The 72,089-nt window shown below is 38.4% G+C and overlaps 1 pseudogene; it reads left to right on the top strand.

Moving 5' to 3' along the window:
• The first annotated feature begins 19,183 nt into the window (after nucleotides 1-19,183).
• LOC122738645 lies at nucleotides 19,184-55,759 on the top strand (annotated as a pseudogene).
• Nucleotides 55,760-72,089: the final 16,330 nt, after the last annotated feature.

The raw sequence follows: 72,089 nt of genomic DNA, 5'->3' as shown, positions 1-72,089 counted from the left end.
CCAGCCTCAGACATTTAACACTTATTGGCTGTGTGACCCTGGGCAAGTCACTTAACCCAAATTGCCTCACCCCCCCCCAAAAAAAAGTAAGGCATAAAAAGACTGCAAAGGTTGGAGGGGGCTAGATTATGAAGAGCTTTGAACACTAGAGGTTTTTGTATTTAATCCCAAAGGGTATAAAGAGCCACTAGAGTTTGTTGATTAGGGGAGTGACATTGTCAGGACCCTGAGCCCAAAAACCAAAAGCCTCAGGAATATCAGCAGCCCTCAGGCATCTAGGCCTGTTTCCAACCTAACCACAACCTACACCAGCTGTCAACCAATTGCCAAAGTCCAGGGAATCAACCTTTGTGGAGATACATACTTGTCTTTTCATGTGTGTCAGTCTTGACCTCCTCAACAGCCATTGGCTAGTAAAGACCCAAAAGAAATTTTTCACCACTGAAGCCCATTGTCAAATGATTTCATATCAGAAATCAGTATGGCTTTATCAAGAAAAATGAACGAAAATTATATTTAAGAAGGCCATCTGCCTTCCTATTGTACCCTAAGGACTAGTAGGCTTTTGAAAAATCTTATTTATAGTTGACTTATGAATTGACTACCATATTAAGACTTGAGTTCTTTGAGAGCAGGGACTAACTTGCTTTTACATTTGTATTTCCAGGGCTCAGCACAGTGCTTGGACATAGGAAGAGCTTAATAAATACTTTCTCATTCATTTATACATTAATTTACATTATGGTTTATTTAGAGAACCCCAGAGATTCACCGAAAAATTAATTGAAACAACTTATAACTTCCATAAAGTAGCAAGATATGAAGAAAATAATTAGCTTTTCTGTATTCATATATTAAAGAATCCAAGAAGAGGAGATAGAAAAGGAAATTTCATTAAAATAACTATAAAGTGTAAAATTATCTGAGATTTCACCTAAAGACAAATGCAAGAATTATATGAATATAGCTGCAAAACAAATCATTTTAATTCAAGACATATTAATTGCTCATGGTTTGGCCATGCCGAAATCATTTTTAAAAAATTAAAATACTATCTGAATTAATTTACCAATTTAGCATTGTATCAAGGAGTTAATTAAAAAGTATTTGTTAAATACCTACCACAGGCGGATACAAGTAGAAAGAATGAAATAATTTTTACTTTCACTGAGCTTATATTCCAATAATATATTATATTGTAACAACATGTTCTAATAATAATAATATGTAGAAAATATTTTACAGTATAACTATAAAGTTAATAGATACAAATGTATACAAAAGTTAAATACAAGGTAATTTGAGAGGAAAGGTATTAGCAGTTGAGGGATCAGTAAAAGAAAACAATGCATCAATTTCATCTTTTTTTTTTTTTTGTGGGGCAATGGGGGTTAAGTGACTTGCCCAGGGTCACACAGCTAGTATGTGTCAAGTGTCTGAGGCTGGATTTGAACTCAAGTACTCCTGAATCCAGGGCCGGTGCTTTATCCACTGTACCACCTAGTTGCCCTCTCGATTTCATCTTAAAGGAATAAAGGGACTCTAACACAGAGGAAAGGAGGGGGAGTATTCCAGGCATGTAGGGTATACAGATGAGATGCAGTATCATGTGTGAGGAACAAAGAAAAGGACAGTTTGGTTGGATCTCAGGGTGTGGTAGGGGGGGACAAAATGTCCAGTAAGACTAGAAGCACAGGTTGGGGTCTGGTTGTGTAGTAATTTGAAAGCTAAACAGAAGGGTCCATATTTTATCTTAGAGGCAATAGGAAGTCCCTGGAGTTGGTTGAATAAGTTTGTTGAATCACATGGTCAGATTTGCACTTAATAAAAAATATTTTGGCAGCAATGTGTAAGACTAGGGTAGGAAGAGACTTGAAGCAGGAAAATTAGTTGGAAGGCTATTGCAATAATCTAGGTAAAAAGTGATGAGGGGCACAGTGGATAGAGCACTGGCCCTGGAGTCAAGAGGACCTGAGTTCAAATCTGACCTCAGACACTTAACACTTACTAGCTATGTGACCCTGGGCAAGTCACTTAACCCCAGTTGCCTCATAAAAAAAAGTGATGAGGGCCTGAACTAGATTTATAGTTATATGAGTACAGATAAAGGTTTAAATGAAAGAGATGTTGGGAAGATAGAAATATTAAGATCTGGCAACTGATTGGACACAAAGGGTGAAGGAAAGTGAGATGATATTGCTTAGATCACAAACCTAGGAAACTGGAAAAATGGTGAGGCCTTCAAGAAAAATAGGGAAATTTGGAAGAAAGAAAGGGTTGGTGAAGGGAAGATAATCCGTTCAGTTTTTGACATATTAAATAGACATCTCCAGGAAGTCAATGTGAACTACCCGATATAACACTAGTGATAAAGACTGAAGCTCAGGTGGGAGACTGAGTTATCTGCACAGAGCTGATAGTTAAAACCATGGAAGTCAATGAGATTACCAAGAAAAAGAGAGTAGAGGGGAAGAGGACTAGAACAAAGTCTTGGGGAATACCCACAGTTAGAGGGCATGATATAGATGATGAGTCCATGAAGAAGCTTAAGAAGAAGCAGGCAGATAGTCAGGAGGGGAAGTAGGAGGGAATAATATCACAAAAACCCACCAAAGAGAGGATATTCAAGAGAAGAAAGTGTCACCTATATCAAATACAGGAGATATGCTTATTAGGATAAGGATTATGATATTTGATAATAAGAGATCACTGGGAATTGGAGAGAGCAATTTTAATTGAGTGATAATGTCCAAAACCTGATTGCAAAGAGTTGAGAAGTGAGGGGAGAAGTGAAAGCAAAGGATGTAGACAATTTTTTCAAAGAGTTTGGCTGAGAAAATGATGAGAGGTTGGAGATTTGAGGTGAGGGATACGTTATTGACAGGACAATCTGCTGGAGAAGACAGGAGGGTGTGAGACCCAGTGCAAATGGAGAGGGGATAGACTTGATAAGAAGAAGAGCCACCTCCTTGTCAGATATGGGACTGGGAGCAAAGGAGATCAGGAGATGATGACAAGGGATTTTGATATGAAAACAATTAGAAGAGAAGAAACTCAATTCAGTTTTTTCATCAGCATTGTTAGATGAGGAAGAGATGAGGAGGTATAGGAAACCTGAGACAGAAGATAAGGTTGGGATAACTTGTGTGGGGAGTGAGATAGGAATCCAATTAGGGAGAAATAAATGAACTGCCTTGCTGCAATGAGGGCACAATTGAGGTTGGATATGAATTTTACTGTTCCCAGTCAACATACTTAGGAGACTTTCTGATTCAGTTGCTTTTGAAGAGGATTGGAGGAAGCTTATGGAGAGAGTAATAATATGGTACTAATGTTTAGCAAAAGCAGAACAATAGAGTAAGACGGTAAGAGTTTCAGAGAAAGTATAATATAGAATTAAAATGACAAACTAAACTTAAAGATGAAAGAAAGAAAACTCAGCAGAGTGATGGCCTGAAGGGGCGAAGTACAAAGGGTTGGAGGGACTTGAGATCTCAATGAGAATGAAGAAGAGGTATATATGGTGGTGAACCATAGGGGAAAGGTGGAACAATAGGAGGTTATGGCCAGATGAGGAATGTTAGAAGTTTTTAATTAAGGAGACGGAACATATGGGTAACAGGGAGATCTAGAGTGTGATTCTCTGAGTAGCCAAGGTAGAATGAATGAGTAAGACAAGGGATTTAAGAAAGTTGGAGGAATAGGAGGATACAGAGCTTGAAAGATCATATACATGACTATTAAAATCCCCTACTAGAAAGGAAAGATTTGAGGAGGAGAGAAAGATGGGGATCCAGGTGCTGAACTCCTGGAGAAAGGAGGAAAAATAACCTGGGGTCAACTGCATACTACAGCTACCATAATTTTGATTGGGTGGGCTTCAAAGGAGGAAAGGTTATGGAGGGAAGGAGGTAACTCCTCCTTTAGGACCAGAGAAGATAAAGCCAATGATAGAGAAGAGAGCTAACAATAGAATCTTGTTATAATGAAACCAGGTTATAAGTTCAAATCTGGCCTCAGATACTAGGTATATGACCTTTGGTAAGCCACCTAACTTCCATCTGCCTCCGTTTCCTCAGTGCTTAGCACAATGCATTGACTGTAATAAATTCTACATAAACACAAGCTATCATTTATCTATCTTTTTATGAGGAATATAAAAGAAAGAGGTATAGAATGAAGGGGAATTTGTTCACTTTGTAATAAAATTTCAGAGAGCACAATGAAAAGGATAAGCAGGGTTAGATTGGGACATTGATTGAGATAAAACTGAGGGAAATGGGAATGAGAGAATAAATCAAAACACTATTATGCTGAACTAGAAAAATATTAAAATTCATCAGAAGGAACAAATAATCAAGAATCTCAAGGAATTTTTTGAAGTGGGAAGGAACAAGGCCTAGCCGTGACAGATCTCAAGCTTTACTAAAGGCAGTAATGATCAAAATTATTTTGTGCTGGTTAAAATAGTAAAAATTAAATTTAAAATTAATAAAAATAAATAATTCATCAGCAGAACAAATTCAGAACAAATCAGCTACATAAGACCTAGAAACAATCAAACATAGTACCACAGTGTTCAATCCAAGGACTCCAATGAACAAAAAAATTTTAATTGCTGGAACAATTAAGTACTAGTCTGGCAGGAAATTTTGCTTTAAATCAACATCTCATACCATAAATCCCAAATCTCAAATCAGTATTTAACCTTGATATAAGAAGTCATATGATAAATGCATTAAAAGAGAAGGGGAGACTATAACTTTTTTTTTTACATGGCAATGAGGGTTAAGTAACTTGCCCAAAGTCACACAGCTAGTAAGTGTCAAGTGTCTGAGGCTGGATTTGAACTCAGGTCCTCCTGAATCCAGGGCCTGTGCTTTATCCACTGTGTCACCTAGCTGCCCTACAGATTATATTCTTTGTGTTTTGTTGTCGTTGTTATTGTTGCTCTTTTGTGGGGCAATGAGGGTTAAGTGACTTCCCTCAGGGTCACACAGTTAGTAAGTGTCAAGTGTTTGAGGCCAGATTTGAACTCAGGTCCTCTTGAATCCAGGGCTGGTGTTTTATGCACTGCACCACCTAGCTGCCCCCTCTGAAGATAAGTCTTAAAACTAGGAATAGGGAAAAAAGTCTTGACCAAACAGAGCATAGAGATGATCACAGGAGGTGACATACATAGACAATTTTGAGTATATACAATTAAAAAGTTTTTGAAAAAAACTAAATCAGTGCATTTAGAATTAGAAGGAAAACAGTTAATAGAAATTTTGTTGCAGTATATTCCTCCAATAAAGGTCTGATATCTAAAATAAATAGGAAATGGTACATATGTATGTATATATATATATATACATATACATATATATACATATACATATATATGTGAATGAGATATTTCCCAAAAGATAAATTACCCAAATAAATGAACAGTGTTCCAAATAACAAATTCAAGCATATGTAAATAAGCATATGTACAATCCGCCAAATCCCAAATAATAAGAGAAATAAAAATTAAAACAACCCTAAGGTTATATCTGACACCTGTCAGATCAGCAAAAATGACAAAAGAGGAAAAATGATAATGGTTTAAAAGACTATGGGAAAACAAGTAAGCTGGAGCTGTGAATTGACCCAACCATTCTAGAAAACAATTCAGAGTTGTACCCAAAACATTACTAAACCACTCATACCATTTGATCTAACAGTACTACTACTAGACTTATACTCCAAAGAAATCAAAGAGGAAAAGAATCCATTTGTACAAAAATATTTCTAGCAGCTCTCTTTGAGGTAACAAAAAACCAAGACGGTACACATCAATCGGGGGGGGATGACTATATAAGTTATGGTATATGAATGTAATTGTATATTATTGCACTATGAGAAATGACAGGCAGCCTTGCATAGTGAAGAGACAGCTGACCTCAGAGGCAGGGAGGCCTGGGTTAAAGTCCTGCCTCTATCGCTTACTGGATGTGTGCCCCTGGGAAATTCACTTAACAGATTGTGTTCTAGGCAATGAAGACTATAAATTGCAGAGAAGATTCTAACTTGCATTGATAGAGGGTACTTCCTCAACCAGGAGTTTTCTATGCCAATAAAATCACAGATCCATTCCCTATTCTTATCTCTAAGAAATGATGAAAAGGATGGATACAGAGGAAGCTAGGGAGATGTGTGAAGTGGGCAGAACTAGAACAATTTATCCATCACTACAATATTATAAAGGGAAAAAACTTTGAAAACCTTAAGAATTCTAATTTTGTAAGCGCTAACTATGACTCCAGGAGACTAATGATGAAGCATGTTTCCTACCATGTTAAATTTAATATATACTTTAAAAAATAAGCTGTGAATTGATGTTTGTCAAGTTCATAATTTTTAAAATGTAATTTTTTTTAAATTCCCAAAAGATGTAATAACTTTTTTCTATGTGTGTGAGGCACAAACAATGTCAGGTAAATAGTGGGCACAGAGAAAAACAAAAGGACAACATAAAAAGGATTGTCATTCCCACTTGGGTCTTTTCAGCCATACCCACACACAATGGGAAAGAGAGCCTTGCGCTGAGGGAGGTCAGTAATACCCTCTCTGAAAATCAAAGACAATGACATATTTTCTCTGGAGGGATGAGCACATGGGAACCCGGGGGCTTAGATTTTTTATAGTTATCTTCTGGCCTTAGCATTGAGTTGCTGTGTGACTTGCAGAACAATCAACTTCACTTTTTTTCCCCTGAAGAATGAGTCAAATGACACTTATAAAATCTGTGACTGGTTTGCCCATTGGTTTGAGTATAATATTAATGGGGCCAGTGTCAGCGGTTTGATTATCAGTTTGGCCAATTAATTTTGCTCTATTTTATAACTCTGGACTACCACCCTAACCCTGGCTTCACCTTATGCTATTCAGCTGCACGCTGTTTGTCACAAGGGGGGCCCTGTGAGAAAATGAGAGCTCAGTTTCATTTATCTCCACTTCTAGAAAAGCAACTCAAAGCACATGGAGGATTAATCATATCATTTTTTTATTTGGGGGACAGCATCTCATCCTTATCATCACCATCATATGGAATGGGCTGGAGGCAAAATAGTAAAGTGAGCTGTGACACACACACACACACACACACACACACGATCTTCCCCTTCTTTAGCTTATCCCCTCTCCACTTCAGGGCTCTTATCCACTCTTTTGTCTTGGAAAAGGATATGAGATCAGTCATATATACCTTTGTCTGGATAGGATGAATGTTGCCTCTCTGAGGATATTAGCATTTAAAGACTTAACCCTTGGATTGTGGAAGGAAAGGTTTTGTTCCTCACTAAGCAGATTAGGGTTCAGGAGGGCCTTCCCAAAGCCACAGCAATCATATCACAGTTGCAGCTTCTCAACCCGCAAGTAGGGCCTATCCTGTCATCATTACTTGTGAAGTTATGTGTTCTGTGGTTATTACACCATAATAATGCAAATAATAACGACAATAATAATAATTAGCATTACATTTGCAAAGCACTTTACAAATATTCTAGATATAATATTTATGAATACTAGATCACAAATATCTCATTTGATCCTCAGAACAACCTGGGGTGGGGGGACGGGGATAGGTGCTATTATCATTCCTATTTTAAAGACAAGGAAACTGAAGCAAATGGCACTTAAGTGACTTGCCCAGAGTCACTCAGCTAATAAATGTCTGGGGCAGATTTGAACTTAGGTCCTCCTAACTACAAATTCAACTCTCTACTATACCACTTAGCTACCTCACAACATCTCTACCCTCATTCTGACTTAAATGATTTTATGCAAAGCTGGGAACAAACAGGGATCCTGATTTCGTGTCTCATTTTCTATTCTCTTAACTACTTTCTTGCTCTAGTACAAGGGAATAACCACAATAAATATAAGCTACCTATGATGTACTTCACAAATATCACATCGTTTTGTTCTTACAACAACCCTGGGAGATAGAATCTATTATCATATCCTTTCCATAGATGAGGAAATTAAGGCAGACCGAGGTTAAGTCATTTACCCAGATTCGTGTAGCTATAAATTATCTGAAGGCTAGATTTGAACTTAGGTCTTCATGACTCCAGGCCCAGCACTCTATCCACTATGTCCTCTAGGTACCTGAAATATTAGGGGTGCTGGGAAAGTAGTCATCATGGATGGGAACAGTTATTCCTCTCTTCTTCCTCCTCTGTACTGAAAGTTGAATGCACTGATTGTAGAAAAGATTATGTTTTCCAAAACACCGAGGACTGAAAATATGTGAGAGGATGCTTGGAGCACCAGAGCTAATTGTAAAAGTGCAGAGGCTACAAAAAAGAAGGGAAGAAGATATACATGATAACAAGGAATGGGAACCAGTAGCAATGGCAACAGAGAAGGGAGGCATTGGCTGTCAGGTTAAGCTGGGCTCTCTGGGAGTTGTGACTACCTGACCAGACTGGATCTATAGAGGGAGGATGTGAATGGCATAGAACTCTAAGGGGAAACCAGCAGGAAGAGCTGGTTTGGGAAGGAATGCCTACAGTGTCTTCCCCCAGAGAATTCCCAACTGCAATCATGATTCAAGGGCTCCCCTATTAATGGTGATATGAATTTGTTCCTCACTGTTGGACTAGAACACGATTCCCTTTTATGACCTTATATATTTTGTAATAAGTATATTTATATTTAAAATACTTAGTAATGCAGAGAAGTTAAGAATTATGGGAACTGTCATAAACCATTGGCTGTTCAGAGATCGCTGGTAACTTTGGAAAGAGAAGTTTCTGTTGACTGAGGCCAGAAGCCAGACTGCAAAACTTTGAGAGGAAGTGAATGCAAGTGAGTGTAAAGAGTTTTTTTCTGTGATCTGGACTGTGAAAGAGAGGTGAGGTATAGTATGGTAGCCTAAGAGAAGAGTATAGTCTAATGAGGTTTGGGGTTTTTTTTGGAGGCAGAAAGGAAGGAACTAGTAGATATGGAGAGACTGATGATTAGAGGGAGAAAGATAAAGAAGGGGTGATGTTTGAGAACACAACCTGCTGAAGAAGGTAGAGAATGGGATCTAGGGACCATGCAGAGGGATTGGCATTGGTGAGGAAAAGAGCCAACTCTTCATCAGAGACTGGGGGAGTAAAAGAGAAATGAATGAGGAATTTTGAGATGTAGAGAAATAGAGTTTTTCTTAAGTAAAAGAAAAGCTTTCTGAAAAGTAAAATTGTTCCAAAGTATAATGGGCTGCCTCAAGATGTGATTATGTTCCATCACTAGCGACCTTCCAATGGAGACTGGATGAGTCTTTATTGGTATATTGGCTATATGGGTAAAAGGGATTCTTGGTCGGATTTGAGTTTGTTGATTTGGTTGATGTCTCTTCCAGTTAAGTTCCTGTTTGAGGGGGCAGCTAGGTGGCGCAGTGGTTAAAGCACCAGCTCTGGACTCAGGAAGACCTGAGTTCAAATCCGGCTTCAGACACTTGACACTTACTAGCTGTGTGACTCTGAGCAAGTCCCTTAACCCTCATTGCCCCGCCCCCCCAAAGTTCCTGTTTGAAAGATACAATGCCTCCTATACTGAAGTACTCCTCTTATGTTTCATCATTGCCTAGAGGTGACCCTGGGCTCCAAAGGCTGTACTATTATGAATCTTAATAAGCTGAAAAGGCCCTCAGTACATTCTATTGATGGACTTTCTATGTATTATCTGAAGACAAGCCTACCTAAGTCCAGAGAGGCCTAGTGCCTACCAGATGGAGAATTTTTTCTTTTGGAATCACAATTAATGAAGGATGTATGGCATGGAGGGATTATAATCTATATCAGTAGAAGTAAAAGCCTGCACTGATGAAATTGTGGATATTTTGAAATATTGAAGAAATTCAAGGACTAAGAAATTATTCTTTCTTTCTTTCTTTCTTTCTTTCTTTCTTTCTTTCTTTCTTTCTTTCTTTCTTTCTTTCTTTCCTTCCTTCCTTCCTTCCTTCCTTCCTTCCTTCCTTCCTTCCTTCCTTCCTTTCTTTCTTTCTTTCTTCCTTCCTTCCTTCCTTCCTTCCTTCCTTCCTTCCTTCCTTCCTTCCTTCCTTCCTTCCTTCCTTCCTTTCTTCCTTTCTTTCTTTCTTTCTTTTTCTTTCTTTCTTTCTTTCTTTCTTTCTTTCTTTCTTTCTTTCTTTCTTTCTTTCTTTCTTTCTTTCTTTCTTTCTTTCTTTTGTGGGGCAATGAGGATTAAATGACTTGCCCAGGGTCACACAGCTGGTAAGTGTCAAGTGTTTGAGTCCGGATTTGAACTCAGGTCCTCCTGAATCCAGGGCCAGTGCTTTATCCACTGTGCCACCTGACTGCCTAATAAAGGCATATTTTCTTAATTAAATTTAGGACCCAGTTGTCCTTATTCAAATGCCATGGATTTGAGATCAATGAGGACCTTACTTCAACCTTAATTGATCTCTGTGTGCAAACAACTTATTCTTCTGACAGAAGGGCTTTCAAGCTTTTTGAAGCCATGGAAACTTTTATTTAAAAGCAAATTAATTTACTTGTAAAATTCATTTTAAAATACTTAGTGGTTGCCTTGGTTGCTAGCAGGTGAAGTGACTCAAAAATGTCAAAAGAGAGCCAAATTCAGAAGTTCCCAAAGAGACAGAGAGAAGTATTTTGGGTGGGGATAAAAACATGGGCTATATAAGAGTATTAATTATTGATAAGCCTCTAAGATTGAGCCTACATCTGTGTAAATCCCTAGAGTTGCTTCCTGTGGTTCTGTGTCATGAGTCACATGAAAAAAAAAACAGAGAAGTTTCACCTTACACAGATCTTTTTTGTTGTCACTTTTGATGCTTTCTATATTGCAAGGGTACCAGGAATGTCATATTCTCTTGTACTTGTGATTTTGGTGACCATATCACAGCTAAGATTAAGCTTCATATGTGTCCATTTCTTTAGGTGGTTCAACTTTTCTCAATATAGTCATCCTACCCCAACTCTAACATGCTACTCTTTTGAGAAATGCCTGGTGCTGACAGAGAGAATTTAAAATTAGAAATTTAAAATGAGGGGGCAAGTGAGAGACAATTTGAATTTTTGGCAAAACAAAAGCTATTTATCCTGTTGAGAACAAGGATGTCTAAGGTTGAAAAATTCATGTAAATGTGTAACCTTTGCTAGAGGGTAAAACTGAGTAAATTTTGTTCTGGATAAATTCATAGCTGTCAAGTAAAAAAAGAGAGGGAGGTGTCAACCAGGCGGAACCACCCTTTACAGGTTAGAGGACAGAGAGATAAATATGGACAGACAGACACTACCTCTTATACAACTTTACCACTTCAAATCAGGTGGGCTAAAATTGTTGAATTCATTTTAACATCTGGTTTAAATTTCGGGATTTGAATCCCATTCCCCAGAGGTGTAAATGCAGGGCATTAACTCTCAACCCTTGCCAGTTCCCTCCTCAATAATTGGAATATTAACAAGGAATTCAGCTTTAATGATCAGAGTTTCTCATCAAACTTTCTAGGAGAAGCTAGAGGCCTCAAATCCTTCTCAAAGGCAACAAGAGAGAACACAATGCTAGAAAAACAAAAAACAAAAGCCAGCAATTGGATTAGAATCTGAAAGTTTAACAAATATACCAGATTGGAATAAATCCCCATCAATAAAGAAAGACATTCTCTATCTCACCAAAGTTGAGAAACAATCTGGGACAAGAAAGGGAAGCATCAGGCAATGAGGGGAGTAGCTGAAGATAATGATCAGCTCCAGCCCCCAGTAATTATTTGTGGGCCAAAGAGCACCATATGCACTGTACATTGATTTTGATAGTAAAGGGATTACAAATAATCTCGTGCATTTTGTATATTATTCAAATCCAACAGATGGAAAATTGGCAGGCCCTGTCAAATACAAAATTCAACATTAACTCAAGTGGGTTGATAAAATTATCATAAGCCATTTTTGAATATCCTTCAACCACGAAGCTTAATGATGAAATCACAGGCCACTCAATCCATCCTCCTTTTAAATGGTCACTACAATATGGATTAAGCCAGAGGCTTCTTATGTGTAAAAAGTTTCGAGAAGATGAATTCAATTTACTCAGAACAAGAACGTGTAACTTTGGAGATTCAAAGGCAGTAGTTGAAGTCAGGTGCAGGAGAAAATTTAGCCAGGGACTATGTCATTATCAATTCATCATTCAATAAGCATTTATTACATGTTAAGCACTCTTCTAGGTTCTGAGAGACACAAAGATACAAATGAAATAAACCCTGCCTTCAAAGAGTTTACATTTTACTGGGGAAAACAACATATAGAAAATTATATACATTAAATCCAAGGTAATTTGAGGTGTGGGACACACTAAGGCTTCATGTAGATGGTGGTGAGCTTTGAAAGAAACTAAGGATTCTTAGAGTCAGAGGTATACATTTTAGGTATAGGGGATAGCCTATGCAAAAACATGTGGACTGGAAAGAGAAGGTCATAGGTAAGCAATAGCAAATAAGTGAGTGTGATGAGATCATAAAATGGCAAAGGGGAGTAATGTATAATAAATGTAGCAAGGTAGGCTGAAACCAGTTATGAAGATCTTTAAGAGAAAAATAGAAGACTTTTTTTGGATGTAATACACAATAATGGTTCTCAACTATGGCCCAGGAAAGGCTTTCTAATCATTCACAGGCTAAGACCAATATCTACCAGGGTTCTTCCCTCACTTTCCACACCTGGGTTAGGAAAAAGTGACAGAGTCAGGTAGTTGACCCAGAAGTGTGGGAAAGGTTCAGGCTTTTTGGGGTTTTTGAATAGCGTCTCTTCTCTTGAGCCCCCACCAGTTGTCTTTCCCCAATTTCTTAAGGGCCTATGACTAGCACCCCAATTCTATTTAACCACAGTGTCAGCTTTTATAAAGGGATATTTACCTCAAAGATATAGCAAGAACAAATATACAAACATTCCCTCTACCCACAAGACCCTAATAACGTATTCTCTCCTTCATGAGGACAGTTAGGTGGTACTAGACCTAGAGTCAGGAAGTCTATCTTTCTGAGTTCAAATCTGGCCTCAGATACTTATTAGCTGGGTGACCCTAGGCAAGTCAGTTAAGCTTGTTTGCCTCAGTTTCCTCATCCATAAAATGAACCGGAGAAGGAAAAGACAAACCACTCCAATATCTTTGCCAAGAAAATCCCAAATGGGGTCACAAAGAGTTGGACATGACTGGAAAATGACTGAAAAACAACAACTCCTATATGACCTTAGTCTCAGGGGGTTGGGGGTGAGGAGGGTAGGCTCAATCTAGCTCAGTTTTTAAATAGCATTTATCCCACAAAGTTAATTTTGGGATGCAGCATGACTGTTGGGTATATCCATCAACTGGTTTGGGGTCACACCCAAAGATCTTTATCCTTGGGGAATCAGTGATGCACCGGCTACAAAACCTGACCCAATTTAAGACTCTAGATTCCTTGGGCTTTATTTCTGAAACTCTTGACCTAGATGAGAAAAGAACTAATAAAAATGCCGAAGACTGAGATTCATTTCTCAGGCATCCATAGAGCCTAAGAAGGAAAGAAGGCTCTAACACTTTTCCCCTTACCACATATTCTCTCACTAGAACTATGAGCAAAAAGAGTCATTAAGACCCTTCAAGAGCAACTGAGGCAGAGGGAGTAGTTGATGCTTATAGACCTTTTTAAAGATGCTAACAGTTCCAACTTTGCAGCCAACTGAAAAAAAAAAGGCTCCTTCCAGTGATATGGTTAACAGCCAGGACCCGTCACTGAATGCCTGCAATGCTTCACATGATTTCCAAGACACTTCCCCTACATCATGATTCTCCCGGAAGCAAGCTCCCCAGCAGCCTCCATGTGGAGATCCTTCATCAGCCAACAAAGTTGATGGGGTCTTCTCAGGAACCAGATCCCCATTACAGTAGCTATCATTGCGGTGGTTGTTAATCAACTTCATGTAGAGACTCATTATTATTATTAAGCCATTTTTTCCAGGTGAGTTACTTTTCACTATAATTACGAAAAGACAGTTTTACTTCTCCTATAACCATTAAAAATCAAAGTTCCTCCCAATAAGCCTAACCCTTGATCTCCCAAACCTTGAACCATCGCAGGGAAAAGTAAATCTGCTAATTAGGGGGGACCTGAACCATTTCCCTAGAATATATAAAACCTTCTGAGTTGACAGAAACCTTAAAATCCCAGCGACTACAAAGAAAATGGAATAAGGAAGAAGGTTAAATTGAAGCTATGTCTAAATGTAACCTTTTTTTTTTTTTTTTTTGGTGAGGCAATTGGTGTTAAGTGACTTGCCCAGGGTCACACAGCTAGTAAGTGTCAAGTGTCTGAGGCCGGGTTTGAACTCAGTTCCTCCTGAATCCAGAGCCGGTGCTCTATCCACTGTGCCACCTAGCTGCCCTTAACTGTAATCTTTACTGATTAGGTGAGTCTTCCTGAAAGGGGAATCCTTATTCAGTTCATGCTTTCTGATTATAGGTGTCCCATGGAACTCTGTTTTGGTCCCTCTTCTATCTCTGTACTATTTCCCTTGTTAATCATCTCATTAGTTTTCATGACTTCAATTATCAGCTGATGACTCTCAAATCTACTTATCCAGTTTTAACCTCTCCTGACTTCCAGTGTAACATCTCCAACTGCCTGTTGAATGTCTCAAACTAAATGTCCTGTAGACATCTTAAACTCAACATGTCCAAAAATGAGCTTATTAACTACACCCCTCCCCCATACTCTCCTTCTTTTCCTGAACTTCCCTATTACTTTCCTTTCAGTCATCCAGGCTTATAACCTATGTGTTATCCGTGACTCCTTATTCTCTTTCATTCCCCATATCCAACCACTTGCCAAGGCCTGTTGTTTTTATCTCCACATTTATCACATATGTTCCCTTCTCTCTTCTGATATTGCCACCATGGCACTGTAGAGTATCACCTTTTACCTGGATTATTGCCGTGGCCTGTTGGTTATCAGTCTATTCTCCACTCTGTTTTCAAAGTGATCTTTCATGTCACCATGTCTGACCATGTCACTCCCTTACTTAAATTCCAGGGATCCCCTGTCACCTCCAGAACAAAATATAAAACTACTCCTTGGCATTATAGAGTTCAATGCTACCAGTTTCCTGAGATTGGTATGAAAAATGCAAGAGCCAGTGAATGTGATCCAATGATTCCATTCTTAGAACTTTTTCATGGTCAAATGGATATCCTAATTAGAAAAAATGGTGCAGAGCTATATGTGTACATGTGTGTATGTGAGGGGGGTAATCAGGATCCATAAGGAATATATTCTGTCATGGTTTTGATGGAGGTAGAATTAACTGTTATTGCAATGTAATAAGCTAAGTATCAGCTGTAATAAGAACAAACTTCTCATTCCAAGGAGGAGGAAGAAGGTCAGCATAATCAATTTAAGAATTAACGGTGGGGCAGGTAGGTGGCGCAGTGGACAGAGCACCAGCCCTGGATTCAGAAGGACTTGAGTTTAAATCCGGCCTCAGACACTTAACACTTACTAGCTGTGTGACCCTGGGCAAGTCACTTAACCCCAATTGTCTCACAAAAAAAGGGCGGGGAGATAGGTGGCGCAGTGGATAGAACACTGGCCCTGGATTCAGGAGGACCTGAGTTCAAATCCGACCTCAGACACTTAACAGACACAGCTGTGTGACCCTAGGCAAGTCACTTAACCCCAATTGCCTCACCAAAAAAAAAAGAAAGAAAGAAAAAAAGAAAAAAGAAAAGAATTAATGGTGGAGGGGGCAGCTAGGTGGCACAGTAGATAGAGCACCGGCCATGGATTCAGGAGAACCTGAGTTCAAATCTGGCCTCAGGCACTTAACACTTACTAGCTGTGTGACCCTGGGCAAGTCGCTTAACTCCAATTGCCTCACAAAAAAAAAAAAAAAAAAGAATTAATGATGGGTTGAAAACCACATGGCATCATGACCTACTGACCACCTTTTAAAGGTGGATACCTTATTCGCCCAAAGAACATCACTGAGTAGAAATAGCTGCCTCAATCTTGGTTAAGGATGCCACATTGTCCCCTGTTTATATGCCTCACTTCTGTTGTCCTGTAAGCTTGAGCCCGTTCTACCTGTAACCCTAGAACTCTGTATATATTTGGGAGGTTGTGCCCTGGTTTAGAGGGAAATACTTGGTAACTACTTTTTTTGTCATGTTTCAGTCTACTAGGTGATTGTGAACAGAAAGCACATCAATGGGAACTGCAGTGTTGGGAAGATAGGTTTACCCCTACTATCTGAAGTAGCAGCTACTCTTCTAGGGATACTCATGCAAGGACAAGATGTGTGAGGACAAGTAATTTCAGCAGGGGCACTAAAATACTAACCTGGCTACCAGAGTCCAGTAACCCCTTATATACAAAATGTTGTGGTCCTTCCCTCCTCAGGTCATTGTGACTTGAGCATGAAGTTTTCAACTACCTTTACCATCCTATATCTAGGATGCACTGAGCCTTGAGGAAACCCCAGCCTTTGCCCAAGGGACATTTACATTTGAAATTCTAGTTCTAATACAGAAACTTGAGTGGCTCAGTACTACCAAGTGAGGTGGAGCCTTGAAGAGATTCCTTAAGCTTGGCCAAGGCAAAAAGGCATTTACTAAACACAATCATGGATGTCATAGAACAACTTTACTAGTACTTCCATATGTTGGTAATTCAGTACTTCTTTACCAACCATATTTTTCAGGAACCACAGTAAAATTCTGGGAGAGTATATCATCACTCTCTACCCACCTAGCATGGTATGGTCAACATACTTCTCACCATCCTCTGAATTCATATCAATAGCTCTGTTTTCTCAGATGGACACTACTCTCCTTATCTACCTGTCAAATTTTCCAGTTAGTCTACCCATATGTGTATGGAAATGTGGCAAAAGAGGTCTATAGTTAAAATCTGATGCCACTAGGCCATAGCAGACCATTGGGGTTAGGGTGGGGGGAAGCATAGCATAGGTATAGATCCAGTCTACAAAATGAGAAAGAGAGAGAGAGAGTGCACAACACTATGCTAAGTGTTGAAGATATTTATACAAGCAAGTAAGACATCCTTGTCTTTAAGGAGTCTATATTCTTTTTTGTTTTTTTTTTTAGTGAGGCAACTGGGGTTAAGTGACTTGCCCAGGGTCACATAGCTAGTAACTGTTAAGCGTCTGAGGCCGGATTTGAACTCAGGTACTCCTGACTCCAGGGCCAGTGCTCTATCCACTATGCCACCTAGCTGCCCCCAGGAGTCTATATTCTAATGGAGTAAGACAATTAATGCAGTAAGGCATCTAGGTGGCACAGTAGATAGAGAGCTGGGCCTGGAGTGAAGACCTGAGTTCAAATCTGGCCTTAGACATTCACTAGCTGTGTGATCCTGGGCAAATCATAAATTCTATTTGCCTTAATTCACTGGAGAAGGAAATGGCAAACTACTCAGTATCTTTGTCAAGAAAACTCCATATGGGGTCATGAAGACTTGGACATGACTGAAGAAGCTAGAAATCAGGGCAGGGGGTGGGGGGAGAATTATAGAAATTTCATCTCTCCCTTGTAGATGACTATCACAAAAGTGGCTACAAAGCAAGTTTATCACTTTATGGAGATAGGGATGCTCAAATCCTCATTTTAGTCACTTAAACAAGAAGAGAGAATGGTCACCATTTGGAGCCTCTAACTGATCTAACTGACTTTACAAAAATAAATTTTCCTTAAGTACTCTAGCAGGGAGAGGATCTCTGAATTGGCTCCATTGCACTATTAATTCAACAGTCATTGTTTTGATGACTTAACAGATTGTTCTTTAGAGTTTTCCTGTAGTCTTCTGAATTCCTTGGTGGTGAAAGCCTATCTAACTTCCTGCCCCCCTTCTGGAGGAAATTACGCTAGGTGGGGTGAGGACACAGTGGGAACTGGGTAGAGAGGGAGGGCATAATAATAGAAATAAAGCTTTCTTATGATCAGTGGGATTTACCAATCCCCATCCCTATTCTAGCTCCCATTTTCTTCACTTGTAGCCCTGATTTCAAAAGGATCCAATACATTTTATAGCAAAATTTCTGGGCAGGAGACTCTACTTCTTGCAATGGCCTACAGGTTCCTACCCATGTCACCATTACCATTTTCACTTGTGCCATTATTTTGCATCCATCATTTTTGCCCCTTTGCACTCAGGGACTGGGATAGATGGCCTCTGAAATCACGTCTAACTTTTAAATTCTATAATTCTTTTTGGAACAATATCTTTCTGGAACTTCCCAGCATTGCTCCTACTGCCTGGCTTGATATGTCTTATATACTTGTGCTGTTCTGTGATGTGCTGTTCTGGTGCTGGTAAGTACACAAGCAGGCATCTGTCAGTGTTGTTCCCCTCTCGCCATTTTTTGTGAGCCAGAATACTTTTCTCCTAGGTCTTCAACTTTCTCTCCGGCCACATTTTAGGCTCTTCTCACTCTGGAGGAATGGCATTCCTTTACAAATCGGGCAGTGGTGGGGGCAGCTAGGTGATGCAGTGAATAAAGCACTGGCCCTGGATTCAAGAGGACCTGAATTCAAATCCGGCCTTAGACACTTGACACTTACTAGCTGTGTGATCTTGGGCAAGTCACTTAACCCCCATTGCCCCGTCAAAAAAAAGAAAAAAAAGAAAAAATTGGGCAGTGGGGGTAGCAATGGGAGGTTTGTGAGTCAGTCACCATGCTGAGTACTGAGGAAACAAAGAAAGGCAAAGTACAGTTCCCTGATCTCAAAGGACTTCATACTCTAACGAAGGCATCAAAAAGCAAACAACTGTGAGGGGCAGCTAGATGGCACAGTGGATAAGGCACCGGCCCTGGATTCAGGAGTACCTGAGTTCAAATCCGGCCTCTGACACTTAACACTTACTAGCTGTGTGACCCTGGGCAAGTCACTTAACCCCAACTGCCTCACCAAAAAAACAAAAACAAAAAACAAACAAACAAACAAAAAAAGCAAACAACTGTGTACAAACAAAATATATGCAGGATAAATTGGAGATCATCAATAGAAGGAGAGCACAGGCATTAAGGGGGATCAGGAAAGGCTTCTTAGTAGAAGGTTGATTGGATTTTAGCTGCGACTTGAAGGAAACCAAAGAAGACAGAATGTTTAGATGAGGAGGAAGAGAATTCCAGTCATGGCGAGTGCCAGTGACAAGCTAGAGTTGGATGATAGAATGAGAGGAACAGAAAGGACACCAGGGTTGTTGGATTGCAGAGAATATGAGGGGTGGAGAAGAGTAAAATGTAAAATGTAAGCAGATCAGAAAGGGAGGAGAGGTCCAGGTTATGAAGGGCTTTGAATGCCAGACAGCATTTTAGATCTGATCTTGGAGATGGTAGGAAGCCACTGGAGTTTACTGAGCAAGGGGGCAATATGGTCAGACCTGTACTTTAAGTGATCTTCACTTTTGCAGCCAAGCAGAGGATGGACTGGAATGGAGAGAGATTTGAGGCAGAGAGGCCAATCAACAGATCATAGCAATAGTCCAGGTGTGAGGTGATGATAGCAACTATAATAACTAGCATTTAGATAACTCTTCCAAGTTTGCAAACAGCTATCGCATTTGATCCTCACAACAACCCTGGGAGGCTATAATATTATTATCACTGTTTTACAGATGGGGAAACTGAGGCCCAGAGTGGTTAGATGACATGCTGAGAATCACACACAAATAGTAAGTGCCTGAGGCCAGATTTAGACTTTGGTTTTCCTGACTCCAGGTCCAATGCTCCAAGTCTGGTACCACCTAGTTTCCTCAAAATCTCTACTTAGAATCTTTTCCACAGCTGTGGCCTGGTCAGAGGAGAGAAGGGATACAAGAGCTGTTATGAAGGTATAATCTATAGACTTTGACAATAGATTAGGTGAGATAGGGGTGAAAGTGAAGAGTCAAATGTAACACCTAAGTTGTGAGCCTGAATGACTGGGAGGCTGTTGTTCTCCTCAACATAAAAAGGGAACATTAAAAGAGTTAAAGGTTTTGGGGGAGAGATAATGAGCTCAGTTTTGTACATGCTATGTTTAAGGTATTGGTAAAACATCCAGCCTTATGTGTCTAGTAGACAATTGGGGATATGAGACTGGGAGGTCTGGAGCTAGGTTAGAGCTGGAAAAGTAGATTGACACTCATCAGCATAGAGATAATAATTGAATCCATGAGAGCTGATGAGATCACAAATTGAAATGGGATGGGGGAGGGTGGGGAGAGAAGAGGGCCCAAGGCAGAGCCTTGGGAGACACCCACTTTTTAATTGCATGGCAGATGAAGATATAGCAAAAGAGACTGAGAAGCAAAGTGAGAAAGACACTGAGAAGACAGATTCTTATCTGGATTCCTGTCATCTGCCCAGCCATTGCTACTGATTCACTTGCCTAGAGAAATCCCAGTAAATATAGTCTGTCTGACCTGGGAAATTATCAGAATGAATCAATAACTCTCTTTGACTTAGTCTCCCAGCCATACATTTTATTCTGACAAAATACAAGTTTAAAATCTATTTCTCTTCTTTTCCAGCTATTCTCAATCATCCCTCTCAATACTGAATTTCTACAACTGCACACACAGTTTAACAATGTATTTAGTTAACAACTTTATCACGTTTCCCAGCTTAAGAAAACAAAGCAAACTTTTAAGAAACAAGGATAAGCCTCCCAAAGCCCCAAGGGAAACCATCAAGCTCAGAAAAATTCACCTGAGAGAAAAAAGAAAACAGAGGGGGAAGTGAAGAATCACCCGCTTTGATTTTCAGTCTACAGTCTTCGGCAGCTGAACACACCTCATGAAAATCTGAGTCATCCATACCAACGTGGAGCCTAAGGCCCTCTGTCCACTCCTATCAGCAGTGACTCTGACATTTCTGCTACTTCTGGCTCTTAGAGTATTTACTGCTTCTCTTCTATCCACAAATGGAGGTGAGATGTGGGGATGTGCAGGAGTAGGGGAAGAGTGTCAATCAAAGCCAGGCTCTCCAGCTGTCCCAAAGTCAGAACCAAATTTGCTGGGAAGGGTATGGGTGTGGAGGAGACAGCTGGGAGATTTCTGACATCTCTAGTGCTTTGATCTCCATGATAACACCTGTAGTAGCCCTGACCAAGACAGTGCTATATGTATGTGAACACAGAGAGAGGTGTCCCACAAACCAGGCAACCAATACCCTGTGTCACATACTCCTGTCTCTCAGTGAGGTATAAACATAATTCTTGCATGCACACACACCAGACACCACACACACAAATGAAGATGAGTCGCTAGGCCCATCTGAGCATTCTCATCACTAATAGCCTCCCTTTACCACTGCAGCTCAAGAAATTGGCTCTTGGTGGCTGTAGGACAGCTGTGGCTACTGCCAATTTTGACAACCCAACCTCTGAAATGAAGGCATTTTCAGTTTCTCAGTCTTCTGGGTTGCCTCCAGCCTACTTCTCCAATCCCCTGTGTCCCTTATGTTTGCTGTAATTTTAGCTATCTAGATCTTAGAGCTAAATCCATATGACAGTCTTCCAGCTGGAATGGCAGGTCCAGGGACAATTTAGGTTCATGAATTAGATAAAACCTGAGTCCCAGCAAAAAAAAAAAAAAAAAAAAAGGTGGTGGCTATCAAGGATGTGGTCATGAAAGCCTAAAGATTAAGAAAGTTGAAGAGAGGGAATATGAGAAACATACTGATACTTAAAATGGATGAATACAGCAATAAGGTATCCAGGAAGCCAAGAGAAGGAAGGAAAGAAGGGAAAAGAAGAGACTTCAGTGTCAGTCCTAATCAGGGCCTCACTAGGGCACCTTCACCCAATTCCTTTGCAAATAGCCCTGAAAAGGCCAGTACAAAGACTAAAGATGTTCGGTTCCAGAAAGGAAGGAGGAACCCAGAAAATCATCAATGGTAAGAGTTAAGAAGAGGCCCTGAGGGGAAGCTAGGTGGCGTGGATAAAGCACAGGCCCTGTATTCAGAAGGACCTGAGTTTAAATTCAGCCTCGGAAACTTGACACTTAACTAGCTGTGTGACCTTGGGCAAGTCACTTAACCCTCATTGCCCTGGGGGGGGGGGGAAACATCATCAAGAAGAGGCCCTGATATAGTGATCACTTGGAGTGTCCCTGTACCAGTATCTCAACCAGGCACCCTCACCTTCTGAAGAAAAGAGAGTTTAGGGAACTCTGGAGATATGAAAGGAGAGAGAATAGGCAGCAAGTTCTGGGGAAGGGACACCATAGCACTGGGTCTTCTGGAGCTGACAATAAATGGCTTTTCAGCAAGGACGCTATAGAAAAATTGGTAGAAGAGTAGACTGACATTGAAAAAAATCTGATTGAGGAAAAGAAATGAACAGGCATTTCAAAGGAAGTATCCAAGCATGTTGCAGCAAATCTCAGTCATAAAAATTTGAGTCCAAATTTCTTGGGGGTGGTGAAAGTAGCGCAACAAATTCTGTTTGGCTCCTTAGAATTATGATGGAGATATTCCATGAACCTCTAGAATGATTAGGAAGAACAACCAAAGAAATAAGAGAATTTTTTTTTAGAAGACAGAAATCAGTGCTCTTAAAGAAGAAATAAATCAGCAAGTCTAACCTGAGACTAGAGAAATTAGAACACAGGCCAGATATATACTTTTATATCAGTAGGTTCAATGAAACAAAATCAACAGAAATGAAATGCAAAATGTATAGACAAAAAATCATGGAACAAAATTAAAACAAAAAAATTTTAGGTATGAAAGAACATATGAAAGATCTATAGAACAGCTATATGATACAGTGGATGAAATACTGGACTGGGAGTTAGGAATACTTGAGTTCAAATTCAGCCTGTAGTCACTTAACCTCTTCCTACCTCAATTTCATCATATGTAAAATGAAGTTAGCAATAGTAACTATCTCACAGGGTGTGAGGGTAAAATGAGATGACATGTAAAGTGCTATGCTGCTTATTATTGTAATTATTATTATGATCAGCATTATCAACACCTACTACTACTACTACCACTACAACTACTACTACAATAATAATACCAAGAATATGGAACTTGAATACAAGATTCAAAGAAATAATCTAAAGATTCTAGAAAATCTTATAGAAAGACACTATGGGAAAAAATATAAATAGCATACATTAATAAATTAGACAATAAAATTGTTCAGAAATACTGGAAACAATCAGCAAAGTATAAGTTGTGAGAATCCACAAAACACAATCAGAGAGAAATTTGAAGTTTAGATTACTCAGAAACATTGAAACCAAATTTAAGAACCATAATATCAAAGGAAAAAATTGCAAGTAACAAAAGAAAAAATCCTTCAAATTCCAAGAAGAAAAATCTGAGTAACACAGGATAGAGATAGAGACTGAGTTTGTGATTCACTGGCATAAGGAATATTCGGATGAGAAAACTCCCTCTACCAGTGTAATTTGGTACCTTCTCTGCCATTTACAATCTTGGAGAGTTTCCTAAGACACTATGTGGTTAAGTGACTTGCTAAGGGTCTTCTTAACCCTTTTCTACTCTTGCCCCCTTTTCGCTCAAGAAATTTTTATGCGATCCTGGATATAAAATAGGTATACATAACCTTTTATTGTTGACAAATTTTTCATGACACCCACATTTAGTGTGACTAGGTGGTCTCAACCCACAATTTAGGAAGCTAAGTCACAGACAATATGTGACAGAATTCAAGACTAGGTCTTTCTGAGTGCAAGGCCAGTTGTTTATCTACTATCCCATAACTGCCACTCAGATACATGAAATCAAAGGAAAAAAATGAATATTATATTCCAAAGAGCAAAGGATATTGGCAGGGATACTGGAATAGCATATCCCACAAAACTGAACCTAAACACAAAATAAATCTATTGGAGATTCAGCTAAGAGAAAATTTTGAATAGCTCCTTTAAGGAACTCAGAAGTAAGCTGGTTATTCAACTTGTAAGCTGAACCAAACAGCCAAAAATGAAATATTTTTAGATAGTACTGAAAGACTAAGAAATTGAATGTTTCTTGTCATGGCTCTAAGGGTTCCTGTCTAGGAACCTAAATAGAGTGACATTAGCGAAGGATAGAGTATTTCTATTTATTAAATTATTTTCCTTTTATAAAAAATCTTTTTTTTTTAATTGCTGCTTTGTTTTTCCATTACCAAGAAGTACAGATATACTGGCAAATAGAGTTCAGGAAGAAAGGGAACCTTTGGTAAATACTTTTAGCTCTGGGCCTCAATTTCCTCATTTATAAAATGAGAGATCTGGACCAGCAGACCCCTGAGATCTTTCTAGCTCTAAACACCTGATCCTATTATCTTTTGTTCTAGTGTCTGGTCCCTTGTTTTTGGGATGGAGAGGGCACCCAAACTTCTGATTTCATCTGTATGAGGACCTCCCAGTGTGGAAACCCCCTTCAGTGAGGCATCTTAGCCATTAAAATTATAGTCCAAAAGTCTTTAAATTAGAATCCAGAAGAATTGCATGGAGACACCGAGATGCTAAGTGAGTTGCGTATGGTTGAAGAGACAGTTTGGGTTAAATGCAGAACTTGAAACTGTTTTTCTGATTCTAAGTCTTAGATAGTTGACCAAAAGCACTGAGAAAAGTTGCCTAGGGTCTATCTGTCTCGGTCTGTCTGTCTGTCTGTCTGTCTAGATGTAGATGTAGATATCTACATCTACATCTACATCTAGATATGGTTATGTATAGGGATAGGGATAGGGATAGATAGAGATAGAGATAGATGATATAGACATAGATATAGATATAGATGTCAGAAGCGGGACTTGAATAACAAACAACAGTAACAACTAACATTCATATGACTCTTGAGAATTTTCAAAGTACTTAATGAATATTATCCTATTTGATCCCCATACTTACCCTAAGGAAACGAAGTCTTAGAAAAGTTGACTTACTATGGCTAGTAGGAGTCTGAGGCAGAATTTGAACTCTGGTCTTCTGGCTCCAAAGCCAGTACTCTATCTATTATTATACCATGTCACTTCTTAAAAGATAAAAATAATTGGATGAAATGCATTTATGATATTGGTTGAAAGCCTACTACTTTTCCTTGAGATACAAGATACTGCCCTATGATTGAGGGAAATAGTGTGAAAAGACAGGGATCTTCCTTTCAAAATAGGGAGAAGGGAAGAAAAAAGCATTTATTTATGGAGCTCCAATTATATACCAGGCACTGTGCTAAGTGCCTTAAAATATTATCCTAGGGGATGGTGCCTTTCAAATATCCCAAAGCTTCCTATCTCAACTGACTGACTACTGGAAGAGTAAGAAATACTTTTTGAAGGGTCGTGATTTGATTCCCACTGTGTAAAACAAGTGTCAAGGCCTTTAGAAGGCATGGCTGAGTTTATAATAGCTCAGAAAAAAACAAAAACAAAAACATGGGAAGAAGATTCATCATATTGACATCCCACTTTTCAAACCGCCCTCAGGATATTATTCATCACTTGATGTTTACCAATGACTTTGGAGAGATCACTTTTATAGGTGAGTGGATTGTTGCACCCTGAAGGATCAGTGCCTCATTACCAGCGCTGAGAAGTCTGAGATGTTTCAGAAACGAAGGGGGGAAAGAAAACACTATAACATAATTGGTCACCGCCACAAAGCTTTACTCAAGAGACAGAGAGCACAACCAGAGGTAACAGCTTACACATATATCCGTGAGCTGTGCAATAGATGGAAAAGGGTCCCAGATGGATTGGGCAGGGGCTTAGTTCCAGGATTATGATGAGACAGTGGGTAATTATTGAGTGGCAGTGTCTCAGCCCTGATTAGTATCTGAAAGCTTGTTCCTTTCCTTCAGAGTAAAACATTGATAAAGATAAGCCATGCTGCTCCAAGTCCTTCATGCAGTACAAAACAATACATTTCAATCTAACAGGATCAGGTCTCCCCTTTGATCACAATCTGTTACCTAGATGCCTTTGAAAATTAATCAACCCTGCTTGTTTAGCTCTAGTCAGTTTGTACTGCTAAATTAATAAGTGTTCTAGGAGCAACAAAATACATAATTAAATTCTATGGTTTAATCTCCACATAATAATTTTGACCTTCATCTGGGCCCTTGGTTCTAGCCAGCCATAGAGGAGGAGGAACCAACTTCTCACAGAAGCATCTAGTAACAGGCTACCCTCATTGATTCTTCACGGGCCCCAGAAGCAGTAGCTCCTAAAAAATCAGAGAAATCCTAAGAATTCCATGAGCAAAACTAAATTGTGCCCAGACTTCAAGGTGAAACATTGATCATTTAGGACATATAACTGCCCTGAAAATAGAGAAGTTTGTAAAAGTATGGATTCTGAAAAGTTCTTTGGGGAAAACATGATAAGTGCAATATGGATGCCAGCAACAAACTGAATAGAAGCCCCAAATCAATAAGCATGCATCTTCTCTTGAAAGGAGATAGGAAGCACTGGCTTGGGTTTGCCCAGGTTAGGTTGACGTAGAGTGTTTATTTTGATGGTCATTATGTTGCAATTTATCCTTCATATTTTATCACAAAGCCAGTTTTCTTTCCTCTACAGAAACTTCAAATGAGAATACTTTTTAATTGGGTACTTAGTGGTGGCAGCAGCATTTTTCTTTTCTTACTCAAAGTGTTCTGATATTCCTTTACAAGATATTTTGTATTTTCTAAAGCATCATTTGTGTTTTTAGCATAATTTAGGTTAAGAAAAAATGATTTTAGAAAAGTGCCAGCCTACAGGGCTTAATGCTTTTGGTTTCTTGTAGTCTAAGAGGTCTCACTAAAGGTATCAGCACTTGTATTTTACTTTTTTCATGTAAAAGTCTACCTTCTTAAAGTTTTGAGTTAATGTTAGAGATCTACTACAGCTGTCTTTAAGCTCTGCTGTTAATCACTTGGGCTTCTGGCCCTCTCTTTCTTCATTTATGAAATGAAAGGTGATTTCTAAGGACTCTTCCGACTATAAAATTCAACAATTCTAGTTAGCATATAGTAGGTACTGTGGCTAGAGCTCTGCCTCTGTAATCAGGAAGACATGAGTTCAAATCCAGTCTTAGACACTTACTACCTATGCTACCCTGGACAAGTCATTTATCCCTTCTCAGACTAAATTTCTTCATCTGTAAAATGGAGATGAGGATTGCTGCAAGGATATAACACTTGTAAGGCATCTTGTAAACCTTAAAGCACTATATAAATGCTGTTGCTGTTGTTGCAAAAGTCAGGTCAGGAACTGATATACCTACCTGGATGATTCAAGATAAAGAGTTATGCTTCTTTCAGTGATCTGAATATTTTATAAATGTGGTTGTGGGGTTTTTTTGAGGGAGGTTGACTTATTTAACAAAACTTACTGGCAAGGGAGAATCTGGAGTTACCCCTCCATCTAAGAGACTATTGCTCTGGGATCATGAAGACAAGATTCAGTCATGGGGTAGGGTCTGAAATCAAAAGGTGAGGCTCAGAATTTTTTTCTCATTATCTATGGATCTACCCCCCCAAAAAAAGGAATTTTCAAGCTCTCTTCTAGAAAGCTACACTATATACAAAATAGAATAGGCAAAGAACAATGATTTATTTCCACCACCATGAAAGAAATTCTTAAAATACAAACTTTTCATAAGTACATATTGACAATGATTTAAAATATTAAACGGTAACATATAACTCCTGATGAAGGAAATGTTCAATGAATAGCCTAGGTGGAATTATTCTCTCTCTCTCTCTCTCTCTCTCTCTCTCTCTCTCTCTCTCTCTCTCTCTCTCTCTCTCTCTCTCTCTCTGTCTTTCTGTGTCTCTGTCTCCTCTGTCTCTCTCTCTCTCTGTGTTTCTGTGTCTCTGTCTCAGCCTGTCTCTGTCTCCTCTGTCTCTGTCTTTCTCTCTGTCTTTCCATGCCTCTGTCTCTGTCTCTGTCTCTGTCTCTCTCCCTTCTGACTTCCCTCCCTCCCCCTCATCTCAGGTTCTGAGATAATCTGAGGTAATCAAGATATTTCCACATTAATTATTAAAATTTCAACATCTTTCTTAGCAATTGAACAATTAGTTCTGAGCCTCTAATCTAGCTTATTAAATATTACTTATTTAATAAACTGGAAATACCACACAGTAACTTTTACTTCTCTCTCTACATACCATGTGTATATACATACACACACATACATACATGCATAAACACATACATATGTATGTATATAACCACCAATCTATTAGGCTTAAGTAAACATCAGGGTTACTGGGTATGCTATTTGTTAATGGTATAATATAAATAATGTATGTAAAAAGATGAATAATTATTTAAATTAGCTGTGAGAAGATCATAGCCAAAGTTACTTTTAATAATCAGTACAATTGATGACTTTTCCTTAGTTCTGGAAACACTGTCTCTGCAGTGAGTTTCTAAGGATACCAGGTAAAGTTTTTTTTTTCAATAATTCATTTTTCTTCAAAAAATAAAGATTAAACATAGTTCTCTCAAAAAAAAGTTTTAGTCTTTTTCTTTGTTCTCTCAGTAGCCATCAAAATTAACCATTTCTCCATAATGTAAGTTAAACTCTGTCTTTTCATAGATTTCTCATGTCACTCCGATTTTATTGCCTCTTAGTGAAACAGTAACAGTATCTACAGTTACTGCTGAAGATGCTATTAAAGATGATATTACATTCCTATTATGCTCTCCTGGGAGGTCGATACTTAAAATAGGACATGAAACATTTTATGGCACTGATGAATAACCATTTAATTGTCACCTCAGTTCTGCACTCTCTCAAGTATCTTCCTTAAGATCCATATCTTCTAGGAAGTATTATCATGGCTTGGGTATATCTTCCTGTTGTTTGTCATCTCCTTCGAGAAGCATTTTGTTAGCTTGAGGGAGCATCTCCTGCTGTTATAGTTGTCAAGACCTCTCAAATACATGAGGTAGCCACCAAGTGTGGGACTCTGCATTTTCTGATTATTGTTCAGGCTCCTGTGCTTAAAGAAAGAAACACGAAGCAGAATAGGCAATTGAGGCCTTGAGATTCAGATTCAGGTTCATCCAGATGAGCACCTGTGCTTGTTCCCATGTGTGAACAGCCACCATTACCTAGAATTTTTCCCTTCTCTCTCCCCAGGGAAAGTCCAAGGGAAAGCTCTCTCTGAGTCCCAAACCACACATTGTTTTTTTTGTTTTTTGCTTTTTTTTTCCAAACCACACATTGTTAAGAGAGGAGCAAGAGAGCTACAGTAGAACCTATCTCTTCCTTTAAAATCCATTGAATTAAAGTTTCTTGATGCTCAATGGTCAATCTTCAACAGTCTTTTTCTCCTATGATTTGGGGATGGGAGTGAGTGAGAACATGGGGACAAACCAGAAGCCTCTGATTTCAGGTGGCATTTATGAAAGGAATTACCAGAAAGACTAAGGGCAAATTTGTCACTGGATAGAACCCAGCTCTAGGAACGCTCCTCAAAATAGGGATGTGCTTAAGCTAGAGAAGATCAGGTGCTTTCTGATTACATCCTCCCCTTCCTATTACATTGATATGGATAATTGTCTGATTTCTCTTTTGTTTTCCATCTGTAGACTTAGCTTAAATATTTCTACCAGGTGATAAATTATTTATTTAGATAATGAAACAAAATTTAAAAATCCTCATTCAACAGTTAAAGTAGAAGAAAGATATGGGAAAAACAACTCATTTCTGAAAAGCATGAAATCTTTCTGAAGACTGAAACTGAAAACTGAAAAGAAATGAGATGTTAAACATAAGTTGGCTTCACCACAAAAGATGCAGAAATTGCTAACCACACAGGGAAAGTAACATTTCAATAAGATGTTAAAGTACAGATAATTTCTGAAAAAGAAGAAAGCACTAAAACATTCTCATCTGAAACTAATTCTAACACTATTTACCAACATCCTATGAAATATATTTCATAAGTTGTGAATGGATATTTAAATGTGTACTAAATACATTTGTGCATTTTGTGTTGTAAATGTCCAGTTAAAAATCTCTGGTGTAGAGAAGCATTTTGCGAAACCTTTGATTTTTCATTGCAGAAAACTTGAAACATTCAAGGCAACAAGAATTAGCTTCCTCTTACATTTGAAACGAATCATGACTAATCATAAAAATAACACACAAAATATACCCTGTGGGTTTTTGCTAGAACCTTTACCAAGAGGCATCTTCAATATCAGTTTGTATTTGGAATTCCTCAGGGAAATTATATTAAAGTGTCTGCATGTCACTTAAGTGAATACCAAATGAATTAATTATAACCAATGCAATTACAAGGAATATATAATGAAGCCATAATGACCAGACTCTTGTGGTTAATTTCAAAGCACAGTAAGAGGTAAATGTGGTGCAAGGCCCCCAAAGGAAATAGCAAGCTTTGTGTACTCACCTTGGAGACTGTGTTTTTAAAATGTGGGCTGTAAAATAAGGCATTTGGAGACTATACACTATATTAAGGGATATACCAAGGTATATAGCAGTGGTGGCTCTTGAATGTCTTGTTCTGTTGTTTTTTCCCCCCTCTTGTGGCCTTGGCTGTAAGGAATCATGGCACATTGAATATTTACGTTGGCAAACAAAGAAGGATCCCAGGCCAGCTGGGCTTCCGGGAGACATTATCTGGGTCTTGAGATTCCTCCACCTCTCTTTCCCCTCCTCCAATCTTGCACCCTCATATCTCTTTACTTCTACAGTATTGGCAAAGGATGGGGTGGCTTTGTGCCTCCATAGATAAAGGGTACTATTGTGACCTTCTTGATGCCAAGATAAGAAGTGTGAGCAAAAAACTGCAGCTAGTGTGGGAGGCTGGTTATTTCATGACAAATCTAATGAAATTCACTGCCCGTGACATACAACACACTTTTTGAGAACCAAAGCTATATTCCAACCTAGCAGTAGATTGGGAATTACTGGGAGGAGCAACGGGAATTTAGTCAGGTAAGTGGCACCAATCATTTAATTCCAGTTGGTCCATTCCTTAGAGTAAGAATGTAGAAAAATGTTAAAACCATAAAAACAAGTTCACCATTTCTACTGTTATTCACCTGTTGGAAACTCATCCCCTTTACAAAACTAATATTAGACTAGCTAAGAAATAGAGGTTTTCAGATTCATCCACTTAAAATGTAAACCTGACTGGCATTTGCAAATGAGCTGGTCCTACTAAAGAGGCCCATTTGTCAGATTTCAAAATAAAATGCTGGATAGGAATATTTTAGTCTCTATGACAGTGAACAAAGTCCCTGGATAGACCCTTCTTTAAACAAATTAACCAGTGTGGATGTCAATGCCTTTCTTACTGAGGCAACACACTTTCTGATAGGAGGGGATTAGAAGAAGGTCAGGGAGTAATGAATAGGTAATAATAGTGGGTCTGTCACATGGAAATCCTAGAGGATCAAGTTCTAATCCCACCCACCACCTTTTTCCTCTATGAATGTATTTATTCACATTTGTGGATGTGAATTATCTAATACCTGTCAAAATAATACCACATCGGGATCCAAAATATACAGAGGACTAAAAATTCACTACCTGGGGTATTTTGATATTATTTTATCTCTAATACCTCCATCTACCATTTTTAAAAAAGATTTTTTAAAATTCCCATTTTTCACATCTCAAAGTGAGTGTCAGATTTTGCTCCAGCTGTCCATTTCCGATTGGCTCCCTTAAGGAAAAAAAATGTCAAAAAACATTAAAAAAAAGAAGCACTCTCCAAAGGTCACAGTATAAGCTGATTTCAGTGTGCTCTCTGTGTTCATTTTTAAAATTCATTAGAAGGGGCAGCTAGGTGGCACAGTGGATAAAACACTGGCCCTGGATTCAGGAGGACCTGAGTTCAAACCTGGCCTCAGACAATTGACACTAGCTGTGTGACCTTGGGCAAGTCACTTAACCCTCATTGCCCCCAAAAAAATAATAATTAGATCTAGAGAAGGACTAGCAAATCCTAAATAGATCTCAGTTTGTTTCAAATTTAGTGCCTATTGGATAGCTTGATTTTAATAATTCTAGAAAATAACCAGACCCGATTATTATATATGTGTGTGTATGTGTGTGTGTGTAATAGCTAGCATTTATATAGTGATTTTAGGTTTGCAAAATACTTTACAAGTATTATCTTATTTGATCCTCACAACAACTTTGGAAGGTAGGTGCCATTATTATTCCCATTTTACACAGGAGGAAACAAAGGCAGGCAAAGGTAAACTGATTTTCCCAGGGCAATATAGCTAGCAAGTATCTGAGGTAAGATTCAAACTCAGGTCTTCCTGGATTTGTCTGATGCTCTATCCATTGTACCACTTAGCTGCCCAGTGAATTTTGAAGATTATGTTAAAATATTTATATTCTTTATACTTTCCCCCTTCAGCAATTAAAAATTAGACAAAATTCTAAGTTTCAAGTTGCTATATTAAAAAATAGAATTTGATCACGTTTTAAAATCCCTCATTTAATTATGCTTCTAAAACCAACCAAGAAAGTTAATCCAGTTACCATTTATATTAATTATTGATATTACAAATATGGGATGGGGGCAGCTAGGTGGTATAGTAGATAAAGCACTGGCCCTGGATTCAAGAAGACCTGAGTTCAAATCCAGCCTCAGACACTTGACACTTACTGGCTGTGTGACCCTGGGCAAGTCACTTAACCCTCATTGCCCCACAAAAAAAAAAGGGACATTCTATCAGCAAGAATGAGAAAATCCTAGACAAGGTAGACAAGTAGACAAGGTTGGACAAGAATATAAGTTCCTTTATCTCAAATCTACTAGAGTATAAACTCCATGGTTTGTACTCCCAAGTGCCTTAAGCAATCCTCTGAGTTTAGATGTTTGATGAATAAATGTCTTGTGCTTATTTTATATATTTGTATACACTTCTTTAGTACTATGCACTTTTTTTTTTGGTGAGGCAATTGGGGTTAAGTGACTTGCCCAAGGGTCACACAGCTGTAAGTGTCAAGTGTCTGAGGCCAAATTTGAACTCAGGTCCTCCTGATTCCAGGTCTGATGCTTTATCCGCTGTACCACCTAGCTGCCCCAGTACTATGCACTTTTAATAAACAGATGCTAAATGAAAGAATGACAAGCAATACAACCAAGATCATATGCTGAACTCTAGAGACAAAGTTAGTTGTTGTTCAGTCATGTCTGACTCTTCATGACCCCATTTGGGGTTTTCCCAGCAAAGATACTGGAGTGGTTTGTCATTTCCTTCTCCCTTCATTTTACTGATGAGGAAACTGAGGCAAACAGAGTTAAGTGACTTGTCCAGGGTCAAACAACTAATCACTTGGGTCTTCTTGACTCCAGGCCTGGTGCTCTATCATCTGTACCATCTAGTTGCCCCTAGAGACTAAACCGGTAAACTGGTAAAGTCAATAGGAGAATACAACCAAATTTTGTGTGTTATAGCAAAGGAGATAAAGATTTGTTGGTATACTATTGATCTATAGAAGGAAATTTTAAAAAGAAGGAAATAAGCATTTACTTAGTACCCACCACATGCCAAGTACTGAGCAAAATACTTTACAAATATTATTTCATCTAATCCTCACAACAACCCTTGAAGGTAGGGCCTATTATTATCCTCATCTTATACTTGAGGAAACAGGCAAATAGATGTTACATTTCCCAGAATCACACAGCTAGTAAGAGTCAAGGGTTTGATTTGAACTCAGGTCTTACTGACTCCAGATCAAGCATTCTATCCACCAGACCACCCAGCTACTTCCACCAGAAGACCAAATTTGTGCCATTTTCTTTATTTGGCTACTGACAATTTTTTTCTTTTTGGAAAAACGTTTCTTCAAAGTAATTGGCATTGGGGTTTCTCATATAGATTCAATGGGAGGAGACTGGATAATGAGCTGGTAGGTCATTACCATAAAACAACTGGGAAAAAGAGTTCACTTTGTTTCAAAATGTCCCCAGCATCACTATAAAGTAAGCAATAAATTATAATTTCTCATAATTAGACCTTCTGTTTTGTTAATTGTTCTGGGCAAGGTTCAAGGGCAACCCTTGGCAAGGTTAGAAAGACTTACAACCCTTGTGCTTTGGCTTTGAGTATGCAGAGAGTAAGATACATTTAAAATGCACTAAGTAGGGATCACTTTAAAATGGTCTACTCTGTTGCCTGTAGGGGTAGGTAGATGGTGCAGTGGATAAAGTGACCCATCTGGCATTAGGAAGACCTGAGTTCAAATCTTCCTTCAGACACTTTCTAGCTATGTGACCCTGGGCAAATCACTTAACCCCATTTACTTCAGTTTCCTCACCTGTCAAATAAGCTGGAAAAGGGAATGGCAAACCACTCCAGGTTCTTTGCCAAGAAAAACCCCAGATGTAGTCACAAAGAGTTGGACATGACTGAACAACACCACCACTCTGTTTTCTGTAGAATATCAGGCAAAACAGTGTCAGCTTATATAAGAAATACACTGTCTCCTTGTGGACTGATTTAATTTTCATGTGTTGTAAATAAATGTATAATGTAGTTCATGTATGTACCAAATTTGCTTTCATAACTTTAACATGCTTAATCTTTAAAATATTATTAGAAAATAAGCATCACCTCATATCTAGGTGAGAATGAATGTGCCTTAGTATGATTTAAATTTGTATATGCATATCAGTTTATGGGCAGGGATCAGAGAATATGGGTCCTACCATTGATTTTGTTACTATGGAAAAAGTCACTTTACCTTTTTCAGTCTCATTTTTCTCCATCCATCAAGTGAGATGATCAATAATCAGCCCTCTCTAGAGCATGGGAGAATTCACTGACTACCTCTTCTTTTATATAGTAACAACACATATGCCTAATCCACAAAATCTGAATGTCTTACCATAGCCACCCCAAGTTCCCGAAAAGCATCCGGACCACATCAGACCAAAAGCAAAGGCTAAACAGTATTTTTACTGCTAAGAAGGTTATCCCTCAAAGTGACATGTAAATGAAACTCTGACCCTGAGATATCCCAAGGAACCAGACAAATACTCTTAGAGGGAACTACATTGTCAGCTTGTTAAGTTGGGAGTTTGGCTGACCCAGACTTCCCCTAGGGTCCTATTTTCCCAATGGGTGAATTTTTTTTTACACCGTTGTTGTGAGGTGATAATGTGTTAGAAATATGAAATTCACATCATTTGTGTTTGGCCGCCTATTGCCATTCTGAGGGTTGTGAGGGGCATCATTTTAAATTTAATTTACAGGGTGTACTGTCTATCTGTTAGGAACAGGAGGAAGCAGGCCTTGTCCGAGTATTTATCAGACACATGCCACCCATCTGCTAGAACTAGGTTGAGGAGGATTTGCTGTTAATCCTTCAGACCCATCTGCAGGGGGTTCAAAATGCTGACCAGGAAGCTAGACAAGATGAGGTTTATTTAATTAAAAAAAAAAAAACACTGCTGCAGAGGTTACTGGAAATCATTCTGAGGAAGGAAGAGTTTTTGATCATGTCACTGCAGTGGGAGAGGGGTGGGGTAAAGGGAGACAGGGCATTCAGATTGAAGGGAACATTATATTTAAGTGTGTTTTAAGTGGGTCTTGTCAGGAAAGACCTAACTCCATGGTAGATCATGGACTGGTTTCGTCACCAGCATTGACTTGAGCATTCGACGTTAAATTCATAGAGTGCATAAATAGGTCACAAGGTAGAACTCTGTTAAGGTCACCATTCTGTTTACAAATTTGAATACCAGACTCGAAGTAAGTGAGGTATGATGCTTTATGATCCCAGAATGATACTAGGTGGACAGCTAAATGACTGGTATTTATACTAACCTGCTATTGGGAAACTATGCTACTAATACTTTAGTCCACTAAATTTACTGTAAGATTTCTGTAACTGGGGCTTTTTGCCATTTGAGATCCATTTTGGGGAAAGAGAAATAACAGAATTGTATTTATATTTTCCTTAATTGAAAAATTACATCTGTTCAGTTCAATAAACATTGATTTTTGGTGAGTCATTTCTCAGTCTTGCCCAACTCTTCACTACTCCATACTAGAGGAGTTTGCCATTTCCTTCTCCAGCTCATTTTACAACTGAAGAAACTGAGGCAAGTAGGGTTAAGTGACTAGCTTAGAGACACACAGCTATTAAGTGTCTGAGGCTAGATTTGAACTCATGAAGAAGACTCTTCCTGACTCCAGGTCCGCCACTCTAATCACTGTACTACCCACCTGCTCCAACATTGATCAAGCATTTTTTATGTGTTAAGCACTATCAGAACAATGTAACCAGAGCAGCTATGTGGAGCAGTGGATAGAGCACTGGCCCTGAAGTCAGGAGAACTTGAGTTCAAATCCCGGCCTAGACACTCTACACCTACTTGCTGTGTGACCCTGGGCAAGTCACTGAACCCTTATTAAAATAAAATAAAAAAATAACCAACAATGACACATTTCCTTTTTATTATGACAATACTGTTAGCTTAATTGTTTAATGCTTAGTTGCCTTTTGGGAGATCTAAGTAGAGGAAATTCAGCTTCTTCTCTAGCTATGGCTCTCTTGATAGATCCCAAGATTACATTAGCTTTAGTGACAGCTATATCACACTGCTGACTCATCATTGAACTTGCGGCCCACCAAAACTGCCAGATATTTTTAGACAAAATGATTTATCTAACCATGACTCATCCATTTTGTACTTGCAATAGGTGGCACACTAGAGTGCTAGATCTGGAATGAAAAAGTCTTGAGTTCAAATCCATCCTCAGATACATACTAAATGTTTGACTCTAGGCAAGTCACTTAACCTCTCTGCTCCCCCTTTTTTTTTTCATCTATAAAATAGGGATAATTATAGTATCTACCTACCAGAGTTGTGACAAGGATCAAGTTAGATATTTGAAAACAGTCACACAGGATCTGGCACATAATAGGCACTACCTAGATGCTAGCTAGCTACTGTTATTATTAAGTCTTTTTTTTTGGACCTAGGGGTAAGACTTCATATTTATCCCTATTGAATTTCATCTTATTAGATTCAGTCCATAAGATTAGTGCTCTAGAATAATAGGATCTTTCTTTAAAAAATTCTAACTATGTATCCAACCTCTAGAATTGTGTCATCTGAAAATTTAATGAATACACTGTCTATGCCTTTATCCAAGCCATTGATAAAAACGTTAAATAATATAGGGTCAGGAGCTATCTCTGAGGTGGTTTGTTGTTCTTAGTGCTTGGAGAGAACTAAAATGACATCACTATATCAGGGTCAAGGCACAGTGTGTCTGACTGTGGCTGATCAGATCAATACAGGCACAGAAGGTTTTACCATAGGTTAGGCACAAAAAAGTCCATATGATTATTTGGAGTGGAGATGTCTTTGAATCATACTATATTGGAGGCCCCCTGGCATGGGATCATTTTAATATTAATAATTATTTTTTAGTCCAGTAGTTCATCTGGATCAATAACTTGAATTCAACAAGGGCAACTAGGTGTTCTCCTAATTATCTTGGACATCAACTCCCTGTTTGTTTTTTCAGTGTTCAGTTGAAATATCATTTTCCTTGGCAAAAAAACACAAAACCAAACAGAAACAAAGTAAAAATTGAGTGGCTCCGTGTTTCCTTTGTCATCATCCTCCCACCCTCCTAAATAACCCTTTTTAGATCCTCATTTTTCTCCCCAAAATGCTTATTAAAATCCATTTTGCCCTTAGCTTCTCTCCCTATTAGATTCAGTTTATTCTAAGCTTCTATACTCCTGAAATTAATTTTACAACTATGCTCATATTTGTCATCTGTAATGTGGCCTTGTTTCTATATGTAACTAGCAGGTGTCACTGTAGAGGGCAAGGTTTTCTGACTGTTACTTCCTCCTTTCTACTTCCTCCTCCTTTCTGGAGTACTCCTCTCTATCTTCCCAGGCCGCAACTATTTTTTCCCATGGGGTACCTCTTTTTGATCACTGGTCTCTCCTTTCTGCTGCCCCCATTTTCTTCAGAGATTGGAGATAGAATTAGCCATAGCTTCTTACAATGAATAGCTTGGATTTTATCTAAGAGCAATCTAATGGCTCTAGGGTCCACATAGCTTCTTTTCTTTTACTATTTTACGGAGTTTATATTAGACAAAAAATATTAATAAAATCATAAGGGCCCTCGAATTGGAAAAATCCCTAACATTTGGATAGGAGTTTAGATATCAGCTCTGTTTACATTGTGTGTATTTGCAGCTAACCTCTGACTCGCCATGATTTTTCTCCCAACTTTCTTCTTTGACATGGATGAAATATCTAGACATGTAGACAAATCTTCATGATTGACCATGGATTGTTTTAAAAATGAAAGTATTTTATTATTTTCCAGTTACATGTAGAGATAGTTTTCAACATTTGTTTATATAAGATTTCCAATTTCAAATTTTTCTTTCTCCCTCCTCCCCTCCTCCAGACAGTAGGCAATCTGATATAGGTTATGCATGTGTGTGTGTGTGTGTGTGTGTGTGTGTGTGTGTGTGTGTGTGTGTGTATATATATATATATAACATTAAACATATTTCTGCATTAGTCATGTTATAAGAGAAGAATCAGAGCAAAAAGGAAAAACCTCAAAAAAGAAAAATAACAGCACCAAAACCAAAAGAAATAGTATGGTCCAATCAGCATCCATATTCCACAGTTCCTGTTTTTTTCTGGATTTGGAGAGCTTTTTCCATAATGAGTCCTTTAGAACTTTCTTGTACCGTTGGATTGGTGAGAAGAATCTAGTCTATCACAGTTGATCAACACACAATGTTGTTGGTACTGTGTACAATGTTCTCCTGGTTCTGCTCCTCTCACTCATCATCAGTTCATGCAAGTCCCTCCAGGTTTCTCTGAACTCCTCTTGTTCATCATTTCTTACAGCACAATAGAATTCCATTACATTCATATACCACAACTTGTTCAGCCATTCCCCAATCGATAGGCAACCCCTCAATTTCCAATTCCTTGCCACCACAAAAAGAGTAGCTATAAATATTTTTGTACATGTGGGTCCTTTTCCCTTTTTTATGATCTCTTTGGGGAAAAGACCCAAAGGTGGTATTGTTGGGTCAAAGGGCATGTACAGCTTTATAGCCCTTTGGGCATAATTCCAAATTGCCCTCCAGAATGGTTGGATCAGTTCACACCTCCACCAACAATGCATTAGTGTTCCAATTTTCCCACAGCTTCTCCAACATTTATTATTTTCCTTTTTTCTCATATTAGCCAATCTGATAGGTGTCAGGTGGTACCTCCATGGATTTTTATATAAACAAAAATCAGGATAAAGTAAATAGCTTAGATAAAAAGAAATAATAAAATAATATATAACAATGCTTCTTACTGTTGGGAAAAGTTGGGGAAAGAATAGACTTTTCAGTGCCTCATAGTCCTTAAAGAAGTGTTTAGAAGTAGAAGCTTTAGACTGAAATTTTGGTTACAACACACTGCAAGAACCTTATGTTCCACTCTGACCTCCTTGTTCTGCCAAAGCTTATTCTCTCTGTCTCTCTCTCTCCCTCTGTCTCTCTGTCTCTCTCTCTTCATCATCTTCCTCCTCTTCTTCCTTCTCTTCTTCTTCCTCCTCTTCCTCTTCCTCCATCTTTCTCCCTCTATTCTCTCCCTCCCATCTTCCTTCCCTCCTTCCCTCTTTTCCTCCCTCAACATTATTTTTGTGGATAAAAATACTATTGCTTTGACTTCAGTTAATTATTTACTTGTATCCTTTTCCAAGGATAAAAAGAGTCAAAGATAACTTGAATTTTCACAATTGTGGAAAAATTGGTATTAAACCCTAGTTGTTGGTGCTCTCTCCCTCTAGAAATTATTTTGCATAATATCTACATCTATCTATCCACCTCTTTTTCTCTATCTATAGATAGAGAGATAAAGACATATACTTTGTATTTTAAAAGGCAATGTTTCCTAGAGAGCTGCCTTTGGAATGAGTAACACCTGGTTTTAAATCCTATCTAGGATGCATACTAAGTGTGTGACCCTGGGCAAGTCACTTAATCTCTCAGTGCCCCCCAGGAGCCAGTTATTGATCTGCATTAGTAGAGATAGTTACTTCACCAGGAATTTCCTACACCAATGAAATCACAGGTATGGACCAAAGAGAAAATATTTTATATTAACTTTTCTGCTCACATGCTGTTTTACCCCCAGTAGAATGTAGGGGCAGAAGGGGAGGAACTATTTAAAAAATTTTTGTCTTCATGTACTCCAAAACCTCACATGGTGCTTTACACATAGTACATGCTCAGTAAATGTTAGTTGAATTGAGTTAAATAAGGTTTATACACATTTGGGGGGAAATCTGACCAATAGTTTATTATTCTTAGCTTAAAATGTCTATCTTCTTTAACGTACAATGACTTCCAAGGGACAAGTGATATAAGGTTATATATGCCATATAGATAACAGAAGAAAAACAACATGAGTTTGACTGAACTTTTTTTTAATAGAAATCAGTCACGAGGAAAGCTATTGTGAAGTGACAAAGTTATTTCTGGATGTAAAGAGACACCTGATGGGTTATAGTTCTCCCACACAGGATATTGTCCATTTCAGCTCTCAATAACTACACCCTCTGTACTGGTTTCTATTGGAAACTGGATAGCTATGATATGCTTTCTCATCTATACATTGGTTTTCTAAGGTTGTTTAAAAATACCCTTATGAAATGTTATCATCTTGAATATTTTTCTGACATAATTCCAAATTGATAAAATATAAACTCACGTTATGCTTTGTGGTTTTTTTTTTTGTTTGTTTTTGTTTTTGTTTTTGCAAGGCAATGGGGGTTAAGTGACTTGCCCAGGGTCACACAGCTAGTAAGTGTCAAGTGTCTGAGGCCGGATTTGAACTCAGGTACTCCTGAATCCAGGGCCGGTGCTTTATCCACTGCGCTACCTAGCCGCCCCCATGCTTTGTGTTTAAAGAGCAATAGGGTGACCCTCCTGTCAATTGTCTGATTACATATAAATAATATAGAAACATAAAATCTTCACTATCTTTCTACCCAAGAACAGAAATCTCAAATTTGTTGTTTCTTATCTTCAGAGTTTTGCAGTGAGTCATTTGTTTTTGTTTTTGTTTTGTTTTTATGTTTTTATTTTATTTTTGAGGCAATTGGGGTTGTGACTTGCCCAGGGTCACACAGCTAGTTAAGTGTTAAGTGTCTGAGGCCAGATTTGAACTCAGGTTCACCTGAATCCAGGGCCGGTGCTCTATCCACTGTGCCATCTAGCTGCCCCTGCAGTGAGTCATTTTTAACCCTCCCTTTGATGGAGACCTTTGATTCCCTTCAATGTCATGCTCTCCTGGTGTAGGAACTCTCATCAAACATGTAGAGAAGCAACATTTTTTAATTTATAGTCTTAGAGAATTACCTGAGGAGGTTAAGTAACTTGCCTTTGGTCATACAGCTAGTATGTATCAGATTTAGAACTTGATCCTGAGGCTTCTTGACCCCAAGACCAATCCTCAATTAATGATGCCAGTTTAGTTTTGTAAAATGTGGGTTGTTTTTTTTTTTACTTTTTAAAAAAATGTAGGTTTTTAAAAAAATTTCTAATTAGCAGGAGAAAAAATGGCTTATAAAAAATTAGCTAGGAAAGGATCACAATCTCCTTTTCCATATTTACTGAATTTTCCCTTGAGAGAATATTTAAATTTTGGTGAAACAGTTGTAGATAGACGATGACATCTTTAGGCTATTGTCTAGAATTCTAAATAAAACTCTGATTAGAATCTAAGGTTTTTAAAAAGTACTTATGCCATGGACAATTGGTCATTCTTTGAACTGATATAACACTGAAAATAGCATAGTATGTAATTCAATCTGTTACAAGGTACCTAGAATATAACACCATACAGGTAGGGTCTACAGAAAAGCTCCAAAATATAACAAGAGAGTTGGGATGGGGAGCAGCTAGGTGGCAAAGTAGATAAAGCACCAGCCCTGGACTCAGGAGGTCCTGAGTTCAAACCAAGCCTCAGACACTTAACACTTACTAGCTGTGTGACCTTGGGCAAGTCACTTAACCCTCATTGCCACTGCCAAAAAAAAAAAATCACCCAGGATCTTTTTGGGGCAGCTAGGTGGTGCAGCTCCGGCCCTGAAGTCAGGAGTACCTGAGTTCAAATCCGGCCTCAGACACTTAACACTTACTAGCTGTGTGACCCTGGGCAATTGCCTCACTAAAAAAAAAAAAAAAGAGAGAGAATTGGGGTGATGAGTTACCACCTAACATCTAAGTGTGTTAGACACCAAACTTCTCTCTGGAATTGACTTGCTGATTTTCCAAAGTAGGGCTAAGTTCCCAGAAATGGACCACAGAACTTATCTTTAGATTTCCTCACAACCCTAGGGGTCACCTTGTTGAGTGGTAATATAGTGCCACTATTTACCACTCTAACTCTTTTTTTTTTTTTTTTAGTGAGGCAATTGGGGTTAAGTGACTTGCCCAGGGTCACACAGCTAGTAAGTGTTAAGTGTCTGAGGCTGGATTTCAGGTACTCCTGACTCCAGAGCCAGTGCTCTATCTACTGTGCCACCTAGCTGCCCCAACACACGTGATTTTTTTTTGTTTTTTGGTGAGGCAATTGGGGTTAAGTGACTTGCCCAGGGTGACACAGCTAGTGTCAAGTGTCTGAAGCCAGATTTGAACTCAGGTACTCCTGTCTCCAGGGCCAGTGCTCTATCCACTGCACCACCTAGCTGCCCCTACCACTCTAACTCTTGAGCCTCCATCCCACATATCTTCTTTCTACATAGCTGGTCACCCAAAATAATGTCACTTAGTTAACAATAAGGCAAAAGAAATAATTTCATGAATATTAACAGATTAGGGTAAATATATAAATAATAAACTAAATTTTAATACACATATAAACCTGGATCACACTCTCCTGCTGATGCATTTAACAGCTATGATGAAGAATGGGAACACACTTATAGGAACCTGGCATGGAAACACATGAGAGTAGAAAACTCATATGCATAGGATAACACAACTATGGACTATAAACTTTAATATTATTGGTTCATTCAACAACATCTGCACCACATGAAACTACTTCTGCTCACTGCTTGACTGTTGATGTTCACTAGACCAGCTGGCGAATTTTCTACTTGAACCCTGCCTTTGTCTGCTCTCTCAATTAAGTGTCACCTTAGGGCATTTAGAAAGTGTTAGTTCTTAATATAAATAGCAATTCTTTTTAAGCTAGACAGCTTCCAAGTTCGTCAACCTGGCTATCACTGGGCTATAAGGCCCAAACCAGCTGCTCATTCATTCATCCATATGGTGTGCTGTCTAATCAGAATGGAGTTCACAGCAACAAGACTGCATGCTCACTCTTTAAGCTAGGTTTTGTAGTCACAAAACTCCTTTTGTTTTTCTTTCTCAAGACAAAGGTGGCAGCAGAAAACCAAAAAACTCTTATGAAAAGCTTCTTCTTCCTCCAACTCTAAGTGGTGATAGAGGGCAATAGCAGTCATTGGAGCTCTGGACCAGTGACATCAATTCTTTCTGACCAATCAGGAAGCACTCACCTGAAGCCTTTCAACTGAAGGCTTCTAATTGCCACAGTGATGACTGAGAAACTTTAAACACTCTTGCTGTGTTTTCAGCTCTTAGGTTGCTGATTCTACCTTGTGTGATGTCTCTTATCCTTCTCCTGCCAAGATGTCTTCTATGTTTAAACGATCAGTTTTCAGTCATGTCTGACTCCATTTGGGGTTTTTATGGCAAAGACACTGGAGTGGTTTGCTATTTTCTTCTCTGGCTCATTTTACAGATGAGGAAACTAAGGCAAACAGGATTAGGTGACTTTCCCAGAGTCACACAACTAGTGTCTGAAGCCACATTTGAACTCAGGAAGATGAATCTTCCTGAATCCAGGGCTGGTACTCTATCTGGAGCTCCACCTAGCTGCTTGGTGATTTACCTTTTACTTAAAAAGTGACAATTCCCCAAATTCCTCTTATTAAATTAAAGTCCTTTTCCAATCATATCTCAGTTTCAAAATGTTTGTGTGAATTCTAATTTTCTAGTTCTACCCTCTTTAGTCATAAAATATGTGTGTATTTTACATGTATAAAACATGCAAGAGAAGATAGGCATCATGCCTTGATTTCAAAGGCAATATGGCAACAGGTCTCCTTTCTGCTCATGAAACTGTTTCTTAACACTGAAATTTCTTTAGTTTTTCACACACATACAAAGATTTTTTCTCTTTACACTATTAAATTGTTCACAATCAAGTGAAGTCTCACTCTACATTGTTAACAAATTACAAGTCCTCTATATTTTCTCCCTGAAACTGTCCAAAATCCTATCTGAAAGTTATTTTTTCCTACACATATTTTAGTATTATTAATACAAAATTTGTTTTCTGCTAGTATTGGGTGTCAAAATATTTATCCATGAAAGTTGCAATAACTCGTCCTTTGACGAGATGTTACAAAGATAACAGAACTTGGCAACAGATTGGATGGATGGAGGGATTTCAAGGATGACACTTAGTTTGCAAGCCCAGATGACTAGAAGGATGGTAATGCCTTCCTCAGTAGTATGAAAGACAGGAGGGGATGAGGATTTGGAGGGGAAAGATAATGAGTTCAGTTGTGCACGTGTTGAGTTTAAAATGTCTATAGGATGCCCAATTCAAGATGTCCAACAGGCAGTTGGAAATAAAAGACTAGAGGTCAGTAGAGAAGTTAAGGCTGAATATGTAGATTTGAAAATCATCAGTATGGAGATAAATGAATCTATGGGTTTTCCTGAAGTTACTAAGCAAAATGATATAAAGGTAAAAAGAAAACAAAAGAAAGTATAGGACAGAGCCTTGGGGGATCCCCACAATTATCAGTCTTGAGCTGGATGAAGATCCAGGTAGGAGGAAAACCAATATAGGATTTACATTCCTGTTGCAACTGGAAAGATACAACATGTACAAAGATTTGTAAATACAATGTCTGTGTAAGGTAATTTTGAGGGGGGGTGAGAGGGATGCAGCATTTTTTTTTCTTTAAAGTTTTATTAAATTTTATTTTTATTTTCAATTTCATAGTCTCTCCCTTTCCTCACCTATTGTGACGGTAGATAAATGAGAAGTCATGCATATCATGTTTCCTTATTGGCAAAGGAATAAGCATTTATTAAGCACCTTCTATGTGCCAGACTCTTTGTTAAGCCCTTTATAAATATTATCTCAATTGATTCTCACAACAACCCAGGGAAGTAAGTGCAATGATTATCATCATTTTATGGTTGGTTTTTTTTTGGTGAGGCAATTAGGGTTAAGTGACTTGCCTAGGGTCACACAGCTAGTAAGTGTCAAGTGTCTGAGGCTGGATTTGAACTCAAGTACTCCTGAATCCAGGGTCGGTGCTTTATCCACTGCGCCACCTAGCCGCCCCATCATTTTATGTTGAGGAAACTGAGGCATCATATTAAGGTTAAGTGGCTTTGCCCAGGGTCACAGACAGCTAGTAAGTGTCTCCCTGACCCTAGACCCAGCTCTCTAATCCTGTGCCATTAGCGGCCTGAGGAGAACACACGCAAGACAGGGCAGGGCAGAACAGGGCGACATATACAACAATGGTCTTTTGTATGTAGCATTACCTGAATTAAGCTCTGAAGGGAGCTAGAGATTCTAGGAAGAAGAGATGAGGAGTGAAAATATTACATGCTTGGAAGATAGATAGCCATGAGAGGAAAAGAAATCATCGAATTGCTAACAGAATTGTCCACTCAAACACTATTTTTATGTCTTTCGTGAAATGATAGTGGAAGACATTGTCCACTGTGTTACCCAATGCCCCTTATACAAAGATTCTTTAGATGAAATCTTTCTAAAGAGGAAGTGTGATATAATGGTAAGGATGCTAGGGTCAAAAGAGTCAGATGATCTGGGTTCAAGTCCCAGCTTTTCTGCTTACTAGCCATTTAACCTTGGGTATTTTCTGCTCCCTTCACTGGGACTTAGAGATCATCAAGTTGAGTAGGGAAGCAGAAAATAAAAAATTGAGTAGGGAGGCATAGCTGGCACAGAACTCAGCAGTTCATCAGGAAAGTCGGGTGGCTCAGAGATGAGTGAAGTATAATGCTCAAGGCTATCAAATTTAGTAAGACCTGCCCTTTGATCTTGTTCTACATATTTCCCTATTGTTACTTTATATCTTGGCCTGGATTTAATTTAAGCCCTTCTCTAGAATAAGCATTGCTTTTGCAAACAGATTCTGCTAGCCAAATATGAGAGCCTCTTCCACATTCCTAAGAACTTCAGTTCCTATTAGGCAGTTCTAAAATAATTAATTGATTGATTGATTGATTGATCAAATAAATAAGTGAATGAATGAATAAATGAATAGGTTGATATATATATATATGGATGAATGAATGAATAGAATGAATTTTTAAAATTAACTTATTAGACAGTTCTGATCCCTACTTCAGTATTAATGAGGGTCTTTCAGCAAATTCCTCTCTTTTTCTGTATATGCACCTGGGCTGAACCTGGGCATCAAGACCATCAGGGTATGCATTTGTGTTACTTATCCTGCCTGAGCCTCAGCTTCATCCATTCCTATCTTATAGGGATGCTATAAGGAAATTATAAAATATTATACAAATATAAGTTATTGATTCTGATTTTAGGAATAAGCTTGCCATTGCTTTTATTCACTCACTCACTCACTCACTCACTCACTCACTCACTCACTCACTCACTCATTCATTCATTCATTCATTCAACCAGTCTTCATTAGATTATTATGTGTAATGTACTCAACATTGGGGAAGAACATAAGGTCCCTGTCTTCAAGGAACAGAGACAAAGACAGAGAGAGACAGAGACAAAGAAAATGAGACTGAGAGAAAAAAAAAGAAAGGGGAGTATGAATGCTACATTGGTGCCACACTATGAGGACTTCTCTGGGATTTATTGGAGTCCTGTTGCATTGTTGGGAATCCATTGAAGAGACTCTGCATCTAAGATTTATTGTATCCTCTAGTATCACAGGAATCTGTTGGTGGGGGGGCGGGGAATGAAGTTTTAAAATATTTTTCCAATGTGCTTTTCATTTACAAATAAGCCCATTTTCTATGATATAATTTGTTTTAATATTTAAAGTATTAATTTGTTATTTACCATATCTATCAGTACATATGGAGGCAAATATGAATTAATGATGACATGGCATATCCAGAACATGGTACTTAGTGGCTATTAGAGTCATACAGAAGATTCTTAATTAAAGGAATATCATTTAACTTAAGAAATAAAGATATTGATGTTATTTCACAAGATGCTATTGATAATGCTGAGAAACTAAAGTACTAAGAGATATGGTGAGAAAAAGAAAAGCTTATCTGTTTTCTTCAAATTGCCTAAGGATATAGATCCTTCTGAAATTACTAGCAAGGGCAGGCATTTCAAAAAGTGATTGGAGTCTTATTATCAAATCTCTCATAGATGAGGGAAAGATATTTCATAAAGTTAAAATGATGTCAATTAAGGAGGGAATTTATGGAAATAAGTTCTTAGAATTGACCTTGAATAGCCACTTGAATATCTAGAAACAGATACAGATTAAAAAAATAATAAGATCCCCCATACTATATAGTATAAGCAGTTAGATTTTTAGATAGTATAGCTAGAATATTAGCCCCTTACAGATTCTTGCAGTAATATAGGCATGAGGTAACTGGTCTTGCACTAGGATGATAGTAGTATCAGAGGAGAGAAGGAGACATATGCAGGAAATTTTACAAAGGTAAAATTGGCAGGCCTCAGCAGCAAATTGAATATTAGGGGAAGGGAGAAGTAAGAGAGAATCAGGATTTGAAGATGATTACTGGGAGGATATTGGTACCCTCAGCAATAATAAGGAACAGTAATAAGAGGTAGAGTCAAGATGATAGAGTGAAGCCAATATTTTTTTCTGAGCTCTCCTAACTCACTCCATCTACAGCAACCTAAAAAATAATGTAGCAAACAAAATTCTAGGCCAATTAAAAGTGAATGAATCATTTTTTCCAGCCTGTGGAAGCTTAGGAAGACATAAAGTGGGGTCTTCAGACACCAAGATGGGCATTAGCCAAGAAGGTGGCATGGGAGAGGTGGCACCAGAGGGGCAGAGCCAAGATAGTGGAAGAAAGGCTGTGACTCTCTGTGCTCCCAACAAATCCATCCACATACCTCCAAAAATAATACCACAAAGCAACTCCTGGAGCAACATAAGCTAAAAAAAAAAAAAAAAAGAATGAGACTATTTTCCAGCCAAAGACAGCTTAAAGAGGCAGCTGGGAGCAACTGCTGTACAGTGTGAGAGAAGAGCTCAGTGCATGGTGCAGATCCAGCCCTAGGCAGGGCATGCCTCCAGAGCCTTGGAATTTCAGAGTCACCAGCTTCTTCGAAACTCAGCTCACACACCAGTGAGGGGATCCAGCAGTTGGTTAGGGGAAAATAGCTGTGGTGTCTGCTGGAGCTAAGGCAGAATGCCTATATTCTCAACCAGTAAGCAGATTCAAGCAGCAGCAGCCCACTGGGGGAGGGGCATAGGCACCCCAAGCTTCCAACCATAGAGAATCAGATTTCTATCAGACTTATGTTTCCAGGTTAAAGAGAAAGCAGGCCGTGGTTACTTATAGGACAGGCAGGCTGAGAACAAGCCTAATCTTATCACCTGGGACCCCTTGTAGCTTGGAACAGTACATCCTGGAAGCAGCACTCCATGTTAAGAAGGAGTGAAAAGTTAAGAAATATGCAGTCAAGATGAACAGGCAGAGAAAGCAGCAGACCATCAAAAGCTTCTTTGGTGACAAGGTAGATCAAAATACACCCTCAGAAGAAGATAATAACAAAGTCAAAGCTCCTACATCCAAAGCTTCCAAGAAAATATGAATTAGTCTCAGGCCATGGAATGACTCAAAAAGGATTTTGAAGATAAAGTAAGAGAGGTAGAGGAAAAAAATGGAAAGAGAAATGAGAGTGATGCAGGAGGGTCATGAAAAAAAAAAGTCAAAAGCTTGAAAAGCCCAATTTGGCCAAATGAAAAAGATCTCTGAAGAAAATCATTGCTTAATAATTAGGAACAAGCAAATAGAAGCTAATGACTTTATGAGAAATCAATACATAATAAAGAAAATCCAAATGAATTTTAAAATACAGGGCAATATGAAATATCTCCTTGGAAAAACAGGCAATGTGAAAAATAGATCCAGGAGAGATAATTTGAAAATCATTGGACTACCTGAAAACCATGAACAAAATAAGAGTTCAGACATCATCTTCCAAGAAGTTGTCAAGGAAAATTGTCCTGATATTCTAGAAGTAAAAGGTAAAATAGAAATTTAAAGAATCCACCTATCACCTCCTGAAAGAAATCCCAAAAGGAAAACTTTCAGGAATATTATAACCAAATTCCAGAGATTCCAGGTCAAGGACAAAATATTGCAAGCAGCTAGAAAAAAAGGAATTCAGATACTGTGGAGCTATAGTCAGGATAAGACAAGATCAAGCAGCTTCTGCATTAAAGGATCTGGGAGCATGGAATATGATATTCTGGAGGGCAAAAGAACAGGGATTGCAAGCAAAAATCACCTACCCAGCAAAACTGAGTATAATCTTTTAAGGGGGGGAAATGGGACATCATTGAAAAAGAGGACTTTCAGGCATTCATGATGAAAAGACCTGAATTGCAGAGAAAATGTGACTTTCAAATATAAGACCCTAGAGAAACATAAAAAGATAAACAGGAAAAAGAAAGTATGAGGGATATTAAAAGGTTAAACTGTTTACATTCCTACATGGAAAGATAATACTTCTAACTCATAAGAACTTTCTCAGTACTAAGGCAGCTGAAAGAAATATACTTAGAGGGCAGAGGTGTGAATTGAATATGAAGGGATGATATCTGTAAAGAATTTAATTTTTTGTTTATCTTTGTGTTTTGTAGGGCAGGCAGGGTGGGGTGGCTTATGTCTGGGGCCAGATTTGGGCTCAGGGCCTCCTGTGTCCAGAGCAGGTTTTTTGTCCACTGTGTCACCTAGCTGACTCATGATGACATTTTTAAAATAAAATTAAGGGGTAAGAGGAGTGCACTGGAAGAAAGGGAAAAGGAGAGGTGGAATGTGGTAAAGTAGCTCACATAAAAGAAACAAGAAAAAGCTTATGGAGTGGAGGGAAGGAGTGGGGGTGTGAGTAAGCCGTAAGGCTTAAAGGTTAGGGTTAGGGTTAGGTTTGATTAAATCATCAGATTTAATTCAAAGAAGGAGTAACATACACACTCAAGTGGGTATAGAAATATATTTTGCCCTGAGGGAAAGTGGGAGGGGAAAGGGATAAGGTGGGGGGAGAGGTGAAGAAAGAGGACAGATTAGGGGGAGAGGTCAGCAAAAAGCAAAACACTTTTGAAGAGGAATAGGGTAAAAGAATATAGAAAATAAAGTAAATATCAAGGGGAAGGAATAGATGGAGGGTAATACAGTTAGCAATAGTAACTGTTGTGATGTTTAAAATCTATATTATGTGATCGCCTTAAATTAGAAGCTTCAGCACCAGTCTTTGGGCATTAAACATTTATCAAAGCATACAGGTGGGGCAGCTAGGTGGCGCAGTGGATAGAGCACCGGCCCTGGATTCAGGAGGACCTGAGTTCAAATCCGGCCTCAGACACTTGACACTTACTAGCTGTGTGACCCTGGGCAAGTCACTTAACCCCAATTGCCTCACTTTAAAAAAAAAAAAAAGCATACAGGTATTCACATGGAGTTCAGAAAGTTAAGAAAAAGCCTACCTAGCCTAGAGTTCCAGCCTGGTCTGGTTCTTCCTCAAGTCCTCCACCACGAGCCTGCTTCAATCACACATTCTCCAGCAAACTGATTGTGGAAGCTTTTTATAGGTCTGGAACAAAGGCAGTCCTTACACACTGCTTCAAGCTGATTGGTTGGAATCATCCAAATCCATTGGTTCAATGGACTTGAAGGTGTTCTCAAGTTGAGTTCAAAGTCTAGCTTCTGAGAACAATACCTTCTTAAGGGCTAGCCAGGTGTGATTACAATCTAGTTAACTTGAAATAGGCTAATCAGCAGTCAATCACTCTCACTTAATTCAATCAGTTTAGATAAATCTCCAGGTGGGCCTTTGAGTATCTGCTAAATCCCATTATTTTATCACACTGTGAAAGAAATGATGCTATCAGAAGGACATATGAAAACTGCAAACCATCAATAGAGAAAGAACTTATGGTCTCTGAATACTGACTGGAGTATAATTTTATTTGTTAGTTCCTCTTTCTAAAGTTATTTTGTCTGTTTTCTGTCACAACTTGACTAATGTGAAGATGTTTTGCATGAATGCACACTTATGACTTATATCGAATTGCTTGATTTCTTAGGGAGGATTGAGGAGGGAGGGAGAAAGAAAATTGAGAACATAAAGTCTTTAAAAAATCAATGAAAAATTTGGTTTTTTCTTTACATGTAACTTGGGGAAAATTCTAAATAATAAAAAAATAAATTTAAAATGTTAAAAAAAAAAAAGTGGCACCAGTGGTGATGGCAGCAATGGGAAGTGGTAGTGGCAGAAGTGGAAAAGAACAGTCCAGTTTCCAGGGATGATAAAGTGACTGAATGTCTAGTCCAAAATAGATTCCAGGGGACCCATGTACTAGCACTAAAAGCAGGAATGTTATCTGACAGCTTTATTGATAACTATCCATTTCTGGGTCATAGTTCCAGGGTGAAGAATAGCAGTTCTGGTCATAAGGGAGTAAGAGCCCTTGCTATTTAAGGACCAGGATGCAGAGCCAAAGGGAAATGACCAGGCCTCTTCCCAAATCATATCATGTTGGAAACACCAATCTTACAAGCCCCCAGAATGAACTATGAAAGTAGAAAATGAACATAAAAGACAGAAGCTCAAGCCACTTATTCCCCACCCCCCAACCCCAGAGGTGAGCAGAGCCAATACAACATAAAATCCAGAATCAAGAAAAATGCTAGGAAAATAAGCAAAAAAGCAAACAAAAGAAGAACTTGACCATAAAAATCTATTATGATGACAGTGAAGCTCAAGATATAGACTCAGAAGAAAAGCCTCTAAGAAAAATGCTAGGAAAGTCTCAAATAAAAATGCAGATTGGACACAAGTCCCAAAAGAATTCCTATAGGAGCTTTCAAAAAGAGCCAAAAATGATTTTAAAAATCAAATATGACCAAGAGAGGTAAAATTTGGAAAAGAAATGAGAACAATGGAAGGGAATTATAAAAAAACCCTATTTATAGGTTGGTAAAAGAGATGCAAAAATACCAAAGAAAATGCCTTAAAAATCAGACTTGTCCAAACAGTTTAAAAAAATGCAAAACCTAACCCAAGAAAATAACTCCTTAAAAATTAGAATTGGTTAAGTCAAAGCAATTGACACAATTGGATATTTTTTAAAAAACCCAATAAAATGAAGTAAAAAGACTTAAAAATAGAAGGAAATGTGAAAAATCTCAGGAAAAAAAATTACTGACCTGAAAAAAATAGATTGTGTAGAAATAATTTAAGAATTATTGAACTACCTGAAATCTATCATCAGAAAAAGAGCCCAGATATCATACTTCAAGAAATTATAATGATAATGTATAAAGATAAATAAAGACAATGTGTAAATATCTTAGAACCAGAGGGCAAAGTTGAAGTTGAAAGAATCTATCGTCACGTCCTGCAAGAAATCTCAAAATGAAAACTCCCAATATTATCATAACCCAAATCCAGAGCTTCTAGGTCAAGGAGAAAATACTACAATTAAAATAATTTAAAGAAAAAAACAATTTAAATATGTGGAGCCACAGTCAGGATTACACAAGATTTAGTAACTACCATTACAAAGGAAAGGAGGACTTGGAATAGGATAGTATAGAGGACAAAGGAGCTAGAATTGCAACCAAGAATGACTTTTGTAGCATAACTGAATATAATCCTACTCAGGGGAAAATGAACATTTAATAAAACAGAAGACTTTCAAGCATTGCTGATTTTGAAAAAAAGACTAGAACTGAATAGAAAAGTTGATATTCAAACAAAATTCAAGGGAAGCATAAAAAGGAAAATATGAAAGATAAATCATAGTAAGGCATAAGGAGTAGCTAGGTGGCACAGTTGATTGAGAACCAGGCATGGAGTCAGGAAGACCTGAGTTCAAATCTGGATTCAGCCACTAACTGTATGACCCTGGGCATGTCACTTAAGCCTGTTTGCCTCAGTTTCATGATCTGTAAAATGAACTGGAGAAGGAAAAGACAAATCAGTATCTTTGCAATAAAACCTGAAATGGTGTCATAAAGAGTTGGACACAACTGAAATATGACTGAACTACAACAACAACAAGAAGGCATAAAAACTTCACAAAGGAAAAAACACATTCATTTACATTAAGTAGTTGGTAGTTTCTGTACGTGACTGTGGAGCAGTCTTTTGGTTCCCTTTGTTCTGTTACCCCATAAAAACCCTGTCCTTGGTTCCCATCTCTGGGTATTCCTTGCTTTTTGTTTTGCTATACCATGAGCTACAGCTCCTCTGCCCCAATTAAAGACCTTTCTTCTCCTAGATTGATTGTTTCCTTAATTTAGAGGTTGACAAAAGTAAAGTAAGCTGAGAAAGGAAAAGAACATACACAATGACTATAACAATGTTAGTGGAAAGAACAACAACCATAAAGCAATCTAAACTGAATATAGTGAAATTAAAAAGACAAAGATTGGTCCAAAAGAAGACAAAAGAAGATACCCGTCTTCACCTCATCTTTCTAAATCTGAATTCCCAGGTGTGGAATATTGAACGTAATGTGATATTTTAAATGTATTGATTGGTTTTGATTAATATTCCCCCTTTTATTAAAAAAAATTCACAAAGAAAAGCAGAAAAATCAAATGTATCCCTTTCAGACCATAATGCAATAAAAAATAACATTCAGTACAGGGCCATGGAAGCAAAGGTTATATTTTAATTGGAAATTAAATAACCTATTCCTGAAGAATGAGTGTGGGCCCCGCCCCTTTTCTCCACCATCATGGGGTTTGGGCTGTGTGTCCCCCTCCTTCCCATTCCATGCCCCACCAGAGGGCAGCTCCCACTTTCCCAACAAAATACTGCTCTTGCTGCTTCTTCCAGCACTGAGGAGACTCAGCATCTTGAGCCTGGGAGGGAAGCTCCTCATGTGCAGGGGCTTTTCCTCTTCATCCAGCTCAGCCAGAGCAGAGCCATGACCAAGGGCCTTGTTTTAGGTATCTATGCCAAAGAAAAGGACAATGATGATGCCCTTCACTTTACAAGTGCAGGAAACAAATTTGATAAGTTTGTATCTGGAAAGCTTAGAGAATTTTTGGCCCTATTTGGGCCTCCACTGAAGGCAGGCAAAACAAGTATATTTTATGGTCTTCATCAGGACTTCCCCAGTGTTGTTGTAGCTGGCCTGGGTAAAAAGACATCTGGGATAGATAAACTGGAAAACTGGAATGAAGGGGAAGAAAACATCGAGTTGCTGTTGCAGCTGCATGCAGGCAAATTTAGGACCTAGAAATTACTTCTGTGGAAGTAGATCCCTGTGGAGATGCTCAGGCTGCTGCAGAAGCAGCTGTTCTTGGTCTCTATGAATTTGATGAGCTAAAGCATCAAAAGAAGACTGTAGTTTCTGCTCAACTCTATGGGAGTGGTGATGATGAAGCTTGGCAGAAAGGAGTTGTGTTTGCTAATGGGCAGAACCTAGCTTGGTGCTTGATGGAAGCACCAGCCAACAAAATGACTCCAACCAAATTTGCAGAAGTCATTGAGCAGAAGCTCAAAAGTGTGAGTGACAACACAACGGTCCACATAAGGAACAAATCTTGGATTGAGGAGCAAGGAATGGGAGCCTTCCTAAGTGTGGCAAAAGGGTCTGAAGAACCACCAGTCTTCTTAGAAATCCACCATACAGGCACTCCTACTGCAGATGACTCACCATTGGTATTTGTTGGAAAAGGAATCACCTTTGATAGTGGTGGCATCTCAATCAAACCTTCTGCAAACATGGATTGCATGAGAACTGACATGGGAGGGGCAACAACTATATGTTCAACCATCATCACAGCAGAAATTCTAAACTTACCACTTAATCTTATTGGTTTGGCTCCACTTTTTGAAAATATGCCCAGTGGGAAGGTAAACAAACAAAGAGATGTTGTTAGGGTGAAGGATGGGAAAATGATACAGGTTGATAATATAGATGCTGAGGGGGAGGCTCATATTAGCTGATGCTCTCTGTTATGCCCACACATTTAACCCAAATGTTATAATAAATGCTGCAATTTTAACAGGAGCTATGGATGTGGCTTTGGGGTCAGGTGCCACTGGAGTTTGTACCAATTCATCCTGGCTGTGGACTAAACTATTTGAGGCAAGCACTGAAACAGGGGACCGCATGTGGAGGATGCCTCTCTTTGAACATTATACAAGGCAGATTGTAGATTGTCAACTTGCTGATATTAATAATATTGAGAAATACAGAACTGGAGGAACTTGTACAGCTAAGTGTTCCTGAAGGAATGTATAACTCATTCTAAATGAGTTCATTTGGATATAGCAGGAGTGATGATAAATAAAGACAAGGTTCCATATCTGAAGAAAGGAATGTCAGGAAGGCCTACAAGAACCCTGACAGAGTTCCTGGTTCAAATGAGTAAAGACAAAGAAAATTCTCAATGAAATACTGATCTTAGAATTATTTTACTTTGTCTTAATAAATTGGATAGTTGGGTTAAAACCATGTTTTAATGATGGCTTCCTAAACCTGGAATAAAATAAAATATTTGACTAGGATCATGAATACATCCCCTTTACTTTCCACAAAGATTCAGTGATGAAAGGTAAACCTGAAATAGGACCTAACAACAGATTTTTTTTTTGTCACACAGCTAGTAAGTGTCAAGTGTCTGAGGCCAGATTTGAACTCAGGTATTCCTGAATCCAGGGCTTTACCACTGTGTCATCTAGCTGCCCCCCTAACAACAGATTTTTAAAAAGATTTTATAAATTAATTTTTATTGTTTTAAAAACTGTAATTACCTTCCAATTTATGTAACTGAATTGAGAGATAAAACACTATTTTTGATTTGCTACAAGAAATCATGAACAAAGTTACTATGCATTATTCTTAAGCTATAAACTCATCTTTGTATGCTTTCTGGAAAAAAAAAAGAGTGAGTGTGGCAAATAACATGAGAGTAACAATCAATAATTGCATGAAAGATAATGATAACAATGAGACAACATATCAAAATTCGTGGGATGCAGCCAAAGCAGTACTTTGGGTAAAACATATATCTTTAAACACTTTAAACAATAAAAGAGAGAAAGAATAGATCAACAAATTGGGCATACAACTAAAAAAAAGAGAAAAACATCAAATTAAAAATTCCCAATTAAACACCAAAATGGAAATTCTGAAAATCAAAGGAGAGATTAATAAAATGGAAGTTAAAAAACCTTCAAATTAATAAATAAAACTTGGAACTCCTTTTATGAAAAAAAAAATAAAATAGATAAGCCATTAGCTAATTTGATTTTAAGAAAAAGAAGAAAATTATATTACCAGTATCACAAAATGAAAAGAGTGAAACCAACAAAGATGAAATTATTAAGAAATTTTAAGACCTGTTTTGTCCAACTATATGCCAATAAAACTGACAATCTAGATAAAATGGATGAATACTTATAAAATATAAATGTCCCAGATTAATAGAACAGGAATTAGAAAACTTAAATAGCTCTATCTTTAGGGAAAGAAATAGAACAAGCCATAAATGACCTCCCAAAGTAAAAAATTCCCAGGACCAGATGAATTTACAAGTTAATTATACCAAACATTTAAAGAACAATTAATTCCAATACTATATAAACTGTTTGGGGAAACTAGGTGAAGAAAGAGTCCTGATAAATTCCTTCTATGACACATATCTGGTTTGATACCTAAGCCAGAGAGAGCAAAAACAGAGAAAGAAAACTATAAACCAATATTCACAATGAATATTAATGCAAAAAAAAAAAAACTTAAACAGTTGTAGGGAGCTTAGAAAGAAAGGAGGATTTTTTTTTCCGGGGGAGGGTGTAGAGATAATGAGTTCAATTTTGAACATATGAAGTGTAAGATGTCTGTGAGACATCCAGTTCATGATGTTCAATAAGCAGTTGGAGATTTAAGAGTTAAAATCAGCAGATTAGAGCATAAATAGATTTGACTCGAGAAGGAAATGGCAAGCCACTCAAGTATCTTTGCCAAGAAAACCCCAAATGGGGTCGCAAAGAATCAGACATGACTGAACAACAAGTAGATTTAAGAATCCTCAGTGTAGAAATGATACTTGAATCCATGAAAGCTGATGATATCACCAAGTGAACTAGAATAAGACAGAGGTATCAAACTCACTGCCCACTGGCTAAAGAGTAGCCTGAACCATTGGAGCCCAAACCAGATAAAAATATAATTTGGAAAAGTTTAACAAAATAAATAAAAATACAATACAACATAGATCATGTTAATTTATGGTTTTATAAGTCAATATGCCCATTTCTCTTTGGGCTTGATACTACTGGTATAAGATAGCAGAAGAAAAAGACCAGTTTTTTTATATTACTATAAACTAGCTGGTTAAAAAAATATGCTAAGTACTTTAGATGATGGAATTATCACCTTGTTCAGAAGAAGCTGATATGCATGGTACAAGTGTTGACAAATAAATTACAGCATGAAGTCTGAAAATGTTTCTAAGCAAGATGTCTGAAGCAAGATGACAAAATTTTGTAGAAAAAACACCTTTGGTGAACAGAAAATATTAGAGTTACTTTTTGAAGGTGAAATTCTTAATTGATGACAAAATTTGCAAAGTGATGTGTGCAAAAAGCTTAATATGGCTAGTAATTCATTTGAGTTAACAGAAGAAGCTGCTACTCTGAAGGAGCAATTGTAGCTAATTCAAACTCAGCTTGTTCCAAAGTCAGCAAAAAAGTTGTGGCTTTAAACCCCCTCCCCCCCACCCCCGACACTGTGCCTAGAAATGAAGAGGGCTCCAGTTCAGTTGTAATTGCATATGGGTACCCCCAGAGGTTCAAATAGGTTCAATTCAAATAATGAAGGAATATTAAACCTCAAAACGATCCCATTTTGCCTTTGTAGGGAACAAAATGCATTATTAAGTCACTGTAATAGGCAGCCGAATTCCACAAAGAGCTTAGAGTTACTTTAATATGATAATAATCAACAATCTAGAAATTTAGAGACTCAGGGTGTCAAAATTATAAAGTCCGTGATTAGATTTGCATATAATGCACCAGGTCAAAAAGAAAGGTAATTACTCCCATAGCCAAGTAGAATTTCTGTAATGGCATCTATGTATTGTATGCAACTATATTTTGTTTTGTGTTTGATACCATTTATTGTTATTATTGAATTACTGTTTGTGAAATGTTGATATATGTGCTTTTCTGTTAGTTATCTTTACCATATGATGCTTTTATATGCATATGTGCTAATAGAGATGATAAACTATAAATCAAAAAAATAGGAACTGTGGGAAGATTTCATAAGGACTGTCAATCAGAACTGACAGGATGATTTTTTTGAGTTCCACATCATAAAGTAGAGATAAGTCATTAAACACAGAAGGCCCTGATGAGAAGCATTAGAAGCTTAGGGAAAAGACCAGTAGAAGAAGAGGGAGAGAAAGTTGAGTGTAGCTATCAGAAGAAGCTGGGAATAGGAGACACAGAAGGTAACAAGAGGAAATGCCTATAGAAGACTAACAGATTGATTTTGATGTTGCAATAGAGAGTTGTTTGATTGAAAGAGGGCTACTGGAATCTGATTGGAACAAAGCAGAATCTTCTATTATTTGAAGAGTTGTGTGGTCTTATTGCTCTCTAATGCCAATCATCTAAGAGGGGAACAAGGTCTCAGAGGTGCCTCTGTTGTTTTAAAGTGCCCTCTATGGCTTATGAGAAGGAGAAACAGAGAGAGAAGAGAAGCTTTGCATCTACTTGCTGTGAGCTATACATACATATTTTACTAAAAGAACACAGCATTTTCTCAGCACCCTTCCATGGGTGGCTGTGTGCTAAAAAAGATTTTTGACACTATTTCAGTAGTCTAAAGGTAGAAAAGAAATGGTTTTACTTAGCATCAGAGGTATAAGGACCAGAAAGGAGCAAATAGCAAAGAAGCAGTTTTGTACAGCAGATAATTCATGGTACAGACTTTTTGCTAAAGAGATCAAGGAGAAAAAGGCTAGCCATTCAGACTCATGATTTTCCCTAGGCACCTGGGTTTCCTTACTCATGCAACTCCTAGTTTCTATAAGAATGTCTCTCCTACATACACTGTGTGCTTTGCCAGGAAAGTATGACCCAGGTTTATAGGTAGACTGATTTTTAAAATTATTTCTTATTTTTCCTTCTAATGCTATGATTATTTCTGTATTTGATGTATCATTCAATTAATGTTTTATGTTTAACAGTCAATGGTATCATTATGGCTGATTCTATGTGAATGGGAAGGAAACCAGTGGGGGCTCCTCAGGTAATAATGTGGTAAGTAGTAGGAGTGTATCCTCACAAATAGATTACTTCTAGGACCTTTAAATATTTTTGCTTTGTTTTGTTTTTTGGCAGCAATATGGGCATGGCTGTAGTTTTGAAAACCTCTCGATCTACCAGTATAAGAGCAAGTGCAGTCATAAGTCCTATAAAAAGAGAGAAAGGGGGTACAGGTACTATATCTGGTCTGCAAACATACATAAATTCTGACTGTATGACCAAGGACTATGTTGTAGAGATGGTATTTGAATTGGGCTTTGAAGATCAGGTATAATTTTAGCAGATGAACGCCATACCAAGCATAGAATAAAACAAACATAAACAAAGGCATAGAATAAAATAAAACATAAACAAAGACAAAGATACAAGAAAACCTAGAATACATTTGGTTGTCAATAAGTAGTCTAGTTGGGTTGTTATATATAGCATGAAATAAAAGGAAAATTTTTACATTTTAATTGCATTTTTCAATTAACAAAAATCTATTTCCTCTCTTTATATATACATGTCTTTTTTGAAATGTAATTACTATTGCTACCAGTTTGGGATAAGCATAGTATTAATTTATCAATATTATATCAATAAAGGATTGACCATGAGTCTCCCTAACTTCTCATGGTCTCAGGCCACATGGTAGAGAAATTGGGGAGAGAGCTTCAGCATATCAGTTAGAGAGAGCAGAAGAAAAGCCCCCCCAAATCCTTGCTGTCTCCCAGAGAGATAGCATGTGATCTCAAGGAGACCCAAGAGAAGACAGGGAGAGAGACAGACACCATGTGATCTCAGAGAACCAAGAGAAAAGCTCAGAAGACACCTATAAACCCAAAAGACGAAGCACACCCAGAAGACCTCTTGTGGTATCTTCCAGGGACTTTTTTATTCTCTTTGGATAGAGGCTTTTGATCAAAGCTAATTGGTTAGCATCATTCAATTCCAATAGTTGACATGGCTTGAAGGTGGTCCACATTAAAATGAACTGTAGAGATGATATTAGGGAAAAGAATGCAAAAGATCCTCACTCAAGTTGCTTAAGGCAAAGTCCATCATCTAGGTGTGGTTTAATCCCAAGAGTCCTTCATCTAGACAAAAGAGTCTATTTCAACTCCTTTTGTTGATTTAGGTTTGTCCCAGAAGAGATTTGATAAAGTTTTTCAAGGAGAACTGGACTTTCTGGACTAGTGGGGAGAAAGGACTGAGAAAATGATCACTGGGTCCCCCCAAGAAATACATTATTAATAATTATTTTCTCATATACATGTTCCTGGAGATGACCAACAAGATCTCTGCCAGGACTACCACCTGGATGAGCAGGATATCAAGTGCTGCCTGGTCTGAGGCATCACTGCATCAGCACCTGCAAGAGGAGCAACTGCCCAGCCACCACCTCTGAGAGCCTCCTGAGCTGGGGGCCCACCCCAGACAGTGACACTGACACCATGGTGGTGTTGGTCCTCAGCCAGGATGAGCTGACTATGCAAATCTCCGAGGAAACAACATTGGAAGACATTTGCTCAGAAGACACGACTCAGAAACTGAGGCCCTGTGGCTCTCCAGGCTATCTGCCAAGCCACGACCTCTCCTTCCAGGGAACTGGGAGAGACTCCTCAGGGACACTCTTGCTCCAAATACATTGCTAGCCCCTATGCCAGCCTTATAAAAGAAATTTGCAGCAGTATTTTTTTTTTCATTTATCGGTGTCCCTTATAAATATTTTTTTTTTTTGGTGAGGCAATTGGGGTTAAGAGACTTGCCCAGGGTCACACAGCTAGTAAGTGTTAAGTGCCTGAGGTCGGATTTGAATTCAGGTACTCCTGACTCCCGGGCTGGTGCTCTATGTACTACGCCACCTAGCTGCCCCTGTCCCTTCTAATTTTAACTGCTTTGGTTTTATTGTGTAAAAATATTTTTTTAATGTTATATAATAACAATTGTACATTTTATCTTCCATGATGCTCTCTATCCCTTGGCATAAGTTTTAAAAGCTAGTTTAGGGCCAGATGGTAGAGTAGCTTGAATGTCATGAAAAAGATTTTGGATTTGATTTGCTAGGTCACTAGGTCACTACTACTACTACTACTACTACTACTACTACTACTACTACTACTACTACTACTACTATTACTACTACTACTACAACTACAACTACTGCTGCTGCTACTGCTACTGCTACTACTACTACTACTAGCTAGTGCTTTAAGGTTTTCAAAGAACTTTACATATGTTAACTAATTTGATCCCTACAACAACACTATGAGATAGGTGCTATTATCATACCCATTTTCTAGATGAAGAAATTAAAGCTAAGAAAAGTTAAGTGACTTGACTAGGATCACACAGCTAGTGAGTCTGAGGTAAGATTTGAAGTCAGAGCTTCCTGACTCACAATACTCTATCCACTGTGTCACCTAGTTGCCTGAGGTTTGTTTGTTTGTTTATTTTTCAGTTGGAGAGTAAAGACTGCTTCCTTCCCAAAGGACTAATGATAAAAGCATACTATGGGGGGGGGGGGGCAGCTAGGTGGTACAGTGGATAAAGCACCGGCCCTGGAGTCAGGTGGACCTGAATTCAAATCTAGCCTCAGACACTTGACACTTACTAGCTGTGTGACCCTGGGCAAGTCACTTAATCTTCATTGGCCCACCCTCCCCCCACCAAAAAAAGCATACTATCCACCTCCAAAGAAAAAACTGATATTGATAGAACACAGACTGAGGCATGCTATTTTTCACTTTCTTCCATTTTTTCTTTTATTCATTTTCTCATACAAAATGACTAAGATGATGTTTTACATAATGGCATGTGCATAACCTATATCTGATTGCTTACCACCTCAGAGAAGGGAGAGGAGAGGGAGCGAAGGAAGGATAGAATTTGGACCTCAAAACTTTAAATTAAAATGTTTATTTTTTTAAATTACCAGGCAACATGTAGATGTTGGAACCAGAGGGAGGAAGATCATTTGGGAGGTTATTGCAATAGGCCAGATGAAATATTACTAGTAGCTTGAGCTAGAGTAGTAGCAGTGGATTAATCTTCTGTGATTCCTTTTGCCAGACTCTGAGCAATGTTTCTTCTCTCCTCCAATCTGCCTGGAAACTGACTCACATTAGACCAGAGCCATATATTTTTTTTCCTTGAATTTTTACTGATCTTTTTATCTTGTTGTATAGCCTACCTGCTGTACCTTCCCTGTTCTATCAAGCTGTCCTTTTATCTCCTGAAGAGCATTGCTTCACATCAAGTCTTTTATCCCCACCCTCTGGTGATGAAGTCATTGACGGTATTCCACACTCACTTTTGATTTGGATCAGGTAGACCCAATATCAATTTTTAGTAAAATATTAACCAAACACACAGAGAAGCAGCTCATGCAGCTCCATCCTCTCCTTCAATAAAATTAATCGAGTTAGTTATTTACTTTTGTCATGACTATAGTGTTTTCCCACCTTCCACTCCAAACAAGGAAATGGCACTAAATTCACTTAATACAAATTTATATTATTGTCTGAAGCATTTTAAACAATACTTAATTTAATTTCCTTGTTTGGAATGTGGTACTGGAGAATGGGACTACTGTGTAATGTAAAAATATGATTCATGTATAAACCAGGAGCATGCACTGTATTCTCATGTGACTTACAAGTCTTCTGTTTACATTAAATTGCAATTCAGAACTGCCAACACAGCTAGATGAGCTTTCTGCTATCTCACAAATGGAAAATCAGGCCTTTTCTAGTCTGACACAACAAGTTCTAGTTAAGTTTTACCTCCAATCAGCCATCTGCTTCATTAGCCAAGCATTGACTGAATGGGTTTAATTTCCATGCTCACTGCACCTAAGAATCAGAAAGGCTGAGTCCTATTCTTCCTGTCTGCACATTTGCGGTATCTTGCTGACTTGAAATGAATTCCCTCACACTGTTCTAGAGTTCACAAGGGAATTTTGTGGGTCAGATTATCTGAGCATAGGGCATCTCTCACTTCTCACCTAACACTTGAACTCAGTCCAGTGCTTTGTGTGTAGGGATCCAGGATGAATGGATGGATGGGGCAGTGGGTAGGAGCAGAGAAGTCATACTCATTTCAGCATGGGTGCTACTGCTTTTTTTCTCATTGTCTTCCTAAATGTGCAATAACTCCTTTTCAGTGCCGTCTGCTAGGCAAACAGCGGTTTTTATCATTAAACTCGTTGTTTAGTCATTTTTCAGTCTTCTCTGACTCTTTAGTATGCCTTTTTGGGGGGTTTTCTTTGCAAAGATAATGGAGTGGTTTGCCATTTTCTTCTCTAGTTCATTTACATATTTACTGAGGTAAACAGGGGAAAGTGCCTTGCCCAGGGTCACACAAATAATAAGTGTCTGAAGCCAGGACTGAACTCAGGAAGATGAGGTTATTCAGTAATCATCACTGGAGGCATTCAATGAAAGCCTTTATGCCCAGTATTTGTCTATGCTGCAGAAGGATTCTAGTTCAGGAAAAGTTGGACAATGTGGCTCTCGAGGTCCCTTCCAACTCTGAGATTCTGCTAAAAAGGCTGATTTTTATAGATTTATCTGTGAGGAAGAATTAGAAACAGGTTGCTGTTTAAGAGTGATATTTTTATGCATTATATATGTTAAATATTATGTGTGTTTCTATATTATTTGTCTTGGTACATTTTGTACTTGTTGATTGCTGCCAAGTAACTGCCAAATAACCCTTAAGAAGGGCAGCTAGGTGGCACAGTCAATAAAGTGCCAAGCCTTAAGTCAGGAAGAGTCATCTTCCTGAGTTCAAATCTGGCTTCAGACACTTCCTAGATGTGTGACCTTGGGCAGGTCACCTGTTTGCCTCAGTTTCCTCATCTGTAAAATGAGCTGGAGAAGGAAATGGCAAACCACTCCAGTATCTTTGCCAAGAAAATCCCAAATGGGGTCACAGAGAATTGGACACAACTGAATAATCGAAAAACAACAGAAAATCTTTAAGACCTCAAGTTTTCTTTAGATTGTAGTGGTTTCCTCACATTGATTTTATTTGAACCTTCAACTAAAGGATTGTGGAAATGTAATGAAGGCTAAGAAAGTCAAATTCTATAATTATATTACCAGTTGGTTTGATTCAGCAAGTCTTATAAGCAGCTAACTTCTGTCAATGGAAACTATATTTTCAATGCATGATTGAATATTGATAATTAGTGGAAAGCATAAGGAAGTCATTTGTAAAGATAACTTGCTATGAATTACTAATAATCTCTGAGAATCTCTTTTGTTATCTTGCATCCTGAGAGTAATTCGCTGTCTTGGTCCTAGAATGAATTGGGATAAGTTGACAGCTGATAAGTTTAGTCTTTAATGATCATGCTTAATTACTATTACTTTTTATTTGCAGGTGCTTTTTCTATGCTAGGGCATTGGAGATACTTCCCACAGTGACTGGATCAATTGTGGAAAGATTCCTGAACTGTGAACTAGGAGATCTATGTTCTTGTAGCACTCAGGTGATACAGTGGACAAAGTGCAGGTTCTTTACTCAGTACAACCTGAGTTCAAATATGGCCTCAGACACTTACTACCTTAGGCAAGTCATTAAAAAAAATCTGTTTTCCACAATTTCTTTGTATGTAAAAACCTCTCAGGGTTATTGTAGAGAGCAAATGAGGTAATAATTGCAAAGCACTTCACACCATGTCTGGAACATAATAAGCACTATACAAATGTTAGCTATTGTTATTAATAAATTTCCTTTCTGGGCCTCAGTTGTCTCAATCTGTAAAAGGAGTGGGAAGGTTGTTTAGCTAGGTGGATCAATGTGCAGAGTCCTAGATCTGGAGTCAGGAAGACCTGAATTCTAATTCTGCCTCAGATACATACTAGTTGTGTGACTCTAAGTAAGCCACTTAACCACTATTAGACTGAATTTCTTCATCTGTAATATAAGGATAGTAAGAGGATCAAATCAGATCACATATAAAGACCTATGTTAAACCTGAAATACTACATAAATGCAAAATATTATTTTTATTGTTATTATTATCATTAAAATTCCTTTAGGTATAATATTCAGAGGCTATGAAAATGATTGATTTGCTACTCCAAAAAGTTATGTGGACTATTTTTAACTAACTTCTATGAGTTCATGTTGTTTTAAGATGACAATGGATATTTTGAAAATTGTGGCAAACATCAGTCGAGTCTTATTCTTATACACAAATCCAAGTTAGTAGTCGATGCTTGCACCACTAACTGTTCATGTATTCCACAGTTGAGTAACAGGCTAATCCAATAGTATTCCCTGGACCATCTGCTCTCTGCTCACCATGGACACCAGTTATTGCTCTAAGTTTGTGAAGATCATCATTTGATATTAGTCACATACTTGATTACAAAAAATCAACAGCACAAAATAGGAGAGGAGAGACCCAGGTAGACTGTAGTTAATGTGAAAAAGGTCCAAGGCTATTTTGCATGCTAATTATGAGTCAACAATATACCAAGGAGGTGGGTAATGTACTTTATCATAGGACTTTGGAAACATGGTTAGTGATCATTATGCTCAGAATGATTGTCTCCCAAAGCTGTTTTTCTTTACAGTGTTGTTTTACTTATATAAATTATTCATTCTGCATAAGTTCCTGTGCTAAGATTATTGGAATTTGACTGACTCATTGGGAGAGGCCACACAGGTGACCACACAATTTAGATTTTAAACAACACATTCCCCTGAATTCTCTAAAAATAAGTTCTTTCATTATATCTTATGGCACAATAGTATGTTATTACATATATATAGCATAATTCCCCCACACACACACAATTGATGGGTATCCTTTCAGTTTCCTAATATTTTGCTTTTCTTTTTCCCCCTACTTAATAGTATTTTGGGTTTTTTTTCCAATTACATGTATAGATAGTTTTTAACATTCACTTTCGTAAGATTTTGATTTCTAAATTTGTCTCCCCCTTCTCTTTCCCCTTCCTAAGGCATCATGCAATCTGATGTAGGTTATATGTGTACAATCATATTAAAGGTATTTCCACATTGTTGTTATTTGTCCTTCATTCTCAAAGAGGACCATGACATTGAGAGGTGATGTCATGACTTGCAGTGAATTGGATCTAAGTGAGGGAGGGCTGCATAAGGTCACCAACCTCACTCTCTCTTCCAGATCCATTTAGGTCTAGTAGCAAGACATATATCAGGATGACTGTAGATGGCCTGGGAGGTTTAAGGCAATTGGGATCAAATGACTTGCCCAGGGTCACACAGCTAGTAAGTGTCTGAGATGAGATTTAAACTCAGGTCCTCTCAACTTCAGGACCAGTGCTCTATCTACTGTGCCACCTAGCTGTACTTATAATGTCCACATTAGTCATGTTGTGAAAGCAGAATCAGAACAAAAGGAGAAAACTATAAAAAACAAGAAAAAAGTGAAAACAGTATGCCTCAATCTGTATTCAGACTCCATAGTTCTTTCTCTGGATGTGGATAGCATTTTCCATTACAAGTCTTTTGGAATTTTCTTGGATCATTGTATTGCTGAGAAGAGCTAAGTCTATCATAGTTGATCATTGTACAATGTTGTTGTTACTTGCTTTTCTTTTTTTTCCCCTTTTATTTCCTCCTACTATTCTTATGAAAAATAGAAAGGTGAGCTAGAAAATGATAGTTATATGGACGTAGAACTGCCTGAATGGCTGGACTCAAAGAGTAATCCTTGATGGTTCAATGTTAATTTCATAGGTGATCTCTAGTGGAATACTCCAGGGATCTTTGCCAGCTTCTGTGCTGTTTAACATTGCTATTGATGCCCTGGATGAGGGCATAGATGGTATGTTCAGCAGATTTGTGCATGAACCAAAGGTAAGAAGGAAAGCTAACACAGTGGATGACAGTCATGTACAAAAAGTTTTCACAGGCAAGACCATTGTGCTGAATCTAAAGACATGAAATTCAATAGGGAAAGCTTTCCACCTAAGGTCAAAAACAATAATAAATCACCTTTACTAAGTTCAAGAGGGACGTGACAAGGTTAAGCAGGAGTTTGTCTTTAAACATCTGGGAGTTTTAGAGGACTACTTCAAGCTCAATATGAGTCAGCAAAGTGATGTAGCAACCAAAAGAGCTCACACTATTTGGGCTGAATTTAAAAAAGGTATAGCTTTCAGGAAAAAGAGGTGATATTTCATTTTTAATCTGCCCTGGTCAGATGACATAATTTGTTCATTTGTCAATACCATAATTTAATGAGAACATCAATGAGTTAGAGTGTCCTGAGACTTGTAACTAAGAAGGTGAAAAGCCTGGGGTCTACACCAAATGAGGCTAAATTGAATGAACTGGGGCTATTTCGTTTGGAGAGAAGAGGAGAGAGAATATGATGAGTGTGTTCAAGTACTTGAAGGGTTGTCCTATGGAAGAAGAATTAGAGCTGTCTTGTTTGGGTCCAGCAGACAAAACCAGCAACAGTGGGTGCAAGTTGCAAAGAGACAGCCTAAGGCTTAATGTAAGGAAAAATTTCTTAATAATTAGTCTGAAAGAGGGATGTTCAGTTGTTGTCCAGTTTCAGATATGTCTGACTCTCCATGACCCCATTTGAGGTTTTCTTGGCAAAGATACTAGACTGATTTGCCATTTCGTTTTCCAGTTCATTTTATAGATGAGAACACTGAGGCAAACAGGGTTAAGTGACATGCCCAGGGTCACACAGCTAGGAAGTATCTGAGGTCAGATTTGAATTTAAGGAAGATGAGTCTTTCTGACTGTAGACCCATCTCACTGCCCTGAAAGTGGGGTAGACTGCCTCTGGTGGCAGTAGGTTCCTCCTCTAGGTCTTGAAACAAAGGTTAGATGAAGACTTGTTAAGTATGTTCTATTTCATTTTAGGGATGGGTTGGATTTGATGGTTACTGAGGTCCCTTCTATCTCTGAAATTCAATGATTTTATGAATTACTACTGTCCAAAAATGCAATGGGTTTCCTTGTGAAGTAGTTAGTTCCTTTTCACTCTAATTCTTCAGTCAAAGGTGAGATGACCAATCATCAGGAATTTTGTAGTCTCAACTCATGTTTTAGATGGAAGGTTGGACTGGATGACTTCTGAAATCCTTCCCAACTCTGCAATCCTTTGATTCTATGGTTTTTAGGCAAGAGGTTGTTAACAGGCAGGTTTATGACTGATGGCAGCTCTGATTCAGAATGCAAAGGTAGCTGGTGGCTGGTGGCTAATTATATGCTTGATAAATTTGTTGTTAAGACAATGCAGCATGTGTCCTCCCCCCATCTGCAAATTGCCAGGTTACTGGAGAGTTTCCCATGTGAACAGCAATTATGCTTAATTTGGTCCTGAGATTTCCCCATTTGTCATTATGTCACAAAGTTTACTATTAAAACCTGCTCATGTTGATTGTGAATGAGGCTAAATTTCTGATGGCTCACACATGTAATAAAGCCATTCATAAAAACCAGCAGTGTTTAGACTTCCTTACAAACCACAGAACTTTGATGGCTATTTACATCTCTAAGAAAAGTTTGTTTTCTTTGGGTATTTGTTTGTTCAGTACATTAATTGCCTAGAAAACAATAAATACCAATAAATGTTATAGAGCATAGAGCAAGAAGGGACTTTTGAGATTCTCTAGTCCAACTCGATTGTTTTTACAGATGCGGAATCTGAGAAAATAAAAAGGGGACTTAATGTGCCCAAGCAAATTAATGGCAGAATTAGGACAAGACCCAAGTGTCCTGACTCATACTTCAGTGTTCTCTTCACCTTACCAAAAAGCTTCAAGATATCACAAAAGGGCAGATTGAGATTGCTCAAGAAGGAACAATAGCAGCAGAGGACCAGCTTAGTGATGGGTAGCAACTCTACAACTTTTTTCATTCTAAGACATATATTTTGTCATCTCTCCAGTAAAATGATGGTGATGATGGCCATGATGGTCCTTTGTTTTCAGAGAGGACTAGTGACATCATGGGGTGATTTAAGTGAGGCAAAGTTACACAAAGTCATCAGCCTCACTCTCTTACAGTGTTATCTAAGTCCAGTGACAGGACCAAAGTCAGGAAGACAGGATGCCCTGGATGACCTTGGCATCTTTGATGTCTGACCAAGCTCTAAGTACTCCATAGTGCCTATGTTAGCTGCCTTCATGGCCATTGGAACAAATTGTTCTCATTTGCCCATTCTCCTAGGGAAGTCTTCACATGCTTCAGGCAGACATTCCCATTACTCACCTACAGGTTTGAGGCCAATTGATTACCCTCAACTTGGTTTAGCCTTTCTGCTAAGATGGTTTTACTGGGATATGGCTGCTTACACGCTATAGATTCTTGGAGACACAGGTGAGAGTTGGGTGACAGGTAGACACCAAAGAAGAATAAGTGGCCCTGAAAAGGATTCAGTAAGCCCTTATGCCAGAGATGCTAGTCCTGCCTGAATACCCCATATACTATAATGATAATGATAACGATGACAGCATAGCAGGACTTTCATGTTTTTTTGTTTTTGTTTTTGTTTTGAATGAGGAGAAGGGAAAGTAACAGAGGCAGCAGTGATTAGAGCTGGAGGTCTTCAATTCAAATCTGGCCTCATACACTGTGTGACCCTGGACAAGTCATTTTGCCTCACTTTCCTCGATTGTAAAATGAACACAATAATATCACCTACCTCCCAGGATTGTGATACTATTTGTGTGTGTGTGTGTGTGTGTGTGTGTGTGTGTGTGTGTGTGAGAGAGAGAGAGAGAGAGAGAGAGAGAGAGAGAGAGAGAGAGAGAGAGAAAGTGCTTAATATAGCACCTTGCACATAGTGGGTTAATTTATAAATGTCTATTTTCCTTCTTGCCTTCCCTCCCTCCAGTATAATAATGACATGTGAAATTTGCTGTGGCCAATGCAGAAATCAAATGGTGATCTTCAGTTTGGTTTTGAGGAATGAAGGAAAAGAAGTGAGGGAGATGAAGCGGAAGAGTGAAAGAGAGTAAGGGAAAGAGACTGATCACAGGACTGCCTTTCTTTGTATCCTAAGCATAGTGCCTGGTACATGTTGTTGCTGTTGTGTTGCTGTTGTGCCACACATGCGCGCACACACACACACACACACACACACACACACACACACACACACACACACACAGGAACTCTGTCTGGTTTTGCAAGGCCAGCCCAGAGTCAGGAGAATTTCAAAGGAATTGTAGATTGACCTTCCTGACTCCCTAAAGGAAGTCAACTCACCTAGACCACCCTCAAGTCTTGCCAGTCAATGGACTTGAATGTTATTGATCAATTAGCTTGGATCAAGGTGTAGTGACCCACCTCTACCTATGAAAGGATAAAAACCCTCATCTCTCCCTCTCCCACGCTGCCCTCTGGCTCTTGCTCTCCTAGGTATGTAGGGCTTGTAAACTTTAGGAACCATGTGCTCTCACTTTCTTTAACATTTAATGTATGCTTTGATAAATGCTTAATGCCCCAAACTGATGACATAGCCTCTAATTTCTAAGTAGCAATATATTAGAAACCCCAGCTTAAGTTTCCTAAAATCTAGAACAGGGACAGGTACCTCCTTAAATTTTCAAATGACACAATATAAAGGGAGCCGAGGGTCAGACTGCTAAGCATTGACTGCGTTGCAAAGAATGTGAGATGCTAATAAGCAAGCAGTCCCAATGTGTGTCATAATTCTCTCCTTTTGAAATAATCAGCTTTTGTTGTTGTTCAGTCATTTTTCAGTCATGTCTGGCTCCTTGTGACCCCATTTGGGGTTTTCTTGGTAAAGATACTGGAGCAGTTTGCCATTTCCTTCTCCAGTGATGACTTGGTGAACAGTCACTAGATCATGAAGGTCATTGACAGGGTCTATAATCCCTGAGCTGTCACAACAAACTGAATTCATTGCCTCTTGTTCCTTATTTATAGCTATTTGAAAGGAAAGTGAATCTGTAAAAGTCATAGAGCTATGTGAACTGGAGAATGTCCTGGGGGCGGGGGTGCTCAGGAAAGCATGAAAAAAAAATTCACTATGAGGTACTGGGTCACATCTTGTTGGCACTCCCTGGACAAACCCCAAAGCTCACTAGTACTTTGAGGGATGGCAGAATGGGGGAGAGGCAAGAGCTTTGGTTCTCATATAGCCTTCCCCTTTGGTGACTCTTCAAGTGAGAGTCCCCTTTTGGGACTCCTGAAGCAGGAAGCCGACTAGACTCTCACTCAGGCATCAATTAGTAACTTGCTCTTCCAGGGCATTCCCAGTGCATGCCCAATCTGAAAATAAATAAATAAATAAATAATCTCTTCCTCATTTAGATCTATGGAACAACTTGCTCACCCTAGCAAAAATCTTCCTGCTGATCATGCTTTCCAAAGAAAAAGGGTGTTGTGAATCCTGTGGGCAAACCAAAAAGAAACTGGATGGACCTCAGTGATTATTAGCATTGACCAAATAATGGCAACCCACCTATTATCT

Source organism: Dromiciops gliroides, chromosome 2 (assembly GCF_019393635.1).
Source record: "Dromiciops gliroides isolate mDroGli1 chromosome 2, mDroGli1.pri, whole genome shotgun sequence".
In the NCBI taxonomy this organism is placed as follows: domain Eukaryota; kingdom Metazoa; phylum Chordata; class Mammalia; order Microbiotheria; family Microbiotheriidae; genus Dromiciops; species Dromiciops gliroides.
The sequence above is the reverse complement of the archived record's forward strand: the minus strand, read 5'-3'. Positions and strand labels throughout refer to the sequence as shown.